Here is a 72,089-nt window from a genome sequence, read left to right as displayed (position 1 = left end):
ATTGTATTGTATCTTACTACAGGACACTTCTCAGCAGATTGAATGAACTTCGGATCCTCTTAATAAAGCATTTCACCCGATAAACGACCTCATACTTTAGGGGGCATCTGTTATAGACAATTTTGTGCCTTACAGCATTAGGCATGAATTGTCAATAATCCAAGGGATCCAAAGTCCCTAATCATGATGTTCCTACCCCTAGAGGAACAAGGTCAGCAAACCAACAACTCTCAGATCAGTTCTCCACCTGAAAACACTAAAAAACAAGCAATCCTAAAATCAAAGCAGGTGCTCCACTAGGCTTCTGCGCTGAAACTCAACTCCTCCATGGTGTACCTGCGTTGCAAAGCAGGTAGAACAAAGGCCACCTGCGCTGAGCGAGATGGGACAAGTGGCACACTGAGTCATTGCTCTGGAATCTTCCAAAAATGACACTTGGATCAGGGATTTTGCCTTGTGATGAGTCAGAGGCTCTGTTTCTCCAAGTGGAAGCAAGGTTCTCCAAGTGGACTCAAGAACTGAAGATCAACTGAAGAGAGAGAGGACACAAGGCAGATACACATCAGTTGCAAGCTGACTCATCCTTTCTCAATTCATCTATATATTGAGCTCTCTCCTATGAGCTCAGGAGGCTAGAATTTTGTGCAAAGTAATGATATGCTGTTGGTTTCACTATAGAACTATTGGGTGATTGCTTGAAGGAGGTGAAGAGGAGAAATTCTTTCTGCTGGGAGGTGTTGCTGGATTGGGGCCTTCAATGGTTGTAACTCTCTCAGAAATTTACATCTTCTATTAATAAAAGCTATTGAGGTTCTTCTATATGCACTTGTTTCAATGATGTTATTGTGATAATTGTATATTTGATTTATGCTAATCCTTAAATCAGTTATGATTGCATGCTTCTTGTAGTTTCCTTCTTTGTTATTTTGTAGGATCTCATCGTAGCTGGGCCAGCAAAAGAGCAAGGAGCTGGGAGCAAGCAAGCAAAGAGAAGAGTTTGGATTCGACATTAAGCGCAAGGCAACGGTTAGTGCATTTCTTCATTCTCTCTTGCTTTCATAAAGAAGTAAACCTTAAGTAGTTTTCTTTACAGTTGTTGCTGAGGTACTATCACCCTTAGAGTGGGATAGGGTCATCCGACAACACATATGTTCCTGTCGATTGCGAACCTGCAATGCAATGTGGGTACCCCAACCCTTGGTAATGTTCCACTACGATGTAGCGATGTGATCTTATCGCAATCGCCGATCGCTCAATGTCGGGGTTTTATAGATTATGCTCTCCACCATCACGGCTGTCGATGTGACTCACTGATCAACTTTCCCTTCAGCTTGGCCAATTGCGATTTCGCCGGTTAGATCTAGGCCATTGATTGGCCAGATCTAACAACAGCTGTGTGTTGCTTTGTTCGCGCCTGCAATACTCTATTTTTTCACTGTTTTGGAGTATTTTAGCCTCCCAATAGTGTATTTTCGCCCTCTTAATGGCTTTTGGCATATGATTGTTTCGATATTGGGATGATCGTAATCAATTCTTGAAGACTTCAGGAGTGTTTTGGATCCATTTTTTGGGCCAAATGCCAACAAGGATAACAATGGCTCCTTCTGGGGATGAAATCCTCCCTGTGAGGTTTCAAGAATCACAGAGCAATGCCTTTCCTGTAAAACAAAATTAAATCTTCCCCCTAGTGTTCCATTGGGCATGGAGTCTTTTTAGCATAAACATAAAAACTGAAAGAAAAACATATGTACAATAATAAGGCTTTAAGGCCTTAAATGAAATAGAGTTTCAGGAACCGCCCATTTACTGGGCTACCAAAAGTGTCTCCTCCTTCCAAATTGTGCAGGATGAATGTATTGTTGTGTTGAACTTGAGCAATGACAAAAGGACCTGTCCATAAGGAGTCAAACTTGCCATGGTTACCTTTCTTTTCCTTCAATGCATCCCATTTGAGCACCCAATCACCAACTTGGAAATTGTCCACTTTTGCCTTCCTGTCAAAGGTTTCTTTGATTTTCTTCTGATGGACTTGTGACTTCTCAACCAGCTGCTCTCTGATCTGTTGTAGTTCAACTAGGTTATTCATTCTTCTTACCATGTCATTTTCTTCATCTTGTTCTTCTTGCAAGAACTTAGCCACAGGGAGGATCAGCTGGATAGAGAAAACAACATCAACACCATAAACTAGTTTAAATGGAGAATTCCCTATGGACTTTTTGATGGAAACTTTGTCAGCCCATAGTGAAAACTTCATCTTGGAATCCCAGCTCTTTTTGTTGTCTTTTAACAGTTTTTTGATTATCCTTACTAGACTCTTGCTAGATGGTTCTGCCAGGCCATTGCCATGAGGATAATATGAGGTAGAATGCACCACTTGAATGCCCATGGATTCAGTCATGTCCATCAATTCTTTTGCCTTAAATGTTGCTGCATTATTATTGACTAGTTTGGTTGGGCAACCAAATCTAGTGAAAATATTCTCATTCAAGAACTTTATGACAACTTTATGATTGACACTCTTAGTGGGTATAGCCTCAATCCACTTGGTGAAATAATTAGTGGCTACTAAAATCCAATTGCGTTGGCCACTGGAATGTGGGTTAATCTCACCTATAAAGTCCAATCCCCACTGTTGGAAGGGACCGTTGACATGTATTGGCTTCAAAGGCAGAGATTTTAGCTGTTGTCTTCCTGCAAACCTCTGGCACTTGTCACAAGCTTTTACAAAAGAAAACACATCAGATAACAACGTAGGCCAATAATACCCAGCCCTCAAGATTTTGTGAGCTGTGGTTTTCCAATAATTATGCCCACCACAATTGCTAACATGGAACTGGTGTATGACCTCTACAGATTGTTCTTTATCTAGACACCTCAAGAGGATTCTTGATGGGTCTTTCCAATAAAGAAGAATATTCTCAATGTAGAATTTGGCTGATCTGATTCTAATGGTAAGAGCTTGACTTGAGCTAAGCCCTGGAGGAACTTCTAGCTTCTGCAAGAAATGAACTATGCTGGAATACCATTCGCATGTGGCTAGATTTTCAGCCAAGGACTGATTCTGCTTTTGCTCTCGTGATGCTCCCTTTGTGTGCTCATCATCTAAATTTAGACCCATGCAATTTATGTCTAACAAGTTGCAATTTTCTTTGGCCATGAGCTTAGAAAAGCCCTGGAATTTGACAAGCTTAGTGGGCTTCACCTCTATGTAAAATTCTATGAATTTTGCAATCCATTTTGCCCTCTTCCAATCGATATATGGCTGAGTTAAGACATCTTTCACTAATGCTGAGAGCACATATGCAATTAAATTGTAATGCAGAATATAAATCCTGAATGCTTTCAAAGTTCTATGAGAGCATAAGCTTGCTTCTCAATAAGGTCATACCTTAGTTCAGCATCCCTTAGAGTTTTTCTGAAAAAGGCCACAAGGTGCTCTATGGATTCATCATTTTTCTGTAGCAAAATTGTTGCCTGTGTATCATAAGAGGCAAAAGAGAAGATACAAAACTCCTTCGTGTAATCTGGGCTGATTAGAGTGGGAGCTTCCATGACAGCTTGCTTGATGGCTTCAAAAGAGCTTCTTGAAGCAACTATCCATTTTATCTCCGATCCTTTCTTCAGCATGGAAGTGATGTGCTTTACTAACTCTGCAAAGTTTGGAATGAACCTCCTTACAAAGTTGATCTTACCTAGGAAGGATTGGATGCCCCTTTTTGACCTTGGGATGGATAGTGTTTGAATGGCTTGAACCCTTGTTGGATCAATCTTCACACCTTCAATAGAAACAATATGTCCCAGAAGTTTGCCTTCTTCTAGAGAAAATTGTGACTTCTTTAGGTTTACTGAGATTCCGAATTGTCTACATTTAGGAAGACCTTATTCAAATGTTGTAAATGATCTTTGTGGCTGTTGGAGTAGACTGTTATGTCATTAAGATAAATAAGGACAAACTTGTCCTTCTCTCCCACGAAGGCTATGTCCATGGCCCTCTGAAACGTAGCCCAGCATTCATCAGTATGAAGGGCATCTTGGAGTACATGAAACTACCCCAAGGAGTAGTGAAGGCAGTCTTTTCCTGATCTTTAGGATGTACAACAATCTAATTGTAACCTGAAAATCCATCTACAAAATACATGACTCTAGCCCCTAAAACGTTTTGCAACAAGTGTTCCATCTTGGGTAGGGGATAGTTATCTTTTTTAGAGCACTTGTTCAGATTTCTGAAGTCGACGCAAAGCCTGATTTCTCTATTTTTCTTCCTTACCACCACAAGGTTGGCTATCCACTTTGAATACCTTAGGGGAATTATGATTTTGGCATCCAACAACTTCTTGATTTCTTTCTCAATCAAAGGCAGTAAGAGAGGGCTAACAGGTCTTAATTTCTGCTTAAAAGGGGTGGTGTTCTTTTCCAATGGGATCATATGCTGAATAATGTCTGGGTCATAGATTTTAATATCGCTGTATTCCTGAGTAAAAATATCAGTGAATTGCGTCATGAGGGTGAAATACTCGGAATTATGGGCAAAAGACAAATGAGTAGACAGATTGATGAATTTCAGATGGGTTGGGCTCCCTATATTATGTTTACAAACAACAGACTCATTCTCTATTTTGGCTAGCTTGTAGGGCACGTCATTATGATCGAAAAGATTTTCTAGAGGCACCAAGCGCTTTGGTATGTGATTACTGGGCAGCTAGATGATGCTTTCTTGGCTGATTTCACTTTTTAGCTTGGACTGGCTGAATTCTTCCATGCTTTCATTTTCTTGGTCGATGTGCAATTGAGAAAATTCCTCAATGACTTGTAAAAACCTATTAATTTCCTCATCGTCTTCAAAAAATATCCAATATTTGACATTGTCTGGTAGGGATGGTTTGTATTTTACCTAAACTTCATATGTAAATTTAGGAGGCAAAGGACGAACAAACGTGCTAGCATAGACAACAAGGGAGTCGGCAAGCTGGTTCTTCATTCTTGAAATATAAGAAATGTTGAAATCTTTAAAAGAATCTTTGAGCCTCCATACCTCATCCCTATATGCTTTCAAGCTTGGATGCTTTTCTTGGAACGTTTTATTTACCTACTGAACGATGAGGTCTACATCTCCAAAAAATTGCAGGCCTTTGATACCTATTTCTTTAGCAATGCTTAAGCCTAGAATCAAAGCTTCATACTTTTCTATATTGTTTGTGACCTGAAAGGTTAATTTGAAAGACAAATGAATGTATTCCTATGTTGGGTATACAAGGACTACACCTGCCCCTATAGCTTCTTCAGAGCAAGCCCCATCAAAGAACATATCCCAAATCTGTGGGTTTCCATCCTCTACAATCTGGCAAACTGGTTTCTTGAGCTACGTGGAGGCCAACTGAGATTCTTCAATATGAAGAATACATGCTCCAAAATCAGTATCCACAACATAGATGGGATGATTCGTAGGTTACTTCTCATCACTAATGATATAAGCCAATTGTGCCTCTCTGTATAATCTCTTGCGTTCACCTCCGAAAATTAGGATAGTAGCATAGGACAGATCATTTTGTGATGATCCACCTAGTCTCTTGATCCAACCTCTAGAAAGTAACATGTCAAACTTAGGTGGTACATCTGCTACCACAATATCCATCATCATGCTTTTCATGGGCAGCTGAGACAAAGTGATGGCTAGGTCCTTGATTAATCCTAGACATTTCACTTTTCTAGAGTCAAAAGAGAACAGGTCATGATAAGGCTTGGTAATTTCTAGACCCAACTCATCCATAACAGCCTTGGGCATTGGGTTATGGCTACCTCCAGTGTCCAAAAGGCAGTTGTGAAGGATTTTATCATGAATAGTCAAAGATACATAGAATGACAAGGATTTTTCCTCACCATTTTCAATCGTGGGGCTGAGAATAACAACTGGCTTGTCACCTTGTAGACTTACATAATCATTGGAGGCTTGGATGGCTTTAGGCTCAAGAGCCTCGAGGATGGATCTTTTGAAGGAGTCATTTTTCACTAATTCAATCAGAGGCATATGTATTTTTAGCTTTTAAATTTTTGATTGAAAACTGAAAGGGGAAGGAGACTTGTCAAGGCCTCTTACCTCATGAGCTAGAGCTTTGAGGGTGATAGGATCAACTACCGGCTGTTTCTTCTTATTAGTTTGCTGTACTACAGGGACAATAGTTCTTTGAATAGGAGTTTCCTTGGCATTATTCATCTTTGACCACATATTATATCTGCGCTGATCTTCAATTTGTAGGATAGCTTCATCATCCCATTCATGGTTGATTTGGTCATTACATAATGCTTTTCATAGGCAGCTGAGGTAAGAAAGGAAGAATTGCCCTTGTCTTCTAGACAATGGATCTCATCATCTTCTTCAAACTGCTCTTCTTCCATGACTGCTTTTTGAAAAGGAGCCTTCACCCTTTGGTCTTCATTTGCATCTTTGTTTCGTTTCAAAATATGCAACTGCTCATTATTTCTTCTATATGGATTTCGGTTTGGATTTCTATGGTCAAAGGTATTAGGCATTCTTCCTTTCCTTAGCTGCTGCTCAACCTTTAATTTGGAGATTTCAAAGGCTAATGACTTGATCATTTTGGTCATTTTATCTATCTTACGGTCAGAGGGTGATGAAGACTCGCCCCTTTGTTTTCTTCTATCAACATCCCCCTTGAGCTTCTCTGTAACCATGATATTTGATTCTACTTCCAAGGTTGCATCCTGCATGTTAGCTAAAGTAGCACATTGCCTCTCTCTCAAAAATAGGTAGAAGTCAGAGTCAAAAGCATTAGCATAGGTGATTTTAGCAGAGGTCGTAGTGGGCCTTACCTTAGCTCGTATCTTGTTGTACATGCGGTTAAATCTCTTAGTAAAATTGGACAGTAGTTGACCATTTTCTCTCTTCAAGTTCCCAAACTCAGTGTGGTAGTAGAGGAGGTCCTTCTTATCCCCCCAATGTTTTAGGAATGCATCATCTAAGGCTTCAATATCTGCTATAGATCTTGGGGCTAGTTCCCTTAACCATTTTCTAGCCTCCCCATCTAGGCTTTGGACAAAAAATCTCATCCACACATCATCTTCACTAATGTCTAGATTATCAGCATAGCTATAAGATGACTCAAGATGTTCTTCAATAGTAACACCTTCAGTCGTGGTGAACTTAGGCATATACTTTTAGTATTCTCCAGTAGGCATAACATTCAAAGGAGCAGGTAGTATTAGAGGTTCGTACCTAGCAGCCATGATTCTTTCCATTTTGGTAGGTTCTTGTGGAGCTCCCATAACTGTGGTGGCTAAAAGGGTATTGGAAGTCTGAATGACAGAGGGTTGAGAAGTGACTGATGAGACTAAAGGAGTATTATGGATAGGAGGTGAGGTTTCCTTTGGGCTTTCAACAAAAGGAGAAACTAAAGAATAAGGAGCTTTATGAATTTTTGAGAGTTTTTCTTCACTACTAGTATTAGAATCTGTACTCTGAACATGTATTTGTTCTATTGCAAAATTTTCTTGAAGAGATATAGAATATGGTTTAGGTTTACTTGAACCTGATGCTCCTTTCTGCAATGTCTTTCTTTCTTTGAAGTTCTTTCCAGGGTCAGGTATTGGATTAGCTTGTGATTTCTGAGGATTTCTTTGAGTATGCCTCACAAACTGAGCCAGAACTCCCCAGTGGAGTCGCCAAGAGGTTTGGCCTCCAGTAGAGTCGCTAGATAGATGATTACAACCAAAAATGTGCCCAAAGTTTGTCTATCATCAAAGTTGGGTTTGTGTCGTTTCCCAAGGAAGCTAAGCTTCAGTTTCCTTTCCCAGGGAATGATGCCAATTATGTTATCACTCCAGGAAACTCTCCTATGGTTGCAACTCGGAGATTCCTGGTAACATATAATATTCAATATTGTTCTTAGAACTATTGGAATGGATGATGATTTGTGTTGGGTAGTGGAGGTCCTGCGTAGCAATTTTGGGTTTGATAGCCTAAAAGTTAGGATAAAAATATTGTAAACCTCCGAAATATGCGAAGCGCGAAATGCTAAAGGTCGAGTCAAAGGGTTGTCTGCCCAAGAAATAATATAGAATAATAGGAAGTAAGTCGGTCCACGGACCATAGGAAGGTATAAATAGAGCGAGGCTCTATGGGTAGAAGATATTTTTTTTGGTATGTGGTCTTGGATCTGAAATGTAATGGGTTTTTTAGAAAGAAAGTCTGAAAGCATCTGTAAGTCTGAGTCAAGGGTATTGGGTAGTGGATAGAGGCTCTGCAGCTATGTGCACAGAGGCTTGGAAGAGTTTGCAGTTATGTGCACAGACCCTTGCAGCTGAGTGCACAGGGTAGATCTGGATATATCGATGATGAAGTGGAAATAAAGATAAGTTGCTTCTGTAATTCTATGTTAAATCTGAATTATCGCAGATCTGGATTTTTGTATGGTTAATATAACTCGTTGATAAATGTCCATATGTTTATGTTATGAATATATGTGAATCTGAGTTTATTCTGAGTGCGTGAACTAGTTAAATCTGATAAATTTTTGCTTAAAGACCATAATAAGTAGATTAAATAGTGCATTAATAAAAAGTAAGGGTTATTCTGGGTCCAGATCTACACGAAACAGAGCAGCGTGAAGCTGCGGAATGATGCGTGAAACCTCCAAACCACATATAGACATCCCAAGGGTGCGGAAACATGGTTTCAGCACCCTTCCCTGCTATCTCGAGTGAGACGTTAGTCTATGCTCCGCGGATTGTTGCCGAAAGGGCTAGTAGCTACATGACTTGTTTGGATAAATAATTCTTCCAAACTTGGGTCAGGCCCATATAAGCCAACAAATGGTTCCATTTCCAGGGCTAGGATCTACCTAAGGGGTGTCTGATGTGAAACACAAAAACTCTATAAAGGAAGAATTGAAGGATCGAAGAGCAGTAGTAGTTCAAAGTATATTGGTAAGGGTGACAATGACGAGTGCGATCCAGCTACCAGTATTCAAAGGAGCAGGAGGAGAAGATCCACAATAGTTTTGGTTCGTGTTAACATCAGTATGGAATGCACAGAGAATTATGGATGATAGTATCGTAAAGGCTACCTTAGTTAGCGCATTGCAGGACCGAGCACTAACATGGTACATAAAGAACTCAAGTGATCACCCAACTGTGGGGACAACATAAATCCAGACCGAACTAAAGAAAGAGTTTAGTTGACCGAATTCAGAAACTCAGTCGATCATAGGGTTTAAGGAGATCACAATGATGCCTGGTGAAACCCTGTGGGATTTGGACCAAAGACTGAAAAGTACTATCTGTGAAGCAACATGACACTAACAAATGCGCAGCCCTGTGCTTGGTTTATGACATCATTAACACCACATCCGAGGGCAGCTTTATCACAACAGAAGATCTCAACCCAAGCTGAGGCATTGGAGACAACGATGAGGTTGTACGAAACTCTGCTACAAGACCCAGGGTTGGGAGTTCAGCAAATCCAAGTGTAGATCCAAAACTTGTGTTTGGAAATGAAGAAGTTAAGACAAGAACAGGCACCGTGCCTAGAAGTCCGGGAGGAAGTATGGTGTATAAAGTGCAAAAGCCAAGGAGATGATAAAGATCACTGCCCAGTCTTAGCGAATTATGTAGCAACGGGGGGACCAACATCATTGCGACCAGAGGCGTAGGCAGGGCCAAGAACGATGACCCCGCTCTCGTGCACAATCTATCAGGTAGGAGGAAAGCATAACACCAATAATTGTAATCTATTGCCAAAATTCAACCAGACCCTCCAGCAGTTATTTTGCAACTTTTGCAGATCGGTGGGTCACGAGGAGAGAGAATGTCGTAGCTATCAATTATTAATGGACTAGTCACCCACTTATAGAATGCAGACTAAGGCGCAAGTTCAGGGTCCAGCCGCGGTGATCACGTGTAGAGGGTTCCAGGGACGTGGACGAGGACGGGGCAAAATGGGGCCAGGAAGGGGTCACAGACAGCTAATCTGTTACAACTGCGGAGGTCGAGGCCATTACACGTGGGATTGTACCAACCCAACTAGAATCTCATGCAACTACTGTGAGCAATTTGATCAGGAATTGATAGATTTCCCTACGCTGATAGCACAGATTCGTGAAAAAAGGGAAACACAACCAACAAAGACCCAAACGTGTAGATGATGAGGTCTGAACCCTACGATGAAGATCCTAAAGTAAACATGGTACTGAGAAGTGGCACGGCCACAGGAGCGGATGGAGGGAACTTAAATAAGGAAGATGTAGGGGTTGGTAAGGAGACATATCTAGAAGCTAGGGAGAGCTTCACAGAGGTCTCTACCCTAGGTAGTAGGGATCATCTTGAGTCAGACAGGGATCCCTTGATGATAACTACCTTTTTAGAGACATGTATAAAATTGCTTCATGACAATAGGGCAGTTAAAGGCTTAAAGGAATTGATAAATAGATGCGTACGATGGAGTGAACCTCACGTGGTTTGAAAATTGGGAAAACATGCGTCAAGGACTGGGAGGGAAATGTGATTAATAGCACAGATCAATGATTATGAGACGGATCAGGTCATTCTGGACCTAGGCTCAGATGCCAATGTACTACCTAAAGAGATTTGGGAGTGCATGGGTAAGCCTACACTACAATGGTCCCCTATCCAATTGCAGATGGAAAACCAACAAAAGGTGTTACCCATGGGAAGGATGCAAGGAATTACAGTAGACATTGACGACGCAAGTACTTGGATGGACTTTGAAGTTATTGAGCTCATGGATGAAGGTGCTCCTTATCTTGCATTGTTAGGAATAGACTGGGCCACCGACATGAATGACGTTATTAATTTAAAGAAGTGGACAATGATATTTGAAATAAAGTCGCTCCGCGTAGTCGTTCCGCTAGATCCGACTGAAGGAGTGAGCTACATTGAACCTGTGCGCAACAGAGAAAGCGACAATGATGTAGATTTTAGCTACAGAATGTTTGCACAAAGGAAAGAATGGGTCAAGACAATGGAGGATAGAAGAATATCATGGGGCTATGTAGAATCCTGCGCTATCGATTCAAATGAAGAAGATGAGTGGTGGCATAACAGGTTGAATGGAGTGACCACGCTACACTACAATATGGTGACTAAATCTCTGTACTGCATGAGGGCCCAAGATCTCGAATTGCAAACATATGATGGGCTGACAATAATAGATGAATTCCTAACAAATTTGAAATCATGGTACCAGAGCACCAATTGTTTGATGTGTTGATATGGGCGTTGCGCGCGACACCTGCGCGATGGTGGGGCACACATGAAGGGACTTTCAAAGATTGGCGTGACTGCAGGCGCATGATGCAGATAAGATTTGGGAAGCCAGCACTACGAATGATGGAGAAATACCATGGACGTGATGACCCGCGCATGAACCTTACCAGATGGATCAAAGCCTATGGAGAGGACCTCAACTAGAGTGGGTGCACTTATTTTATCACACCCTGGATGTCATTCCTAGAAATTGGTACATGGAATCAAAACTCCAACATAGCATAGGCAAGTGGGATATTTTGCACGAAGGGTTTTTGTCAACATTCCTCTTTGAAGATCAATGGATGGATACCATGGATGATGTGTTACAGCTGGTGAAGACCACCATTTTTAAAATGCCACTGGAACCAAAAGAAACTATGCAGCCCGATTGGTCGCGACAGTTGAGCCAGGCCATCAAATGTTACAATGTCTAGGTGGAAGATGATGAGGACGATCCATGAAACATCAATATTCTGGAATTAGAGGGGAGCCATGAGGTGTGCGAACCCGAAATCGAAGATCCAGAAATCACAATGCCGTTGAAAATGAAACAAGTAAATATCATAATAGAAGAAGAGCCGAAGTATGCAACTCTTAGGGACTATTAGGACAACGCCATAGTGGAAAAGGTCATCAATTTGCTTTGCAAATATCAAGATTTATTCCCAACAAAAATCACGGAGCTAAAAGGGATCCTAGGTGATCTAGGAATGATGAAGATAACGTTGAAGCCGAATGCAAAGCCAATTAAGTAGCGACCCTACCGATTGAATCCAAAATGCAAAGCGAAGGTTCGTGAAGAACTGGACAAGATGCTGACAATAGGAATTATTGAACCAGTCGAGGAGTCCGACTGGGTAAGTCCAATGGTTGTGCAAGAGAAGAAACAGAAGAGGTAAATTAGCATCTGTGTGGATCTCAGGAAGCTCAATGATGCATGTGTTAACGATCCATTTCCAACACCATTTACAGATAAGGTACTAGAAAATGTGGGTGGGCAGGAAACCTACTCCTTCACAGATGGGCTATTAGGATACCACCAAATCAAGATCATTCCAGAGGATAGGAGTAAAACAATGTTCACCACTGAATGGGGTTTTTTTCAGTATATGGTGGTGCCCTTTGGACTGAAGAATGTGCCAATGATATTTTCACGAATTGTGGTAGCGACATTCAAGGAATTTATACATAAGTTCTTAGAGGTCTATCTTAATGATTGGACCGTGTTCAGACTGGTTAAAAAACACGTAGCGAGCTTATGGTTAATGCTGGATACTTGCCGCCGACACCAAATTGTGCTAAACCTAAAGAAGTGCACTTTCCTCGTCCCCTTCGAGAACCTGCTGGGCCATGTGGTTTGTAAGAAAGGCCTGATGGTGGATCTACAAAAGATCACTATCATACTCAATTTGCAAGTGCTGCAAAGTGTCAAACAACTACACGCCACACTGGGACACACAAGCTATTATCGGAAGTTCATAAAAAGCTACGCCTAGATCAAGGCTCCTATGGAATAGTTACTAAAGAAGGATGCTACTTATTGCTGGAATGAGGAATGCAACAAAATTCTGGAGATGCTTAAGGAAAAATGGCATCCGGCCCTATATTGGTCTTTTTGAAATGGGACGTTGAATTTCATGTGCATGTTGATGCGTCATGTATCGCGTTGGGGTTGGTACTTACTCAACTAGGAGCAGATGGAATTGACCATTAGATTGCATTCGCAAGTCCTCGGTTGTCAAAAGCTGAGAATAATTACTCCAATATCGAGTGAGATGGATTAGCGATGGTATACGTGCTTCAAAAATTCTGCCACTATGTGCTCGGAGGCCACTTTAAGATGTATACCGATCATTCTGCGTTAAAATACCTAGTGAATAAGCCCGTGTTGGGGGGGCACATTTGTAGGTGGTTGTTGTTATTCCAGGAATATGACTTCGAGGCCGTCGTAAAGCCGGGACGTCTAAAGACAAGCCTAGATCATCTATCCCAAATTGAGACCGGCAAAGAGCCCACAAATTTAGAAGACAGACTCTCGGATGCACAACTATATGTGATGCGAGTAGTAGATGGCCACTTTGAGGATATAATCCATTTCTTAACTACAGGAACCATGCTGCAGAGATATCCTATACAGTAGAAGAAGGTATTGGTGATATGTGTAGTAGACTTTACCATGATTGCAGGACACCTCTACAAAATGGGCAATGATGAAATATTACACAAGTATGTCCCGAAGTTCGAGCGAGGATAGATCTCGGCTGAAGCGCATGGGGGGGTTGTTGGAGGGAATTATGCGGGTCATGCCACAACCTAGAAGATTCTTCGCGCAGGATTATGGTGGCCCACTCTGCATCAAGATTCGAAAGCATACTTTCGAGCCTGTGACATATGTCAACAGACAAGGAAACCATCACGGAGAGATGAAATGCCACTCTAGCCCCAGATAACACTACAACCATTTGAGAAGTGGTCGATTGACTTCGTAGGACCTATCGAGCCACGAGGGAAGATGGGCATGTGATATATCATCACTGTGACAGAATATTTGACCCCATGGGCCAAAGCACAGCCAGTTAAGGACTACACGGCTGTGACAGCTATGAAGTTTTTGTTTGAGAACATACTGACAAAGTTTGGATGTCCCAAAATTCTCATGAACAATCAGGGAACGCATTTTCTGAATGAAACGATCAATGCACTCACTGAGGAATTCCAGATATATCACCAATAGAGTACACCATACCACCCGCAAGAAAATGGGACCGTTGAGGCATTCAACAAAATCTTGGAGACCGTGTTGACCAAGGTCTGTAATGCGTAGTGAAATGACTGGGACTTGTGCATCCCTGCTGTGCTATGGGCATACTAAACCACATGCAAGAAGTTGACGGGCCAGACACCTTTTCGGTTAGTCTATGGCAAGGAGGTCATTATGCCTATGGAATATATTGTACCTAGTCTATGGATCGCGACAATAACAGGTATGGCAGATCGTGAGGCTTTGGAGGAACGGCTCGCGCAGCTAGAGGAACTGGAGGAGGAACAATTTTTGGCTAGATTCCATCAGAAAGTACAGAAACAATGCAAAAAAGCATGGCATGACAGCCATATTAAGGTTCACACCTTCAAGGAGGATGATCTAGTATTACTATATGACAGCAAGTTCGAAAAATTCCATGGCAAACTCTGAATGTATTGGTTGGGACCCTATGTCATCAAAGAAGTTACTAATGGGGACGTGGTTCAGCTTGCCAAACCCAATGGAGACCCCTTCCCGAGAAGAGTGAATGGCAGTCACCTGAAGCTCTACATGGGTGGGCTGACTGCCTGACTAACTGACCGAGATATAGTCTCACCGCTCCAGCCAGTTGAAAGAGAGCGTGGGACGATAAAGCAGTCTCAGGGAAAGAGGCGCGATTGCCAGGATACAGGTAGATTTTTCCAACCACAAAGCCACATTGTTATAAACATTTTTGGGCACTGCAACCCCAATCATAAATGTCCATAAACCAAGGGCTCCTATGTCCCTAAAGGTGTTGTTCCAACCCCTAAAAGAACAAGGTCAACTGATTACTGCATCTCCCAGAAGTTCTCCATGAAAAACTACTCAGAACTGGTCAAAAATGAACCATTTCACCTGCTCCATGGTCAAAGTGCTTTGCATCCCACCTAAATACACACAGTAGGTGCAATGCATGTTGAAAATCCCTTCTATGGGGTGCAATGGGTGAGAGTGGACAAATGGCAGGGTTAATCTGCAAGGTGGAGGATCATGGAATCTTACAGAAACTTCTCCTGTGACACTTGCCTCTCTGCATTCGCCCAGGGATGAGTAAGAGGTCATCAATCTCCAAGTGGAATCAAGAACTATCAGAGAGAGGACACTAATCAAATCTCAGAAGATGACTCACCTCCCTTGCAAACATGTATATATGGATCCCTCATCCCGGAGATCCAGAGGCCGGAATTTTGTATCTTGTAAGGAAGTGCTGCTGGTTTCTTGGTGTAACATCATAGTGTTGGGTGATCTAAGATTTTTATGAGATGAATAAGGGATTTCTTGCTGAGAGGATGATGCTGGGTCAGAACAATTGGTTGTAATCCTCTTTGCTCTTTCTTGATTATCAATAAAGCTATTCAATTTTTCCTTCACATTCTTGTATGATTGATGATTTATGCATTTGTGTGGTCAATATATATATGGTCCTATATTGTTTATGATAATAGATCTATGTTCTTGGATAGTGTTATGTTGCTTTGATTCTACAGGTGCTCTGTGAAGCTGGGTAGACAAGGAAGCGAGTATCAAAGATCTATCAGAAGGGAGAGGAATCGAACAAGGAACCAAGCGCAAGACAGAGGTTGGTCTCCTTATTCCCCTCTTATCTATTTCTCATAAAGGAAAACCAAAGTAGTTTTAGTTTGTTTGTTTCTAAGGTAGCTACCAGCCTTAGTGGGACTAGCAACTCTTCATAGACACTAGATTTCCTGATAACACACGGTCACGTGGCAAGGAGTGCGCTGATGCATTTCTAAGAAGAGACGTGACCTTTGTTGTCACTGTTCATGATAAGATATCTACATTATGGCAAAGAGGAGCAAGCGGTGGGCAATTAAGAGAAATGGTACAAGCCAGATATGGAATGAGCTGCCATTGGTTTAACACAAGGATGCCAGAACAGGTAGGAACTAGTGAATTTGAAATTTGAAACACTTATAAATCAAAGAGGGGAATCCACCAGGTGACTTACGCTTATGGAAAACACAAGCTGGTTACCGAGATGGAACTTTTCATTATCTCTACACAAGGAGTAAGCCCGAGGGTGGTGAGATGGTTGATGAATAGGTAGGACTCTCTAAGGAACATGGTGTTGATAGCTGCATTCGTCCTGCAAAATGTAGCATCAACAGTAAGGGATGTACCAGAAAAGGGGAGCCACGAAGCAGAATTGGTCCGGATGCCACCGCCTCGCTTGGGGGCCGGCCGACGAGCTACAACAAAAATGAGAAAGGATGGAAAGACTGAGACCACTCTCTAAGGTACCTTGAGGATTTAGATCTTGCAGAAAACAGCAAAGGTATTGCAAAATTGTAACACAAGCTGCAGCAGACAGTACAAAGAGCAGATATGAAGGTAGGAAGTGGCTGTGGTTATATAAGGAGGTTCACATATGCAGCTCCCCCGCTCAAGCTAAAATACTATGAGGAGGCGTTTTTTGTTAACCGAGCAGAGCAGAATGAGAATTATTGGTCACGAGAATTGATAGAAACAATGAAGTAGGAGTCAAACGAAACGTTGTAGGAGAAAAAAAAGGAGCAGTAGGATGAAGAGCGTCACTTAGAGGGAGGTGAACCGTGAAGCCAAGGTAGCGCATCTCACCACACCGATGTGTGACTCGGGACAAGTCACAATGATTGTGTTGGGAGACTGTTGGGTAGCGGAGGTCCCGTGTAATAGTTTTCGGTTTGATAGCATAGAAGTTAGGATAAAAATATTGTAAACCTCCAAAATATGCCGAGCGTGAAATGTAAAAGGTTGAGTCAAAGGGTTGTCCACCCAAGAAACAATATAGAATAATAGGAAGTAAGTCGGTCCATAGACCAAAGGAAGGTATAAATAGAGGGAGGCTTTATGGGTAGAAGACAGTTTTTTTGGTATGTGATATTGGATCTCAAATGTAATGGGTTTTTGAGAAGGAAAGTTTGAAAGCATCTGTAAGTCCGATTCAAGGGTATTGGGTAGTGGATAGAGGCTCTACAGTTGTGTGCGTAGAGGCATGGAAGAGTCCACAGCTGTGTGCGCAGACCCCTGTAGTTGAGTGCACAGGGCAGATCTGGATGTATCAGTGATGAAGTGGAAATAAAGATAAGTTGCTTCTGTAATTATGTGTTAAATCTGAATTATCGCGGATCTGGCTTTTTGTATGGTTAATATAATTGGTTGATCTATGCGCATATGCTTATGTTATGAATATATGTGAATCTAATTTTATTCTGAGTGCACGAACTAGTTGAATCTGATAAATGTTTTCTTAAAAATCATAACAAGTAGATTAAATATCGCATCAATAAAAAGTAAGGGTTATTCTGGGTCTAGATCTGCACAAAACAGAGCAGCATGAAGCTGCGGAATGGTGTGTGAAACCTCCATCACATTTATACATCCCAAGGGTGCGAAAGCTTGGTTCTAGCACCCTCCCCTGGTACCCCCGGTGAGACCTCAGTCCGTGCTCTGCAGATTGTTGCCGAAAGGGCCAATAGTTGCGGGATTTGTTCGGCTAAATAATTCTTCCAAACCTAGGTCAAGCCCATATAAGCCAACAATTTGGAACAAGTGAGATGACCATTTTAGCTCTGTTCCCACTCAAGACATGCATGAACACTCTTAACAACACAAGGCTTTAGACCACTAATGCTCAATTGTTTGCAGATTTAATGGATATATGGAGAATGCTTAGTTATACCAGTAGATTGCATACATGAACATATGTGAATGGCTGGCTACAGGCGGAAAATGAGCTTATTGACTGTACTGGAAGATTACATATATGAGAACACATATAAATGGCTAGCTACAGGCAACAAAGAAGCTTGCAAATCTAATATATCAAAGCAAAGATAAGATGGCAGTTATCTGGCCTTAGATACATAGAGAACATGAACAGAGTATTCAAGTGCAAGTGTAGAATAGAAGAGAAATGGATATTGAACATATAATAGCAAAAGAAGCATGTATTACTAAAGGATGCAAATGAGAAGCTTGAAGGAATAGAGGAGGAACAGTCTCCAAAAGTTGAACCCTTATTTCATCTTGTTTTTAGTTATTTATAGCTTGTTTACAATGGTCCTGAGCCTTTTGAGGCTTCAGGTGTCTTAATCTATCCCTCTGTCTTCTTTAACCTTTTGATTTCCTCAATAGGCAGCATGATTCATAGGTTTCTTCTTCTGATATGAGACTAACCATATTCAGATATCTTGGGCAGCTTGCTGTGATGCCTAGGAGCTCTCTCGTGCCAGAGATGCCCCATAATGTTTGTTAAGATGGCTGTTGTGCTGGCCGAACTGTTGATGCTCCATGATCTTGTTTGATTTGGCTTGCAGCATGTTGTGGCCCCTCTCTTTCCCTTTCCAGGATCTGTCCGCCGGCTACTATATCCCGGTCGAATCCCTCTTCTGGCATGTAAACATTTTTTCACAATGCTTCTAAGGATGGTTGGCCACCTAATCTTTTCGGACCTCAAAATTCCTTAAACAAGGCCTATTCTCTCATCGGTTCCACCCACTGAGTCACTACTGTCTATCACAGCTCGCGTGGTCCCCTTTTTCCCCGTGTAATTTGAAATACTTAAAAGACATGGGAAATACCTGAAAATTGGCCCCCCTCCAGACTTCAAACCTTATGGATTTCATTCCCAAAGACTTTCGGGTCTGAGACTCATCACAATTGGCATTACCACCTATATAGAGGCCCTGCTCCTTTTCAATACTCCAATGCGATCTTGCAATGTGATCTGATATGATTGCATATCGCTCCAGCCAATGTTCTTCATATAACATGGCGTATGTTCCTATCGATTGCGAACCTAAGATGCGATGTGGGTACCCCGACCCTTGGTAATGTTCCACTATGATGTAGCGATGTGATTTGATCGCAATTGCTGATCGCTCAACGCTGGGGCTTTATAGATTATTCTCTCCACTGACACGACTGCCAATGTGACTCGCCGATCAACTGTCCCTTCAGCTTGGCCGATTGCGATTTAGCCAATTAGATCTGGGCCGTTGATCGCCTAGATCTAACGACAACTATGCGTTTCTCTGTTCGCGCCTTCAATACTCTATTTTTTCAGTGTTTTGGAGTATTTTAGCCTCCCGATAGTGTATTTCCACCCTTCTAAGGGCTTTTAGCATATGATTGTTTCGATCTTGGGATGATCTTAATCAACTCTTGAAGACTTCAAGAGTGTTTTGGATCCATCTTTTGGGCCAAATAACAACAAGGCTAATAGGGCCACAGCTAAACGTTAATGGAAAAAAATTATATTTACATATGATGAGTTGGTTGTAGCCTTTTGATATGAAAGCACCACCAATCTCATTCCCACCACATATTCATAAGCACCACTCTCATTGAAATCAAATCATGGAAAATGTTCCCTTCTTTCTGTGGTTGGAATAGGTTTACAAAAGAACATATAGCACAACCCTTGGTGTATGAATGCCTATATAACCATACTAACAAAATGTACCAATTCCATGCATTCTCAGAGTAGAAAAGAAATTTTAGATTTCTCTTTAAATGTGTGAAAATTTCTAGATTCTCAATATTTATCGCTAGTAAAAGATAATTCGCTTTGCTTGCGAAGAATACATCTATTCTAGAAAAGTAATGAGAAACAAGTACTTGGACAGGCTGGACATGCTCTCCTATTTTCCTTTTTTAATTAAAAAATTCTCACAGAAAGGATCCTCTGGAGTGACAAATCTATTTATTTTGGTTTGCGAAAGTCTCAAGTATTAGTAAATTTGTAATTAATTATCAACAAGAAATTTGATATAGAAACAAAATTGCTTAGAAACCACAAGCATGGTTATCAAGATCAGAAGAAACATACTCAACATGTCAAAGCATAAAGCCATAATTTTTTCTCTTCAAATGATTAATATTTTCTACCAACTTGGTGTCTAGCATATCTTCCTTTTTGTGCCCAAGATGATCTAGCTAGTCATTAATATTTTTAAGTTGAGATAGCATTGCTGCAATTTAGCTGCTATCTTTTTGTGACTGAGTTTTGGCTGTAGAGGCATTCTCAAAATTTTTGTTTTCCACATGAAAACCAACATCCAATACATCCTCTATAAAATTTGAAAACCAACTTTGTGTTTCCTATTGGAGATTCCTAGCTAGATCCATTGTCTCGTTTACTCCATTTCCTTTTATCCATTTAATGGAAATACCTTTTAAAGGTGCTTCTGAAGAAAATTTACTCACAACATTTATGTTTTTGGGCTTTATAGGTGTTCCAAGAGACTAGTGCTTCAATGCATTGATCACCAAAGGAACAAATGATCTAAAATCTCCTTTATCATATATACTACACATTCTATCACTATTTGTTTGAGCTACAAATGACAATGCAACACTTTCTTGAACTTTGTTATTAGGGGATACAGGAGTGGACCTTCTGGAAGACACAAATTATGACAAATATTGATTCTTGAATGATTGTACAACAGAAGGATCCTCTGATGTTATAGTCTGTTGGTTATTTTGAAGGACTACATTTGACGTCCCTTTGTTTGGGGAGTTCTTGAAAGAATAATTAAATCCATATTTGATGAATATGGATATGGATTCCAAGTCCGTTGTTAATGTAGCACCAATCCATTGAAATTCACTCTTTTCTTTTTTCATTGAAATATTAAGAAGGTCATCGGCCAATCCATTAGTATGTGGGATGTCCAATTACATAAAAAAATTCTTTGACGATCTTCCTCTGAATAAATATTTTCCAATTTTGACTATATAAAAGAAAACTATATTAGTAGTCATTCAAGATTATCTTATATCAAACTTATGATAGAGAACAATATTCGAAAGGTGTATGGACATATCCAAAATAATTTTGTCCTTGACATCTCTTTGATTATGATTAATGCACTTTCATTTATAGGTGAGTTGGATTTGTCTTCTCATATTCAATGTTTAAAGGTTTTTCCTTATAGTTGGAAAGCAATCCACTATAACTCGAGTATGGGATCCAAACACATATATGTTTGGATATTCTGTACCGCAGACTACATCTACAAAACCATTTTCATATATTATGTAATACTGGTATTTCTTATCAATGCCAATTTTTCAAAAAAGAGTGCTTAAAGGGTAGTTATGTTTTCAAAAACAAAATGTGAAATATATAGAATTTCAGAAATGGAAATTTTGAGACACAAAAAAATATAGTTGACCATGTGTTCAAGACTCATTTCAATTGTATGCTGACATATATTAAAGACCAACTTGTGTAGACTTACAAAATTATAAAGTAAGAAATCAATTTAATATCAATCCTTCTCACACTGAGAAGACATATTTCATTTAACTTATTCTTGCTTATGCTTAAATGAACCTGAAAGAAATCGAGTAAATGTCTTCCAACAATCTAAAGTTAGAATATCATATGTGGAAGAAAATGGATGATATTTAGTTGATCAAATGGTGCATTTACAAAATGGTTACATCAAAGCTGTAGAAATGAGACCATGTTGTAACTAGTGCTGATGTGGTTGGAGTCATTACTAATGTTGCTTAACCTAGTATACTTTGCATGCTTAAAGTTTTGATTTGCAATTGAAGGGCCCAAATTGTCCATAGAACTGAAGAACTGTAAAACAAAATCCCAAAGGTACATTTCATTACAAAGTACAAATTTATATTGCTTCAGAAGGTTGGCATCACAGTCTCATTTCTCCAAACTTACCATAGACAAATTACAACAAAACCATAACAGGTAAAACATTGGCTTACTGTTCATCAATAAATATATGCTTGTAATAAAAAGTGTCATTGGATAAAAAAATTAGTTGATCCTCATAGTAGTTTCCTACAATTTATTCTTTTAACCTGTGAAATGAATATCCTACAAGAAATATCCCAACAGATCTGCAATAAATTTCCTTGCTTATAAGACAACTAGTAGCTGAACACAAAAATGAAATGATTATGAGATAGAACAAATTTATTGTTCAAAATCTCTACAAATACACAAGTAAATACAAGAATCCATTCTCACTGTCTTGAATGGTTGTGCCAAAACTCCTTCCATGCAAGCAACCTTTAAAACTTGTGCAGGAAGGCCATTGATGGCCACAATGCAATAAAAACCTACAAATGTAGGCTTTGTACAATATTTTCAAAGAAAATCTAACCATATCATTGGAAATAGATAGCCAAAGTAAATCCAACATTGATCGTGACTGCAGAGAAACTTTCCAGCAAAACTCTCCCCAAAAAATTTGCAATCAATCTACCAACATTTTACAGAGTACAAATACTTAGCTGGGATACGATGAATTAATGAGAAAACAGTCTGCACAATGACAAACATGGAAAAATGTGGCAAAAATTGGATATTTATCCATGCCTAGCCACATCATTTTGAATCGTTGTATGAAATTTCAATTTCCTTCAAACCCCTTGGTGTCTGCAGTAGAAATATAACTAAAAATATGGAATGAATTGGGTCTCTTCATAATTTGAAAAGGTTGAACACAATCAAAGAAAACCCTTGCCAAAAAGAGAGGCCCACACTAGAAGTGACCCAAATATATAGAAGAAATAAATATGGTTCATAAAATCATTATAAAAAACTGTGAAAATAAAGTGACAAGGAGAAAATAAACCTTCTTAGTAAATTTTTTCTCTCTAACTTCATAGTGTCCCCTTGCTAAATCTGAGAGCCAACTTCCTGGAAAGAAATCCTATGGTAACGAAACAAAAATGATGGTAGATACAAACCATCCTTCCTTCCATGCTTGCGTGCATAAAAAAATGACAATACATGACTTCATGTGTCCAATTCATTTCCTACTTGTAGAACCTTCTCAACATATTTGGGCCACTTTTTGGGTTGCTAGGAAAGCTTTGTGCCTTTCATGAAAAGAAAATAATCCTCCTTTTTTTTTTCTTTTTTTTTTCCGGGACAATTGCAACAAAATTCTTGGCCATTCAAATGTTTCCCTATTAATCTTCTATGGAGGCACACATGCCTATGTATCAAATGGTGTGGAATTATGGGTTGCATTAGATACTCTAGTGGTCCCAATGGCATTTGGACTGAAGAAACCAACTACTTTGGCATGTTTCTCTACAAGAGATCGTGAATTCCCATTAACCTTTTGCTGAAGAACATTGTCTAGAAGGTGGGCACCATTTAAATATTCAAAATTCCTGTTAGAATCAATTTTTAGTCTATCCAAATAAAAAAATCAATTGGGCATGTCTAATGACAAAGGTAAATCCAAAATGAGAGCAAGAAAAAAACATGAAACCAAGAAAATTTCTCAAAATATATATTAATACTCATTGACTGCATGGTACTAAGCCAGTCATTAAATTTAAATTGAAGAAGACTAGTTGTCAGTTTATGGAAGTTCAAATAAACTAAATTTTTCATGAATCCATGGCTATGTTCCTGGAGTATACTTCAAGCCCTTAAACTGGTTCTCCTTGAATGAACTGTTACATGGGATTGCACAAGAACTTTGTGTTTTTTAGATTTCGAAGCGTGGTGTTTTGTTGGTATGGATTTCCTACCCTGAATGCTAGAATCCTTCAGCAAACTTCTAAATTCAATTTTGTGGCCTCAAGGCCTCTTTTTCTTCCACCATTGGAACAACACATCGTCACCTTCCTTGGGATAATTGGAGGGTTGATTCCCTTCAACCACAAAAAAATTGAAGGATGAAATTTTTTCTTAAAGTTTAGAAACCTTGGCGAATCTCACAAGTCCATAATAAACAATCTCTAAATTTTTTGGTGATACTTTCGTAAAAATATTCAAACTTCTAATAGTTTTATATAGTCTATATATAATTTTTTAGCGATTTTTAAAGTAAAATAAATTTTTACTATAAAATTTTGGCAAATTTTTTTTAGAAAAAATGGAAATTAACAATTTTTTTTATTTATTATTTTTTTTACTAGAAAAAGCATGGAAAATTAGCCCACCTGCGAATATTAGCACCTAAAATTTTCCTTGCCTTTAACAGGCTACTCTGATGGTCCAAGCACATCATTCATATTCCCATTTCTATTGTCATGTTATTTCTCTTTATAGATGCCAACATTATCATGGCTTCACATAGATGAGGATGCTCATTTGATCCTTGGTTCTTCCATGCTCATCATACCTTTTCCTTCCGAAACTCCTCTATTCATATGCCTACTACTATCGCTCTCAACATTAATATGCTTGCTGCATATTTTCACAAGGGCATTCTTCCAATTGTTGCTTGGATAATGATGTAGAATCTCTAAATTAAAACCTTGATATCTACAGAGAAAAAAGGAAATGAAATCTCAGAACAACTCAACAACTTCTGGTTAGCCAAAACAGACACCACACCTTGCAAAATTCCATCCATAAATCTAGAACACAACTTCAAATACTATCAATGACCCTAAAATCCATGTCAACAACATTAATACAATTCTTTTCTCGCAAAAACATTAAAATCCAAACCCATTAAAGCCCTTACAAGAATTACAACACCATAAAAATCTCTTGAACAAAAAAACTAATCTCAATCCTATTAATAAAACAAAAATCCATAGATATTCAACAAAAATTTATAAGCACAGTCTTATGGAGATACCCCTATTATATAGAATCAAAGGGTCCATTTTACCATTATCCCTTGAAGCTAAGCCATGAAACTGGAAGCTACATCAGGACATAGTCTCATATAATGAGACCGTTTTCCCCTGTAGCTCAAAAATATATTCATAAACACCACTCTCTCTACCCACAAGACTATTGCCATGGGCTCCTGTAGAAACAATTCCTGTCACAACTTCCTCCATAACATCCCTCATCATCTCATCGCCCTAGAATATAACTTTCATTATGTTCTTGTTGACTCCAATAACAAATGCATAGTTTTTAGTTGAGATAATCAAGCCATGGTCTCCAACACATAGTAGCCTTGAGAGGCTATGAGCTTCTTTTTCACATCCTAGGCTACAACACGTAAGATGTCGAATTTTGTTTTTGGTGACACAACCTCTACATCTTTCTAAATGTTGCGATCATCCCAAATGCCTTGACAATTAAATATTTGGAATCCTCTTCTATTTTTTCTGCATTCGACTGATGGAGGAGGTGAGAAAAATTCCTTGAGGCATTGTGGTGAAGAAAAATTATGAGTGTAGACACAAACATTTCCTCTAGCCCGATAATGGGTCTAGCCACAGCCGATGTTGAAAAGTGTGCAACAAGAAATGCTAAATTTAGAATGTGCTAAAAATAGGACTCCTAAAAATAGCATGTCTAAAAATAGCAGTTTTTCCAGTGAGGTCATTGGCCACGTTGGGTGAGAGGTGAAACTGCTAAAAATAGAAACTTCTAAAAATAGCATTTCTGGGTCCCTTCCTATTTTTAGCAGTCCCTGGTCTAACTATAGGAAGTAAAAACGAATTTGGTCTTACCAGTAGTTTAAAATATTAATTAATTAATCTCCATGAGTTAATTAGTTATGGAAAATTAAACTTGAAGTCTTTGTAAGATCATGCAATTATTTTCTCTCTTGATTTAGGAATTTATCCATTGATTAAAGGAGATAAGGTTCAGTTCTATATTGAGAGGATTAGTTGACTTAGTTTAACTTAGTCAAGTCCAATTATATTATTTTAACAAGTTGTTAAAATAATGAGATATAGTTTGTTAATGCTTACATGCATGTGACAACTATTATTTTCAGATAACTGAGTATTCTCTAATGAATAACTGATGCATGGTAGTTCAGACAAAGACCTAGTTGAGATTAGATGAGGGACAATGTACTATCAGATGCTAGGATATTTCTAGTAAGTATTCCTTGCATGAAGAAGGAATCTATTTTCTTCTATGACTACGTAGTTGGACCTGAGGTGACAACGGGTATGATTATGCCAATTTTCAGCCTATATATTGAGGCCTAGGTAGTCCATGATTTTCATCTTTTGATTATAGGAAGTACAAGATAGCTCTTGAGCTGATATTTTTTGTAGGCAGAAGAGGATTTCCACTTGATTGATAATACAGTGTTGGGGTTTTATGCTGGTGCTTTCCCCAGTGATATATCTTGTGTTATGTGTGATTATTTCTCTTGATTAGTTATATGTGTTTATGCTTGATGATTCTCGTGAAATCGATTTTGCTTCCACTTAATGTTTTGTAGAACTAGATCAAGTATTATGCTTTATGACATTGCATATATTAGTTTGATGTACAGGGGTGATTTCTACATGGTATCAGAGCTATCTGATTTTTAGAAAAATTCTACATGGTATCGGAGCACAGGTAATCAAGAAAGGAATAGTATACAAGCAAGAGAAAGGAATTCGAAGTTTATTATTTGGGATGTAGATATCTAGTTCTCATCATAGTTTAGATTTCATCCAGATGGCCTTCATTGGTTTGAGGCTTGAGTATGCCCTTGATGGCAACTCAAACTATATAGCTTGGAAGGATTGCATGGAGGAAGTTTTGAAAGATAATGGCATTAACGACTACATTGATCAAGATGTACCTAAGCCTATTGATTGTACTCAGGTTGCAGACTGGAAGAAGAATGTGGCTAGAGCTAGGAGAATCATCCTAGAGGGAGTTCGACATCACATAGTCTCGAGCCTCCATGGGAAGGAGACTCCATTTGCAATGTGGAAAACATTGAAAGATTTATACCAGAATAGCAGTGATCAGAGGAAGCTGGCACTGAAAGACAAGCTTCGAAAGATCAAGTGTGAGAAGGGCGATACGATCACTACATTCCTGAACAAGCTCACCAACTGCAGAGATGAGCTTGCAAGCGTAGGGATCACTACCGCTAATGATGATATGGTGAGTCTAGCACTTCTTGGCCTTCCTAAGAGCTAGCATAGTTACCAGGACTCAGTTAATGGAAGGGACAAACTGCCAGATTTAGAACGACTATGGTTGGATTTGATGCAGGAGGAGATCAGACAGAACACCAGAGATGGAGCTTCTTCATCAAAGCATGATGAGGAACAGAACTTGGCTTTAGCATCTAAAGCTAAGAAGTGGAAAGGGAAGTCATCCCAATCCAAGTCTTCTCAAGGAGGGAAGAAGTTTGACAAGTCAAAAGTGAGATGCTTTCATTGTCATGAGTTGGGTCACTATGCTACTAGTTGCCCAAAGAAGAACTCCAAGAAGGGTTCCTTCAAGGAATCTAATGGTTATGCATTAGCTTCACAATTTGAGATGGATTTCTCACTTATTGCATGCATGGATTCATCCAATATGGGATGTGTTTGGTACTTGGACAGTGGAGCTTCTTTCCACATGTCAGGTGACAAGACTATTTTTAGCACTTTGGAGGAGAAGGATCTCCAGATACGAACTGAGATGGGCGATGACAAAAAGTACTGTGTCTCAGCTTCAAGTACGGTTGTGCTTCAGAGGGAGCATCGCTATCCCCTTTCTCTTTCTAATTTTATGTATGTACCAAGGCTGAAAAAGAATCTTTTGTCTATTGCTATGCTTGAGGATAAAGGCTATGATGTAGTCTTTAGTTTGGGAAAGGTTTTCCTAAGGCATATTGACACTGGACAGACCAAACAGATAGGGATTCGAGTTAATAATCTCTATAAGTTACAGGTATAAGACTGTGCTGCTTTGAGTACCAAAGTAGAGGTGATGCATGGCCAAGATATTGGCGAGTTATGGCATAGGAGAAAGGGACACTTGCATCATGGGGCCTTGAAGATCATGCAGCAAATTTCTACCGGATTACCAAAGTGCAAGCGGGAGAAAATGAGCACATGCAAAGGTTGTACTTTGGGTAAGTATGAAAACTCTTCCTTTCATGATTGGGATGGTAGAGCAAGAGCAGTTCTAGAGTGAATTCATTTAGATGTATGTGGACCCTTCTCTACAACCTCCATCGTGAAGCAAAGGTACTTTGTTATTTTTGTGGATGATTTTTCTCATAGATATTGGATCTACTTTATGCAAAAGAAGGATCAAACCTTATTGAAGTTTTGTGAGTTCAAAGCTTTGGCAGAGAAAGAATCAGGGATGAAATTAAAGGCCTTGCGAAATGATAATGGTGGAGAGTATATTTCTCACCAGTTTAAGGACTTCTATGTTTCAGAAGGAATCAAACGGGAACTCACGGCACCTCATAACCCATAACAGAATGGGGTGGCCAAAAGGAAGAACAGATCTAGTGCGGGCGCAACTCGATCAATGTTTCATGACCAAGGCCTACCACTTCATCTGTGGGCTGAGGCATGCAATACAACAGTATATCTTCATAACAGAAGTCCTCATCATATTTTGGGGATGAAGACACCTATGGAGGATTTTTCAGGGAAGAGAGTAGATGTGAGTCACTTCCACATATTTGGATCACCAGTCTTTTGTCACGTGACCAAAGGTGCTCAGAGGAAGCTAGACCCAACAGCTAAGTTGGGAATACTTGTGGGTTACATGGACACACTTCACAACTATCATGTGTTTCTGCCTGCCAGTCAGAGCACCGTAGTGCACAGGGATCTGAAGTTCGATGAGCAGCAAGCCATGCGAGTGTCACTTGAGAGGGAGCTCAAGTTGCATGGTGATGATGAGGAACTATTAGTTCCTAAGGATGAGGAGCCTCTTGATGATGTGGATCAACCGCATGCAGAGATTCTAGTAGTGGAGATCACCACTGCTAGAGATTCTTCCAGAGATGGGCAAAAATGCTCACGGGAAGCTGACAGGTTGATGCAATATGCGAGAGAGAATGTGGGGCAGCCATCCTCTCAACACAGACAGAGGATATCTCCCGAGAGATACACTAGCTACATGGCCCTATTTGGGGAAAGTGTAGCGACCAAGCCTTCTTATTTTGAGGAGGCAGTGCAACAACCATTTTGGGTTGATGCGACGGTAGAGGAGTATGATTCTATCATGCAGAACAATGTGTGGGATGTTGTTCCTAGATCGGAGGACAAGTTAGTGGTCACCTCCCGATGGCTTTATAAGGTAAAGCAGGCAGCTGATGGCAGTATTGAGAAATACAAGGCAAGGTTTGTTGCCTGTGGTTTCTCATAGGTTGAGGGGATTGACTATGATGAGACCTTTGCTCTTGTTGCAAGGTACTCATTGATTAGATCGTTTCTAGCACTATCAACTTAGATGGGTTGGAAGATCCATCAGATGGATGTGAAGACAACATTCCTTAATGGGGAGATTGAGGAAGAGGTATACATAGAGCAGACAAAGGGATTTGAGACTTTTTATCGTGAGTCACATGTGTGTCATCTCAAGCAAGCATTGTATGGGCTGAAGCAAGCACCCCGTGCTTGGTATACCACGATCAACAGCTATTTCACTAGGTTGGGCTTCACCAATAGTGAAGCAGATACGAACCTCTTCCACATCATGGTAGAAGGTAAGCTATTGATTATTGTAATTTATGTCGATGATCTGATTTTGACAAGTGATGATCAGTTGATCAAGTCTTGTAAGGAGGACCTTGCAAGAGAGTTTGAGATGAAGGACATGCGCCTCATGCACTACATTCTAAGCATGGACGTGTGGCAGAGAGATGGGGAAGTATTTGTGTCTCAAGGCAAGTATGCCAATGAGATACTCAGGCGCTTCCACATGGAGATGTGCAAGCCCATGGAGACTCCTCTAGCAGGAAACTAGAGGAAGGAGGATGCTACTTCAAGTGAGGTAGTAGCTGCTACTGTTTATAGGCAGCTTGTGGTTTGACTCATGTATTTGGTGAACACACGACCGGATTTGTGCTTTGTGGTGAACCAACTAAGTCAAGCTATGGTTCATCCAAAAAAGTTATTTTGGAAGGCGGCAAAGCATGTGCTAAGATATCTCAGAGGCACTACACAGTATGGATTATGGTACAAGCGGACAAAAGGAGTGAAGCTCCAAGGCTTTGCGGATGCAGATTGGGAAGGTAGTCCATAAAACAGGAAGAGCACTCCTGGAGGAATCTTCAACCTTGGGTCAGCTACAGTTTCTTGGTATAGCAGGAAACAAAGATCAGTTGCACTTAGCACAGTGGAGGCAGAGTACGTGGCAGCTAGTCAGGCTGCATGTGAGGCCATCTAGATGCGGAAGATTCTAGTGGGATTGTTTGGTCAGATGATGGATCCTATAGTGATATATTGTGATAATCAGAGTTGGATTAAACTCTCTGAGAATCCAGTGTTTCATGACAAGTCCAAGCATATAGATATCCGCTATCATCATCTACGGGATTGTGTGGTCAAGAGGATCATGATGTTGTAGTACATTTCGACCGAGGAATAGGATGCAAATATTTTGACAAAGGTATTGTCAAAATGCAAGTTTGAGTTCCACAGAGGCAGGATTGGGGTTGCTGATAATCCATTTCTTGTTGGGAGGGAGTGTTGAAAAGTGTGCAACAAGAAATTTTAAATTTAGAATGTGCTAAAGATAGGACTCCTAAAAATAGCATGTCTTAAAATAGCAGTTTGGCCAGTGAGGTCATTGGCCACCTTGGGTGAGAGGTGAAATTGCTAAAGGTAGAAACTTCTAAAAATAGCATTTCTGGGTCCCTTCCTATTTTTAGCAGTCCCTGGTCTAACTAGAGGAAGTAAAAACGAATTTGGTCTTACCAGTAGTTTAAAATATTAATTAATTAATCTCCATGAGTTAATTAGTTATGGAAAATTAAATTTGAAGTCTTTGTAAGATCATGCAATTATTTTCTCTCTTGATTTAGGAATGTATCCCTTGATTAAAGGAGATAAGGTTTAGTTCTATATTAAGAGGATCAGTTGACTTAGTTTAACTTAGTCAAGTCCAGTTAGATTATTTTAACAAGCTGTTAAAATAATGAGATATAGTTTGTTAATGCTTGCATGCATGTGACAACTATTATTTTCAGATAGCTGAGAATTCTCTTATGAATAACTGATGCAGGGCAGTTCAGACAAAGACCTAGTTGAGATCAGATGAGGGAAATTGTACTATCAGATGCTAGGATATTTCTAGTAAGTATTCCTTGCATGAGGAAGGGATCTATTTTCTTCTATGACTATGTAGTTGGACCTGAGGTGACAACATGTATGATTAGGCCAATTTTCAACCTATATATTGAGGCCTAGGTAGTCCATGATTTTCATATTTTGATTACAGGATAGATCTTGAGCTGATATTTTTTGTAGACAGAAGAGGATTTCCACTTGATTGATAATACAATGTTGGGGTTTTATGCTGGTGCTTTCTATAGTGATATATCTTGTGTTATGTGTGATTATTTCTCTTGATCAGTTATATGTTTTTATGCTTGATGATGCTCATGAATATGATTTTTCTTCTTCTTAATGTTTTGTAGAACTAGATCAAGTATTATGCTTTAGGACATTGCATATATCATTTTGATCTACAGGTGTGATTTCTACATGGTATCAGAGCTATCTCATTTGTAGAAAAATTATATAGCCAATACATTCTATGGAATATTTCCTTAGGTTAGAACCAATGAAGAGGGCCTACCTCTTAGTATGCTTATCTCCTTTGATGATGACCTTCCTTGCTCATTCTGACTATCTCTCATTTCCTTCTTCAAACACTTGAAACAAGTAAATAGCAGAAAACAACAACCGTGATAATAGATAATTTGTAATTCAACGTACTTAACAAGTCAAGAAACATTAAGCCATAAACATGTAAGATGACATATTATGTACAAAATCAATCGATAGTTTCATATATATTGAATCAAGAAGATATTACAACCATTGTCTTGACATTGCTATTCTCCTTCGACAAAACCAGGTTCCCACACACTTCCGTTAGCATTTCGTGATGACCTCAATAGTGATGGTTTTAAGGCTCTTCCCTTTAGGCTTCACACTAAACCAAATTTACACTTCTCCCTCACACAACTAGAGAGCTACAACTATGAATAGCTTGCTATTTACTCCAAACTTAATTAGCACACCAACATTAACACTAGCTTGTGCTTGGGAAAAATGGAGGTTTATATAGCATGAATGGATTGGAGATGGATCCTCTTCTCCTGGGAGAAGGACTTATCTCTTGAGGTAGTTCCATCCTTATAGGGGAAAGGAGCCCAAATTGACATCCTCGACTTCATCTGACCAAACCATTTACTAGACCTCCATTACAAAGCTTCTAGAGCTAGAAGCTTCAACTCCTTATTTAAAAAACATTCCATAAGAGGATGCGTGACTAGAACAAAGCTCAGTCACTCTGGTCGATGCTAGGGACAATGTTAATCCCTGCATATCGGTGCGAGGAGGACAAGGGTCATTTGCGTCGATCTTGTAAACTTGGAAAAACAAAAGATTTTGGGGAAATGGTGCAAAAGGGAATTGTTCTGCTCATGAAGAGGTACACAATGGGAGTTTCTTCATGAAGGGAATGCATGTTAGGGTTCACTGTAGAGGTCCTCCATGATCAAGGAACGGGGAGTATAAAGACAATGAAAAAATGTTGTGTAACAGATGCCTCCTAAAGCGTGAAGGTCGAACTAGAGTGAGGGATGAAATTCTTTATGAATCAGTGTGGGGAACCAGAGTCTGTTGTTGGAAAAACTACAAGCAAGTATAGATACATATACATAACTAAAAACCCTATCAAATGATACATGAATCGTGGTATGGATGCAACCATCCAGAGAATGATCAAGTAAATGGATCTAGGTATGGGTGTAGCCATCCGTTAAAGAGGATTATAATGAAACCAAGATATGGTCGTAGCCATCCAAAAATGAGAAGGATCACATATGATAACTCATGGTATGTTCACAACCATCCATCTGAAAGAGACATGTATATCGACATAACCATGTCACATCACTTCACAACTTGGACTTTTGTGGTTTGAGCCGAGGGTCTTGCGCTCCAACACGACCCGATCAAAGTACAAATTCTAACATGTGAATATATGTGTTGACGTCGAACATGCTAGAAAGTCGCTTGATTACCAGTAAATGATGTAAACTGTTAACAAGCACGAGAAAAACCACCAATGATGACAATGGTCCTCAAGGTACTATCAGCACAATCCATGGAATGTGAATATAGGAATTGAAGTTGAACACCCATGAAATCACTCGATTGAAAGCTAATGATGTGAACTTGTCATCGATTGTGAATAAATATCCATTAGGGCATGCAATCTCCAAGGTACTTGAAGGGATTCGCTCGATCAACTTCCCGAATAATGAGTTGATGAACCAGGTGGATATTGGTGGCCACCCGCTAATTCCACTTGGATCCCCTCTAGTGCTTCTTACAGTCTTTTTTAGTTTCCTTAATTATACCACAGTTTACTATTTTTAGCAGTTTTTCGGGTCCTAAACTTCCGGAGCCGTTTTGAGGCCCTAAACGACGTTTTTTGGGAAATCCACCGCCAACAATTTTTTTGATAAAAATCGGCTTTTCTGTCGTAGTCCTCGGAGAGATCTTTCCAACGGGCTATCATGCACGTCAAACGGAGATAGTACGACCAATTCGCGACCCCGGGAAGTTGATGTACCAACTTACCCAAAAACGGGGCCCACAATTTGGCATTTCATCTTCTAGGGATAGGTTTTGGAAGGTGAAGGGTTTTCCATTGTTTCTCAACAATAAATAGGCCTTCGAGCCTCATTGTAAGACAGTTCAGATGCATGTAGCCATCACATCTCTTCTCAGAGATAAGCTACCATCGCCCTAGCTGGTTTATTTCCATTTCTATTTGTAAGCATATTTCAGTATTTTACAGTAATGAATTGAGGTATTATTTCCACTGCATATCTGTCTTTATGGTTATCTCTATATTTTATTGCATTCCTATTTAAATCCGAATCAGTTGAAGTCGACAAGAAGTGACCATGTCGAAGAAGGGCCATAATGTATCCCACATCATCAACACGAGACAAAGGGATGTAAAATGATTTTGGATGATACAGAGAATCAAAGGTAAGTGTAACTGTAGAAGGACAACTAGTGAACATATCGGCGACACGACTAGAAGTTTGATAGATTTTGGATCGATGGGATCCGTGATCATGATGATGTAGCAGAGATCAAATGGAAGGAAAAATTGAACAGTCCAACGCAGGGAGGTCAATGATAAAAAGGAGGATATCCCATCCCGACACAAAGTAGAAAGTGTCATGTTCAAAAGTGAGCTACCGACACAACCGATTAGCTTTTCAAATTTGCCCCCACCATTTTTGGCAGGTACCCCAATTATTTTTTAATTGCAAGCTTGAAGTGGATAGCATATTCTTGCACTGTAAGTTCATCCTTAGGATGAATCCGACCTAGTAAGTTTAATGACCCATAGGAAGGAGAAGCTCATTTTCGTCATGGTGAAAACTTTGATGTCGTTTTATATTTTAACGAGTCCGACAGAGGTGTAACTCGGTATCTTTTTCATGTGTAGAGAGTTTGAGAAAGACACGAAAAAGAAAACTCCACATGGTCCCTTTTCGCATATTTGTGTCTCTCGAGCGTGAAAAGGTAGAAAATGATACTTGAGAGAACTGCTTGACCATTTCATTCAAAGAGTACATTTTATGTAAATAGTGCATCCCAACCTGAAAAGGGGTAAACTTATATAGGGTGCACGATGTTTCGCATCTATTAACGAGTTTGAAACGAAAAGGGCTGGACTATCTTTTCATTTTTAAAGGGTGGGAAAAGAGCTAAGGCTAGGAAGACAAAAGCTAAGGTGGGGAATCTGAAGCAATTTTGCTTCGGATCCATACTAGTGACCTTTTCATTGGAACAGGTGTTGCTATTCTAGTACCGGTTGACTGAGGTAGATCCTCCCATGCCACGTGACCCGTAGATGGCCCACTGGAGTTGTTTGATGCCTAGGATCATTGGGGGCCAACACATGTCGTACAAGCTTGTCTTTATTTCATGGCTATGATGATAGCTAATCATCATGGAGGATTGGCCATATAGTGGCACTGACTTTCACGGAGATCCGGACATGCCACTGCCAGATTGAGAGGATTTTGATGATGAAGGTAAAAAATATTTTTTTTAATTTTGTGATTTTTAAGTGTTTTTGATATATATGTGTTTATAACATTTCATTTTGTTAATGCAGATGTTGGACCAGATCATCCTGCTAGGATGTCCCCAATAGCCAGGCGCATTGCCCGCTAGTTTGACGTTGTCGTTCCTTATCAGGAGGGGAGTCACAATGAGGAGGAGATCATGAGGAACCTTGAGGGGATGACTCGTGGTATCCCAAAGTATGCTCAAGTGGGAGACATTCCTGATCAGTACCAGAGACACACGGTGGGAGTATCAGATCGGATCTGTCGATTGTTGACTTGTATTGTACGATTTGTGTCATGCTACCATGATCACCATGCTGATTAGTTCGTAGGTCCAACATTTTACATTTTTGAGGTGTGCGTGCCATGGATATATGAGGCCTGTGAGCCGCTGCTGTTATTTTGGACACACATATTATTTTTTTGGGTTTTGATGTATCAAACATTATCACCATATATATATATATATATGCTATATTTTATTGCTTACTATGGTACAAATCATTTGTTTTGTCTTTTCACATGTTTCGTAAATGTCTATCCAACACATAATTAGCTAATGCATCTATCAATGTATTCATATGTCTAGGAATATGATGATATGTAATGTAATAAAAATTCATTTTCAGTAGACGAATACAGAGATACATTATCAATATCTGAGGGTTTCTAACAGAATATTTCCCATTGAGTTGAAGGATGACAAGCTGTGAATCTAGGTTGACAACCAACTCTCGAATGTCAAGAGGAATGACTTCTGACAACAGTTCGATGACCACACTATATTCAACAATGTTATTTGTTGTGTGACCTAAACAAATACCTTGAAGATCAATCAACTCACTGTGAGGGTAATAAATAGCCCATGCCGCGGATGATAGGTTCCGGGTACTATGACAAGCACCATCAGCGAAACCAATGTGGGAGTCAAAGACATCGGGAAAACATAGTAAACAGGATAGCTGTTTGAAAACTAACACACCAAACCACACTGCACAAAAATGAATGACACACTAATGTACACAAGTAACCATTCAAGATGACCTATGCATAGTACTTCTTGAGGTAAACCCTATTTCGAGGCTTGTCTAGAGGATTTCCTTCATAATCAATATGCTCATAGGCCCCTTTTTGAAAAACACGTTTCACAATGTAGGGCCCATGCCACATGGGCTTGAACTTGCCTGCCCCCATCTTATCATTAGCTTGGTAGTATAGTAAAACCAAATCACCCTCAGAGAACTCGCGAGACCGAATGATCAAAATGGGGCTTGACTCGTTTCTTTTGTGCTTCAATAACTAGAGCAGCAAGATGACGAGTCTCATCCAGTCATTCTAAATATAAGAGGCACTCTTTTTGAGGTGATGTTTCAGGAAGAAGTTTAATAGCTAGCTTGAGTGAAGGAATCTCACATTCAATCGACAATGTTTCTTATAGATCATACACAAGCTGGAATGGTGTGAAATCAGTTGCGTCTTTGGTCAATGTTTGGTAAACCCACAGACCTGAAAAGAGCATGAGATGCCAAATTGACTTGTGCATCCCAAAAATACGTTGAAGCATTGTAATCAAAACCTTGTTCACAACTTCAACTTGGCTGTTGGCCTGAGGGTAATAGGGGTTTGAACCATCGTGGCATGAACCTAGTGTGGAGGTCAGCTTACCCATAATGTAATCTCTGAAATGGGAGCCATGGTCTGTGATAATGACTTGAGGTATGTTGAACCTGGAAATAACATGATTGAAAAGGAATTGATCCGCCATTTTACTGTCTACCGAGTATGTAGGAATCGCTTCAGCCCATTTAGTGAAATAATCCACAACAATGATAGTATAATCATTGCCCCTAGCCAAATGAGGGTTACATGTCATATAGTCAATGCCCCATTTGTCAAAATGACCAACGGTAATGACGGGGTGTAGGTGAGTGGGTGGGCGTGCATCTTGCATTGGTAAATTTGGCATTCATGGAACTTGCAAATAGCAAGGATGCAGTTCTTAAAAATGGATGACCATAAATAACCAGCGCGAAGGATTTTTTGAGCGGTAGCATAGCCAAAGATATGAACAAAACATGCCCTAGAGTGGTAGTCATTGAGAACTCTCTCAGTCTCCTCAAGAGTAAGGAATCAACGAAGAACTAAATAAACACCGACACGATCTAAAGTATCACCAATAATATAGTAGGGTTGGGAGTGATGCTGAATCCATAGGCAATCATCCTTAATCAACGTGGACCAAAACGTGGACATCTGGAGATACACGATGATATCACCATACCACATTCAAGGGTGTTGATCAGGAAAATATTCTCATCTGGAAGATGTTCAAGTACACCAGTAGGGAGAGACATAGAAAGAAGGGAGCAAATCAACTCGATAAAAACTAATGACTTCTTAGATTTGGCAGTAGTAAATACCAAACTAAATTCTTGCAGGATAACAATCCATTTAGAATACTTTCCCCCCAACATCTAACAAGTCAGAATGTAGGTTATGGGGTTGCATTTAGAAATCACAGTAGTAGTTCGTAAGAGGATGTAGTGTCAAAAGCGTTGAATAGCATGGACGACAGCCAAAGCTAACTTCTCGACATGGGCATAACGCATTTCGGTGTCGAGGAGATTATGAATAAGGTAGTAGATAACATGTTCATTGCCTTCGTCATCGTCTTGGACCAAGACCATAGAAATGGTGCTAAGGGCTGCAACTAGGTAAAGGAAGTAATCGCGATGGTAATCCAGGGGATGCAGCAAAGGATCATTTATGAGGACAACCTTAAGGTCATCGAAAGAATTTTGGGCAACCTCATCCCAGACAAAGAGCATTCCTTGTTTGAGAAACTGGGTAAATCCTGTAGCTAGCCCAACATAATTGGGTATGAAACGACGAAGGAAATTTTCCTTTCCTTGCAGGCTCTAGAGTTGGTGCAATGAAGATGGATGGGGTAAATTTACAATGGCCTTGACTTTAAGCGAATCAAGGCGAATATCGTCCTTGGAAATGATGAAGCCGAGGAGTCGTCTAGATTCTATGCAGAAAACATATTTATGCAGGTTTAATCGAATGTTGTAGTGTCTACAACGAAGAAAAATCTGCCGAATATGGTCAAGGTGATCTTGGCACTTATGAGAATAAGCGAGAGGGTCACCCAAGTAATGCTGAACAATGTTGCGAATATCGTGAAATGCATAGGACATCTCTTACTGAAATGTAGCCCCAACATTTTTTAGGCCAAAAGGGAGATTTTTGTACATGAACGTACCCAATGGATAGATAAAAGCTGTCTTTTCTTGATCGACCAATGCAATGTTAATCTGGTTGTAACCAGAAAGACCACCCATAAGGGAAAAAATTTCACTCCCAGCACATTCATCAATGATTTGATCAATGAAGGGAGTAGGGTAGTTATCCTTAAGATAGGCAAGATCGAGATCACTATAATCAATGAAAACATGGATCGTGCCTTGTTTTTTCATCACCAGGACAATATTTGACACCCAATCTGTAAGAGGGATCAGATAGATGAATCCAGCTTTGAGAAATTTTTCAACTTCACCCTTGATAGAGATGACCTTCCTAGGGTGCACTAGGTGGAGCCATTGATGAATGGGCTTCATGTGAGGATAAGTTAGTATTTCATGCAAAATAATGCTAAGATCAATGCCAGGCATTTCTTCGTATGACCATGCAAACACATCATGGAATTCTTGAAACAAACAAGTATAGGTCTTGATCTAATTCGGAGAACAAGTTACCCTGATATGGACATGTTCAATGATACCAAGCTTGATAGAAATATCAATCGACATCGTTTAGGTAATATTACCTAAATTTCCTTCCGACCATACTTCATGAGTCATGATTGATGGCAGAAGTGGGAGGGAAGGAAACTGAGAAGAGAACTGTTCGATACCGGTAGACACGACCTTCGGGCGAGGCATGAACGAGGAACGATGATGAGTATCATTCTAAGGTGGTTCCTTGAGAGACATTACTTCCATGACACCTTTTTCAGCAAGAAAAGTCTCGGCTAAGGGATCAAGAGATTCCAAAGTGCGAGGCCATGGGGATTGAGAATAGGTATTGAGAGAGGTCTTCGAAACAAGAGAATCAAAGGATACAGAACTTGAGGCTAAAACAATCTCCACATAATTGATTTCAGCAAGACTAAGTGGCATAACCTCACCCTAGGTATCAACAAGATCTCGTGAAGGTATGACCCAAGGGTAGTATTTGACCAAGATCATGTTGAAAGAGGCAACGTGAGGAGGTGGGAGCGGAAAAATTCCCATCAAGGAAGAATCTTTAAAAATACCTGCGACCACACTCTCATAGGGAGCACCTGTGTACTCGATGTATAAAACATTGCCATCCGAGGAGGAAGAGGCAAAGAAGGACAACTGGTCGATAGTGAAAATCTTCCCTTGATGGGAAAAATGAACCACGCAGAATAGGGAGGAGGCTACAACATGCATGGCATGGGTCCAACTCCGGCCGAGTAGAAGATTATAATTGAGATTAGCCAACAATCTCTACGTCGACTTGTACTTTCTTTCCCTCCAGAGTAATGGAAAGGTTATGTAAGACACCGAAGGGTTGCGAATCGCACCCATCAAAATCTTCCAAAGTGTTCGGGGATTGGTTCAAGGTAGGAGAACCAATGGCCTTCCACCATGCGATTGACATGATGCAGGTGGAAGAACCTTCATCGATGACAATCTTATGGATGGTCTTATCATTGATGATTACTTGAATGAGAAAGGCAATCTGATGAGGTAGGTGCAGAACATGGTTCTCTATATCGAAACATATCAAATTGGAATCAGTAGGATCAATACCCCCAATAGCTAACAACAAATATTTCCGTTGTGATGGGTAGATTTGGAGTACCTCGAGAGCCAACATAGATGATGACACCGCAGCCAAATCCTCAACAATATTATAGTGCTGAGCGTATCGAGTGTTGGAATTGTATGAGGATTTCCTTGGCACACCTCAATAGGGTGGCCATATAGCAGAATTAGGGTTAGGGTGCTCGATATGAAGAGGGCTAGAAATTAGGGCAAAAGAAGCAGGGGTGGCCTCTTTCTCTTTCCTGGTGATCAAAGCAGGAGTTTCATAAGCTTGTGATCTAGTAGCCACATTAATAGGTGTACTCATCATGAACAATTGAGATCATAAGGAAGCATATTATTGAGGTTGTTATACCATTTGGGTCTGCTGAGATGGAAATGGCTCTTTTAGGATAGATGGCGTCCCTTTAAGTAAATGACTAACTTTGGATTGTCGATGACAATCCTTGGTATAGTGATCCTTCTCGCAAATCAGTCACGGATACTTAGGCTTCTGTTGCGAGGAATCGCCAGCAGACGATTTAGGAAGACCCTATTTTGAGGCATCGACCTTACCCTTGCCTTTTCCTTTCTTCTTACCTTTCGAGGATTTTTCCGCTCTGGTAGACTAGACAGCGTGGACCTCCGAGGTTTTACCAGGGCCAGGTGGATTCTAGGAGGAACTATTAGAAGCAGTTTTTGAGACCGACTTTTGTTTGGAAAAAGATTTAGCAGGGGTCTGGGACACTGAACCAATGACTCCATCAACAGGGGGTGTAGCCTGTGACTTCGATGCCATGGGATCGGATGATGGCCATGGAGCATTGGGTAACAACTCATACAAAGTGTGAGAATGAGAGTAAACTAGATCTAAGTACTGGGCAAGGGCAATGACTTGTTCTTTAGTAACACACCCACCCATAGCTATATCGCGAGCAATTGGAGCCATAAATGACTTAGTGAACCATTCAGTGAGCACCTGATCAACAATCTTGAATTTGATCAGGCGATGTCTACATCTCCATTCATGGATGTGATCGAAGATGTGTGTCACATTATCTTGCTTAAGAGATGTGAGCAAATAGGTTTCAGTTTCATAGTGAACCAACAACTGGAAATGCATGAGGAAAGCCATGGCTAAAGAGTTAAAGTCATGGTAAGTACTTCGAGGGATCTCGATGTACCACTTGGCTGCAACACCTATGAGGGTTCATTGGACAAGATGGAGATGAATAGAATCATCAACGTAGGAATTTGAAGAGCACTAGAGGTGATATGTCATCATGTGGGCTTGAGGATCTTCTTTTTCTTTCTCATCGAACTTAGGACAATCACTCAGGATCTTGGATAGAACCGAAGGCTAGTATGGAAAATGAAGGATTGGATCATTCGTAAGGTGAGAAACATCTGGCAACTCTAGTGTGGCCAAGAATGGAAATTGAGTATTAAAAGGCATTGGAGGTCAATAAGCGGGTTCAGCTGGAGGAGACCATCCCTGCTGGTAAGGATTTTGGCCCCATAGTGGGGGATTTTGGCCATATGGCATTTGATTCTACCCCCATTGTGGGTTACCTTGGGCATAGGGAGGGTTTTGAACTTGAATACCTTGGAACTATCCAATCATAGGTTGCTGATAAGAAACATATGGGTTACGAGGTCGTTGAGCCTGTTGAACTTGGACATATGGGTATTGTACCTGAACATAGGAGTTGTGAACCTGTTCCCCCCGAACAAGAGGATTTTGGACCTACTTCCCTTGGGCATAAGGATTGTACACTTGTTTCCCTTGGACATAGGGATTATGTACCTACTACCCTTGGCAAAAAGGATTATGGACCTACTGACCTAGGACAGTAGGATTTTGGGCCTGCTGCTGTAGGACTTGACCCTGGCCTTGTCCTTGCAAGGGCTGACCCTGTTGACATATATATAAGGGTTGTTGTTGCCCAAGTTGGTTTTGTTGCGGCAAGGGTTGGACTTGTGGCTGCAAACGATGTCCTTAGGGCTGCAGAGGTTGGCCCTTCGAAGGCATAGGCTGGGAGGTTTTGGAGCATATTGCTGTTGGGAGGGTTGCCCCTGTAGCTATTTCAATTGAACTTGCTATGGGATCATTTTTCCTTGTTGTTGCGTGGATGGCCCTTACTGCAACAAAGGTTGCCCTTGTTTCCGCAGAGGCTACCCTTGCTGTTGCAAGGGTACTTGAACAATGCCTGGAAAATTTCTGAACTAAATCTGGCCATAGCCACCCTGGACAGTGGATGATCCAAGTTGAACGTACTGCTTAGATTGAAGGATATAAGGTAGATTAACCATTCATTGGGAACCATATGGAACATAAGGAGTTTGGTATTGAACTTGAGCCTCATAAGACTATTGATGCTAGAAATTGCTTGACCTAGATGAAGCAACAAGATTTTGAACTTGTTGGTACTGGACATTGCTCGATCTAGCAGCATTTTGAATAACACCAGAAGAAGTCTGGTTCATACCAACAATGTGAGCCTGTGAGCTACTCACATTGGTGACACCTGACACCATAGAAACATTCAGATTCTATCCCCTAAGAGGTGGCACACCTTGGCCACTTACTGGAGGAATTGAAGAACTTACCGTATGGGTAACTAGGATGGACGATACAAGAGGGTTTGGAATGATGTGTTGCACCGGGACTAAGGTAACAGCTTATTGGGAGGTCGAGTTCGCAATGAACGGACTTGTAGTACGCATGGCGCTAGATGCCCAAACAGGGTTATGGTAATGTGATGGGGCACTAGGTGTACCTGAAACCAACTGTGCCAAGGAATTAGGTGGCAATTCCCGATGCACATTGATGGTAATAGTCCTTATATAAGGGAAACCTTCAGGAGGAAAAGGATGTTCTTCCTCCTTGAAAGTGTGTGGAGTAGAAACTTCTAACTCATCTGGAGAGGTGACAGGAGTATCGCCTTTGGGTTCCATAGCTAGGAACAAACAACGACGAACAATTAAAGAGGTACGAGGGTATAATTCCAAAGGAACACACAACTGATCTTACAGACTGTATAAACGTTGTGGTGATATCACAACAGGGTCGAACAAAGGATTCAAATGATAGATAACTAGTCCAAGCTAACCATCAGTGGTTGATGAACTCTTAGGAGTTTGAATGGGATTGTCTAGAGATTCCGGGCCAAAACCAACATGTGACCCAGTATCTGAAGTAGACGGAGGACAAAATGACAAAGGTTGAATTCTCAAAGTAGAAAATATGTGATAGGTTAACCTGATAATGCAATATAAATCAAAGTAGAATACTATAACCTACTTCTACTATCAATTTGTGGAAGCTTAAAGATTGAGCTGAACAATATAACTAAAAGAAGAAGAATCAATAGAACAATACACATGAAAATACTTTGGGGAAATCCATAGATAAAAACCCCATACTATTGTATTATCATACATGGTTGAAATACATAGGAATTATACAAAGCCTTAGCTCTCATAGCTAGCTAGTTCTCAGTACAATCCTCACAAATGCTCATAGGAAATCTTGGATTCTCTCCAGCCTTCCTCTTTGCCCTCCAAGCTCCTATTTCCTTGCGTTGTTCCTTTTGGATGATTTGCCTTTTACCAAGTGGAAAACCAAACCTTCCAAACTACGCAATCCTCAAGGATGAATCCTTGACTGCATCCATGAGTTTTCTCCATGAGAAAACACATGCAACTGATAGTACACTGTCCTTGAACATTTATCTCAGCTGGGTCTTTCTCAGAATAGATATGCATGAGTTTCTGACGAGGGAATCTTCAGTTAACTAGAGTAGCACTAGTTGAGTGCATTAATGCATCAACTGACTCTTAACTCACTATTAGTTCCTCAAATAGTTTGGAACTAATTTAATTGGACTTAACTCAGTAAAATGAGTTAACTAATTACAACTCAAGTATAACTAAATCTTGTCTCCCTAATTTAAGGGATAACTCTTGCATGACTTCAGAAAGACTTCTAACTTGAATTTCTCCAACTAATTAATTTAAAATAAATTAATTAATTATTTCCAAGTAGATGTTAAGACTAAATTTGATTTTAATTCACAATTTAATTCAAGGACAAATTAAATTGGAATATTCTGGTTGCCATATTTCAACAGTCCCTCTCAAAAAGAAAGGGATTATTTGCCACCTTGATCCTGTCTCTATGGAACTGAATTTACACTTTGATAATGCCTTTGTCAAAATGTCAGGATCTTGCTCCTCTGTCGAAATATACTGCAGAAACATGATCCTCTCGACTTGTGAAAAGCCACAAGCAACAAATATTTCCTTATGCTTCTCCAAAATACCATCAACAGCTTGCTTTACCTTTCAAAGCCAACGAGAACTCACAACTAAGTTGCTCTCTGGTCTCAGAACCACGTCCCAAACACTGTTACGAACTATGGATTCATACTCCACCATAGCATCAACCCAAATCCACTGCTGCATTGCTTCCTCAAAGGAAGATGGCTCAGTCTCAACACATTCCCCAGCAAGGGCCATGTATCCAATGTACCTCTCAGGTGACTTCCTCTGTCTGCGTTGAGAAGATGGTGCTCCCACATTCTCTCTCACATCCTCCAACAATCTGTTAGATTCTCTTGTGCGCTTCCATCCATCTCTAGAAGACTCTACTTGACTGGATGTATCCACCCCTATAACCTCTACATGCAGCTGCTTTGCATTAGTCTAAGGCTCCTCCTCCTTAGGAATCAACAGTTCCTCCATAGCCTATAGTTGGAGCTCCCTCTCAAGGGAAAATAACATGGCCTTCTGCTCATCAAACTTGAGATCTCTACGAACCACTATCCTTTGACTGGTAGGCAAGTACACCTGATAGTTGTGAGGTGGTATCAATGTACCCCACAAATATCTCCAATTCTATTGTCGGCTCAAGCTTCTTCCGTGCATCCTTTGTCACATGGCAATACACTGATGAGCAAAAGATCCTGAAGTGACCCACGTCTGGTCTCTTACCAGAGAAATCTTCCTTTGGTGTCTTCATCCCAAGTATGTGATGTGGGATTCTATTATGAAAATAGACCGTTGTGTTGCATGCCTCAACCCACAAGTGAAGTTGTAGGCCTTGGTCATGCAACATTGCCTGTACTACCCCTACAATAGTTCTATTCTTCCTCTCGGCCACCCCATTTTGCGGTGGGTTATGGGGTGCCGTCAACTCTCGTTTAATTCCTTCCACTGCACAGAAGTCCTTAAACTCTTGACAGAAATATTCTCCACAGTTGTCACTTCTCAAGGCCTTGATCTTCTTCCCTAACTCTTTCTCGACCAAAGCTTTGAACTCACAAAACTTTGTGAAGTTTTGGTCCTTCTTCTACATGAAATAAATCCAACATTTACGAGAATAGCCATCAATGAAAATCACATAATACCTTTGCTTCGATGTGGATGCCATTGAGAATGGTCCACACAAATCATGATGAAATCGCTCTAAGATAGCCTCTGCTTGACTGTATCAATCATGAAATGAAGACTTGGCGTACTTTCCCAAGGTACAACCTTTGCATGCGTCAACTTGCTCAAGTTTACCTTTGGGAAGTCCTGTAGATATCTGTTGCATTATCTTCAAAGCCCCATGATGCAAATGGCTTAACCTCCTGTGCCACAACTCACGAATTGTTTAGTCAATTTAGCATCCTAAATTTATTTGGATAAATTATCAACCAAGGTTCGTAAGCTAATGAAGTGTGGTGCACTGTATGTGATTAGTTAACCCTTCTTACTTCGTTGTTTTGTATTTTATATTATTTTGTGGGTTTTTTTTCTTTGATTCCTAATGATGTACAATTTGAACTATGAGAAACTAAATCTAAACTTCCTAAAGGTGAACCCAAGAGCTTAAAACTAGTCAAAATCTAAGTTAAAAGAAGGAAAAAAACAGAGCATCTGTCCTATCTTGTCATCTAATCCTAATTCATGAATCTAATTCTTAAAACCAAAAGGTAAAGTTGTAAGTCATGTTGAAATAAATATAGGGAATGAAATTAACTGAAGTACTTCTAGTTACTCTAACCTTAAATTTTGAAAGATAACCTCCTTGAGATGGAATTCAAGCAACTTCTGTACTTCATGATCTAGAAAAAAATAAATAAAAACATGCAGAAGGTAACTGATTGGTTTCAACCCTTATGTAAAGTGAATGTTTAGAGATTTAGTTTAGGATGGATATCAGCTTGAAATGGTGACCAAAAACATTCACTGATACAGTGCATTGACAACCAGAACTAGGAAATAAATAACAAAAATAGTGCGTAAACTAATCAATAATGCATCCTCATTACTTTCAATCTTACTATGTTCAGAAAAAAAGTCATTTCCTTAATGAAATGGATTGGAAAACAAGACTACACAATTGAATTCTAACATTATGCTACTGATCAGAACTAAAAGAAATCAACCTAAGTTACAAACACTGCTAAAAGCAAATGATGAAATTAAAACTGAACAAACAAAACAAATGAAAAGAAAATCTCCTTCAGTGCAGGGGCCCTCTGCATCTGACTGGGTTGAGCTGCTAACTTAATTCAAAATTCTCCTTCAAATGATCATTAGTCAACACAAAGCTTTGTATTATAAAATAGGAAGAAAAGTCCAAAATTACAGAGCTGATAAGTCTAAACTTAATACATCAAAAACTTCGAACCCTTTCCGATTATATACAATTGGTATTTAAACGAAAATATCCGTAACTATATTTTGAGGAACATTAGCTACAGGTGGTCTACACGTATCATAACTAGACTGCATAAATGTTTGATCAACTACAGGTGACATGAATTCAAACAAGGTGGTTGCAAAGAACCATTGACACAAGTGGCTGATCCGAGTTAATGATTCAATAGAACTGTTGGATTTATTAATTAACCACAAAAGGGTAGACAAAGAGTCTTATTTCTTCCGAGTTTCATATGTTTGACTCCACCTTTAGCTATGGTCTTCAGTTGGCTTTTTTAATTGATATGGGTTGGGTGACTAGGATAGGATCCATGTTGAGACAATTCCAGAGATGCCCATGTGGCCGATTTCTTCGTTTGACACCTGTAACCTGGTAAACAATGGAAGTAGATATAAAGCACATAGTTAGCTGTAGAATAGGGTGTGTTCCATAGATAATTTTCAAAAACTTATTCAAATAGAAAAAACATAAAAGTATAACATGTCAATCATTTAATGTCCTCCTTGAGACAAAATCCATCATTTATCAGTGATGGGGATCTGTCTTTTTATGGAAAGAAGGGGAAAGAAGTGATAAAATTTGTCAAGAAGAGGGTAATTCTGAGGTTCAACATACCCCCACTGCAAAATCATTGCATGTCCCCATGCAATTTTGCCAAAAATGTGAACTATTCTTTCCTATTGCATCTGCTTAGACACCTCTGCTAGTACATCTAACTTTCTTCTCTTGCTCCTCTTTCAAGTGACTTCCATCTTGGGTTTCTTCATGAGAAGTCTATATTTTAGGTTGATGACTATTCTGTTCAAGTTTATATTTTTCCTCTTCAACTTCCTATTCTTCTTGTACCATTGCACTAGGTGCAGTATTGTATTATCATGAATGGATTTATCCTATTTGCTTTGTTCCTTTAGGGTTTCATTTTCTTTCTTGATATGCCTATTCAATATCTCTAACTCATAGATTTCCTATTTGAGAGATTCAGTTAGAGGTTCTTTTGGATTGACAGGTTGTTCTGGATTGGCTGAGGATTCTAGATCCATTGAGGCACTTTTATTCTCCAGTGACTCTATGTAATCATAAATTTGTTGTTGCACTGGGTCTATGCCTAGAGATCCTCTATTGGGGCTGCCTTTGAAACACTGTTTAGGAGAGTTTTGAGGACTGTGTGTAAATGTAAAATTATCAGCAGATGGTACTGGGGTTTCTTCTTCTAGATTTATGAACTATGTTTCCTTTGATGATACCTTCTTTACCATACCTCAGAGTGTAGAGCTCCTTCTAAGTTGTAGGGGGCTTATGTTCTCCTCCTTTGTGCCCTTTTTATCCTCTCCTATCTTTTCCTTTCTCTTGATTTGTTTCCTAATATCTGTCAATTTTTTAGATATTAATTGTTCATCATCTTGTTGTGATGAGGATTCAGGTATGTTTCCAGTAATTCCAACATCTTTCTTTTTTATCTTCCCTTTTTGCTTGATCTGCTCCCTAATCTCTGTCTCAAAGACTGGCTCTTCATCATTTTTCTGTGTGGAGGACTCAGGTTTGTTTTGAATGGTCATACTGGTCTTTTTCCTCTTACTCCTTTTGACATTACCCTCTTTAGGTGATTTTGGTTCCTCTTGGAAATAGTTTCTTATCAAGAATTTTTCCCAAGTATCTCCTATTGTTTTCATATGAAACTCAACCCATATTTTTACCAACCCATGATGGTACATAGTTGTGTCTATGAATTATATTTTCTTCTGTACATTTTAAGCCATCCTCCTTAAAGTATTTAGAAGGAAGAAAGGGAGGTTGATGTTTCAATTTTCTATAAAGTTCATCAATAAACATATATGATAAACATACATGCATCCAAATCTTCCCTCACAGGTAATAAATTTTTGTAATATCAAAAGCATGCTTCTCCATTTATTTTTAAGTGTTGAAATAGGAATTCCTTTTCTAGACACAGTGACATCCATACCTGGGTTCCTAAGGATTACCTTCCATGATTCACTATGAAATTCTTTATTTTTGAACCATCTCTCACCAAGTCTTGGAAGTTTTGTAGCCTCTGCTATGTAATATTTTGTTACTACAAACTTAATGTCTCCAATTTCTACTTTGGTACCATCGAATTATCTAGAAAAATATTTTGTGATCTCTTTGTGATGGCCATAAAAATTTTCAATGAAATTGAGCCATCCAGCTTTCTGTAGCATCTCCTTGAGTTGTCGGTAACCTTCCATATATTTTGCCCCTATGGGCTTTGTCCTGATAATGGGTCCCATGGCCTCTATTTCGTAGAATTTTCTAACCTTCAGAATTACTCTCTTGGTCTATGAAATGGAATGACTGCGGGTATGGTGAAAAAGAACGATGGGTTTGCGTGGAATAAGTAGACAGTGAGGGTTTGGAGAGACATGAATATGTTGGTCACATTGTAGTTTTGACCGTTAACAGATGGGGTTATTAGAGATCGTTTAAGTACAGAGTATGGAGAATGTAGCAGAGGTGTGGTATGATGAAATTATCATAGGCCATTTGGTACCGAATGTGGAAGATGTGGCGAAGATGTGGTATCATGAAGTGGCAATCAAATCAGGTGATGACTTGTTAAGGAGACATACGATCATTCATATTATACATTACTTATGTTTATAACTTGCTATTTGAAATAAATTTTGCAATTTACCTTGAGAGCTTAACCTTTTGCTTGATAATTATTTTGGCGTTGATCCGTAAGTACTTTGAGCATGGTTGATCTCCAAAACTTGATTCTTCAATTTCCTTGAATTCATGATTTATTTGTGAGATGTTCATTTGTGCCAAAACTAATAAGTAAGTTGTAGCTGCAGAATCAGATTAACTGTGGAATGGAATCAGCTACAGAATGTGAAAAGAAGGAAAAGTGAAAGATGGCTATGGAATATCAGTGTAAAAATAAAATGGAAATGAGTTATGACAGTGAGATGGAATTAGATGTAAGATAAAATGAAAAATAGGGTGAAATGGGGTAAAACCGTAAAAAGGTAAAATGTAAATGAAATATGACAGTGAGATGAATTGAAACTATAATAAAAATGAAAACAGAATGAGATAGAATGAGCTGATGAATTTGCAGACTTTGAACTGTAAATGAATGTCTCTTTTTGTCACTACTTATTACAGAAAGGAAATGGAAAATATAGGATGTCAGAGATCTCTGATTTTCACTCTATATTTTATGTATAAGTATGCCAATCAATGATTGTTTTTTAGCCTCATACAATAGATATATATATATATATATATATATATATATATATATATATATATATATATATATATATATATATAGATATATATATAGATATTATTGATCATTTTTTAGGAAAAATAAAGATTAAGTGAGTGGAGAAGAATTCTTCTTCTTCGCTAGCTTTATTTCAGAGCTATTCTGGAAAATCTTCATGAACTCCTCTCTTGAAATTGGTTTCTGATATATCTTCAACCGATGACCATTCACAAGAAGAGGTATTTTGCTTCCATCTATCGTCCTTATCTTTACTGCTCCGTTATTAAAGACTTCTTCAATCTCATATGGCCCAAGCCAATGAGTTTGAAACTTCCCTTGAAAATCTTTGAACTTTGAATTGAACAATAGTGCCCAATCTCCTGCTTGAAACTTCTTTTCCTTAATATATTTATCATGCTATTTAGCCCTCTTTTGTTGGACTATACTGGTTCTTTGAACTGCATCTTTCTTGATTTCATCAAGTTCATTGAGTTGCTCCAATCTATGTTTCTATGCCTCTAATAAATCTAGTCCCAATTGGACTGCCATCTTGAAGGTTTTGATTTGAAACTCTATAGGGAATAGGGCTTGTTTCCCATAAACAAGTTCATAGGGTGTGCGTCCCGTTGTGTTCCTCCATGTAGTTTTATAGGCCCATAAGGCTTTAGGAAGCCTTTTTGCCCAATCTATTCTATGTAGATGCACAGTCTTAGTGAGAATTACTTCAATCACCTTATTTGTAGATTCAACTTGACCATTTTCTTGTGGATGGAGATCTCCTATGTTTGATCTTGTAATCTTCCACAAGAACCTTCACCATTTTAGATATAAATTGAGATCCTTGATCTGTCACAGTTTCTCTTGGAACACCAAAACAAGTGAAGATGTCCTCAAAAAGAAAATTAACTACAGATTTTTCATTAGCAAAAGGTAATGCTTTGGCCTCTACCCATTTAGTGGCATAATCAATGCATACCAATATATACTTATTTTGCTTAGATGGAGGCTTAATTGGTCCAACAAAATCCAAGGCCCATTTTTCAAAAGGTTCAATGAGTACCTGAATTTGTAGTGGCATTTCATTTGAAGGAGCACGTTTCCCTACCCTATGGCAGCTATCACACCTCCTTACATATTTTTTGGAATCTTTGAAGATGGATGGCCAATAATATCCTAAAGAAAGTATTTTATAGGTTGTCCTCTTGTCAGCAAAGTGTCCACCACATGACACATCATGCCTTAGGAATCTCATTCATTTCATCTTCCCTAACACATCTTTTGATCATAAGATCTGGGCTTGTTTTATAAAATTCATTAGTGATCCATGAGTATCTTGCACTTATCTGAATGATTTTTCTATTCTCTCTAGGAAACAAATGTGAAGGAAATTTCCCTGTGACTAAGTAATTAGCAATATCTGCAAACCAAGGAGATTGAGTAGTCACTACAAAAGGATATTCATCAAGAAACTTATCTTCAACCAGAATGTCATCTTTGATATTTTGAACTCTGGACAAGAAATCAACAACTATGTTTTGTTTTCCAGGTCTATCCATCACAGTAATATTGAATTCTTGCAAGAGTAAAAGCCATCTTGTAACTCTACCATTAGTAATAGGTTTATTCATTAAGAATCTAATTGTAGAGTGATCTATATGAACAAAGGTTTCATAACCTGTTATATAATGTTTGAACTTGTTGATTTCATGAACACCAGCTAAAAATTCCTTTTCAGCTACAAAATAATTCAACTCAGTGGGAGTCAAGTTCTTACTTATATAGTAGATGGCGTAGGGAATCAAATCTTTTTGTCCTAATATAGCTCCTAGAGTTGTATCTGAAGCATCTGTTGAAATGTGAAAAGGTAGTTTCCAATTTGGACCTCTCAAGATGGGTGCTTCAGAAATTTTTGTTTTTAAAGTCCCAAATGCTAACTAGCAGTAAAGATTCCAATTGAATTCACAATCCTTGGTGAGTAATTTGAAGAGTGGGGATGCTATTTTAGTGAAATTTTCTATAAATCATCTATAGTATCCTGTAAATCCTAGAAAACTTCGAACATCCTTTTGGAAATTTGGAATTGATAATTTAGAGATGGCTTCAACTTTATATTTATCAACTCTAATCCCATCTCCTGAAATGTGATGCCCTAAAAAAATACCTTTTGTAAACATCATAAAACATTTTTCATGGCTTAGTGAAAGGTTTGCTTCCTTACATCTTTTAAGAATTTTTTCCAAATTTTCCAAAGCTTCTTCAAATGTATTCCCATAGACTATACATTCATCCATATATACCTCTACACAATCGTGTATTAGATCAGAAAAAATTCCAAGTACTGCTCTTTGGAATGTTACAGGTGCATTATATAACCCAAAATGAAGTACTCGGTAGGCATAGGTTTCCCATGGACAAGTAAATGTGGTATTATCTTGATCTTCAGGTGCCACCTAAATTTGATTATAACCACTAAAACCATCCAAGAATGAGAAAAACTTCTTACCTTTTAATGTATCTAACACTTGATCTATAAAGGGCAAAGGAAAATGATATTTAAGGGTAGCTTTATTCAATTCTCAGTAATCAATGCACACCCTCCATTTACCATTATTTTTAGGCACAATAACTAAAGGGGAAACCCATTGACTATCTGAAATTGGGTAAATGAAGTTTAAATTCAATAGTGTTTGCAACTTTTCTTTCACAATTTCCCTAAGATTTGGATTCATCCTTCTCTGAGATTGTCTGATAGGTCTACAATTTTCCTCAATATAGATGTGATGTATACAAGTCTTAGGACTAATTCCTTTCATGTCAATATATTCCCATGCATATGCAACAAAATGTTGTTGTAATGTCTTGATTAGCTTTTCCAGTTGTAATTTCTCCAAGTTATTGTTTATGTTCAGTGATCTCCCTGGAAAGATTTCAATTATAGAGCTACCAAATTCTTCCATAGAATAAAGAGACATCTGCCTAGATGACAAATATTCAATATTGGATTTTTCTTGAAATTAATCATGTTCATATTCTAGAGATGATTCAAAATTTTCCATTGTATTTAAGATTTGACTATCTTCACTAATATCTGAAATAGTAAAGAGAGGTTGAATGTCATTTTCATCATCAATCCATTCTTTTTCATCTATTTCTGTGATTGTTCTTGTTGGAGGATATATAGTGAATTTCTTTGTTGAATTCCCATCAGAAATATACATATCACCAGATCTACAACTAATGAAAGCAGCAGTTGTGGCCAGCCAAGGTCTTCCTAATATGAGTGGATGTCCTCCTTGATTGTTCTTGGGTGTTAACATCATAAAATCAAAAAGATATTCCCAAGAATCTAAGGATAATGAAATATCTTATAACATTCCATCTGCTTTGATTACAGATCTGTCTGCTATTTGCAGTAATGTAGGTGTGTAAAGAAGATTAGGAAGCTTGAGCTATTCCATGGTTTGTTTGCTCATGATGTTTATTTCTGCTCCTAAATCAATCAATGTATTTGTAATTTCAACTCCATTGATATGTGTTTTCACAATTGGACTTCCTCGATCTACATATTTTTGTATGGCAATTTTTCCCATCATTATAGATCTGCTATTTTCCTACCAGGTGAATTCTTTTCATTTCCTTTCCTTTTCTTCCGAGTTTCTTTATGCTCAACTCTTTTATTGTTTTAGCTAGGATTGGATTCTCCTTAATGGCTTGTAACAAATGGATTTTGATACAGACATATTTTAATTCATCTAGAAAATCATAATTAGGCAACCTGATCTGCTTTTCTACTCCTCTATCAACTTGTAATCTTTCAGGAAAAGGAGGTCCAGAAGTAGATACTGGTTGTTCAATGATAGGAGTTGAGTTCATTGGTTCTTTCTATTTTTCATTTTCAGTATTTTGGTTTTGGAGACATGTTCCCTCGAAACTTTTATTGGGTTGTAGAGAATCTTCCTTAGAATTGTCTTGTTCCTGAATAACTATAGAAGGCCTTTCCTTTTCTAATATCCTACCAGATCTTAGTTGAACATCATTGAGATCTAGAGGAGTGATCATATAAGTTGGAAATTGTTGTCCTTCCACCATGTAAGTATTCTGAGGATTTTTATTGTTGGGGTTTGGTAATGGTTGGGCAGGTAGCTGATTTGGTCTCTGCTGAAATGGCAGTAAGAGTTGAGGATTTTGGTTTTGTTGTGGATTTTGTTGTGGAAATGGTAATGAAAGTTGAGGGTTCTGATTTTGAAGTTGTGGCTGCTGATTTTGTTGTGGAATGTGTGGGGGAGGATAATTCTGATATGATGGAGGATATTGATAATATTGAGAAAATCTCCCATAAGGATTTTGTACTCCTTGAGCCCAAGGTTGAGATTGAGATTGAGGTTGAGGCCAAGGTTGCTACCAAGAATTCCAATTTGGTGAGTGTTGAAGATACATTTGATTGTTAAATTCTTGATTTGTGGCCCTTGCCAAGGTGTTCCAGAGACAAAGCAAAGAGGTTTTGTTGAATTTGGAACTGTTTCTTCTTGAAAAAAAACCTTAAGACCTAGAATCAAAGGACAACCCTTGGTCTCATGTTTTTTTGAGAAAATCATACAAGTCTCTATAATTTTTGCATCCAAAGGGCATTCTCTTAGAGCATTTTTTTCCTGCATTTTGGACAGAAAATAGCTAAAGAAATAACCTCAGATTTCTACATGTTTTGCACCTTAAGGGTGTCTATTTGCTCACTAAGGCTCCTTAGAATATCTGTTTTGAATTCATCAAGAATATTACCAATTTCTGCCCTACTCACTGATCCAATTGCAAATTTACTTACTCTAACAAGAGAAGGATCTCTTGGACCTTTCCCAGTTTTGGATTTACCTCTTGATAGATGAAAACATAATTCTCCTATGTCATTTAATGGGAGTTGAGAGATATCTCCCTTCCCCATCATGTTAAGGATGTTTATCCACTCATCTCTAATGCCTCTTAATAAAAGAGATTTTAAGGTATCTTCATCTAAATTGTCCACCTTTGCTCTTTTCAAATTATAGTTGAATCTCTCAATTAAATCCTCTAAATTTTCATGCTCTCTTTGCATCATTTTGAACACTTCATCTTTGTGATTAGTAGGCATGCAATAATCCAAATACCTATCCAAAAACACTTTTTTCATGTCATTCCATGTTCTAATGGATAGAGTGACTAAGCTCATGAACCACTTCAAAGCAGCTCCTTTCAGTGTTGAAGGGAAAAAATTAAGTTTATGAGAGTCTTCTAAATAATCATAGGTTTTGCACAAGACTTCAAACTCAAATAAAATTGTTTCAGGATTCTTACTTTTCAACCCATGGAAATTTGGGAGGACAAAAGGTGAGATATTTTTCATTGTGGAATTTGTTTCTTCATCCACTATATGGAATCCAAAATAGTTATCTATTTTCCTATTTCCTCTACCTCTTCCTCTACCCCCTCCTCCAAACGGCGTGAATTCTCCATCCTCCCCTTCTTCTGGCATCATAGTTTCTTCAGAGTCAGTATAAGGTTCAACCTGCAAGGTTACTTTCTCTTCCTCTGGTTCTTCTATTAATTGGATATGGGAGAGAGGTTCTACTTCTTCTTCCTCACTAGGTATTCCTAATTCTTCAACTAAAATGCGCTCCCCTGTGGAGGTAAAAAAGGCTACTCCTGCTGTTGGAGACCCAAGATTTTTCTCCTCTAAGACTGCCTTGGTAGATGAAGTAGGAGATTCTTTTGATTGGATCTTTGACATTAGAATTTCAGGAGTTCTATGGCTGGGAGTACAACCTTGAGATGGAGGTGTATCTCTTCTTGTTCTTGGTGGAGTAGGTGGTGTTGTAGGAATTGAACTCCTGCCTCTAACTATAAATATACCCCTAGAGTCTCTTTCTCTATGCATATCATTTATTTTAATGTAAGAGATAAGGTTATATAATTACACTTCCTCAACAATGGCGCCAAAATGTTTAGTCAATTTAGTGTCCTAAATTTCTTTTCATAAATTATCAAATGAGGTTTGTAAGCTGATGAAGTGTAGTGCACTGTATGTGCTTAGTTAACCCTTCTTACTTCGTTGTTTTGTATTTTATATTGTTTTGGGGGTTTTTGTTCTTTGATTCCTAATGATGCAAATTTTGAACTATGAGAAACTGAATCTAAACTTCCTAAAGGTGACCCCAAGAGCTTAAAACTAATCAAAATCTAAGTTAAAAGAACGAAAAAAATAGAGCATATGTCCTATCTTGTCATCTAATCCTAATTCATGAATCTAATTCTTAAAACCAAAAGGTAAAGTTGTGAGTCATATTGAAATAAATATAGGGAATGAAATTAACTGAAGTACTTCTAGTTACTCTAACCTTCAATTTTGAAAGATAACCTCCTTGAGATGGAATTCAAGCAACTTTTGTACTTCATGATCTAGTAAAACTAAATAAAAAGATGTAGAAGGTAATTGATTGGTTTCAACCCTTATGTAAAGTGAATGTTTAACCATTTAGTTTAGGATGAATATCATCTTTAAATGGTGACCAAAAACATTCACTAATACAATGCATTGAAAACCTAAACTAGAAAATAAATAATAAAAACAGTGTGTAAACTAATCAACAATGCATCCTCATTACTTTCAATCTTATTTTGTTTAGAAACAAATTCATTTCATTTATGAAATGGATTGGAGAAAAAAAACTACACAATTGAATTCTAACATTATGCTACTGATCAGAACTAAAACAAATCAATCTACAAGAAATCAACCTAAGCTACAAACACTGCTAAAAGAAAATGATGAAATTAAAACTGAACAAACAAAACAAATGAAAAGAAAACCTCCTTTAGCACAGGGGCCCTCTGCAACTGACTGGGTTGAGCTTCTAACTTAATTCAAAATGATCCTTCAACTAATCATCAGTCAACACATGGCTTTGTATTATAAAACAGGAACAAAAGTCCAAAATTACAGAGCTGATAAGTCTAAACTTAATACATCAAAAACTTCGAACCCTTTCTGGTTCTGTACAACTGGTATTTAAAAGAAAATATTCATAACTATCTTTTGAGGAAAATTAGCTATAGGTGGTCTACACGTATCACAATAGGACTACATAAATGTTTGATCAGCTACAGGTGACATGAATTCGAGCAAGATGGTTGCATAGAACCATTGACACAGGTGGCTGATCTGAGTCAATGCTTCAACATAACTATTGGATTTAATAATTAACCACGAAAGGGTAGACAAAGAGTCCTATTGTTTCCGGGATTCATATATTTGACTCCAACTTTGACTGTGGTCTTGAGCTGGATTTTTTATCGATTTGGGTTGGGTGACTAGGATAGGATCCATGTTGAGATGATTCCAGAGATGCCCATGTGGTCGGTTTCTTCGTTTGACACCTGTAACCTGCTAAACCATGGATGTAGCTATGGAACACATAGATAGTTGCAGACTAGGTTCCATTACGTAGCTAATTTTCAAAAACTTATTCAAATAGTAAAAACATAAAAGTATAACATGTCAATAATTTAATGTACTCCTTGAGACAAAATCTATCATTTATCAGTGATGGGGATTTGCATTTTTATGGAAAACAAGGGAAAGAAATGAGAAAGGGTAATTCTGAGGTTCAACACCAATGTCTTGAATTTTCACCAATTATGCTTTCGTACTCAATGTTGCATAATCATCTACCTCCAGTTTATAGAGATTCTTCACTCAAATCCCTATCCTCTTGGTCTGACCCGTGGCTATGTGTCTTAGGAATGCCTTTCCTTTACTGAAGACAACATCATAGCCTTTGTCCTCCAACATCGCGAACAATACCAAGTTCTTCTTCTGTCCAGGCACATACATCACATCTATCAAGGTGAGAGGAGCTCCATGTTCCCTCTAAAAAGAAATCGTGCCCACTCCTAAAACATTATACCTTCCATTGTCACCCATCTCTATGTGAATCTTGAGGTCTTTTTCCTCCAAGGCACTATTTTTTTTTTATCTCCGGTCATGTGGAATGAGGCTCCACTGTCAAGATACCAAACAAAACCCATCATTGATGACACCATGCATGTGATGACGGTAAAGTACATTTTGAACTAAGAGGCTAATGCCTCACCTTCCGATCCTTCCGAGGGTCCCTTCTTGGACTTCTTCAATGGGAAATTAGTCACATGATGTCCCATATTATGACAATTAAAGCATATTACTTTTAGATATGTCACCCTTCCTCCCTCCATGAGAAGAATTCGATTTGAAAATGGGAAGCCTTCCCCTTCCCTTTCCTTGCCTTACTTGGTAAGGCAAGATTTTCTTCATCATCATTCTTGGATGAATAACCATCTCGTGTGCTCCTCCTGATCTCCTCCTGCATAAGATCCGACCATAGTCATTCCCAATCTGGCAGTTTCTTCCTTCCATTCACAGAGTCCTAGTAGCTATTCCAACTCTTTGGAAGGCCAAGGAGAGTGAGGCTCACCATATCATCATCAACAATAGTTATTCTCACACTGCCAAGCTCATCTATGCAGGTGGTGAGCTTGTTCAGATATGCGGAAATAGTATCGCCCTTCTCCATATTGATTCTTCTAAGCTTATCCTTGAGCGACAATTTCCTCTGATCACTACTATTTTGGTAGAGCTCCATCAATGTCTTCCACATTGAAAATGGAGTTTCCTTCCCATGGAGAATCAAGAATATATGGTCTCGAACTCCCTCAAGGATGATCCATCTCTACTTTGCCACACACTTCTTCCACTCAGCCAAATCTTGTGCATTAGTTGAAGTTGGCTTTGGGATTTCTTGATCAATGAATTCCTTCAAGCCATTGTCATCTAATACAACCTCCATTCTATCTTTCCATCCTATGTAATTCTAGCTACCTTCCAAGAACAATGTAAACTTTGAAACGGGAACTATAAACTCAAAATGGGAACTCTGGCCAAAAAACCCCGAAAAAACATCAAAAACAGTGCTAAAAATGAAAAGTGTGTATACTGGAATGATGTTTTTATTTTTTAGGCGTCAATTTTGAACATGTTTTAAAAATGGCAGTGACTACGAAATTTACTATGAAATTTTCGTGCAAAATTCAAAACGAAAGTGATGATACTAGAACAATGTTTTTTTTTTAGGGTCAATTTTCAAAAATTTTAGAAAATGCTAGTAAAACCAAATTTTTATGTGTCAAACAAAGTTGTTTATGAGGAAAAAACACATTAATGTTTTTGGTAGAATATCATTTTTCTTTCCTAAGTATAAATTCAACATGTTTTCAACCATAACATGCTAGATACAAAAGAAATTGAAATTTTTTCAACTATAGAATTAAAAAACCATGACATTATGAACAAATTACATCACTAAATGAATTCAAAAGTCATTCTTTGTATATTGAATAAAACATACACTATATCTCTAATTTAATATTTCATTGTAGATATTTTAAACAATAAAATTTATCATAATTAAGACATATAATCCAACAACATAAAAATGCCTCATAACTTCTCATTTAACACCATATGGAAATCATTAATTTTATTTGAAGATATGATGCATACATTAGTTATATAAACTGTCTTAAACAATTATTCAAAATCACTCATATTTTCTTGCACACCATCAGAATTCACATCTTCGGATGAGTGACTGGATGCTGATGAAGATGTTCCATATTCTTCTCTTTCATCAACTAGTGCCCCATCTGAGTCCACATGCATGCCCAACATTTCAGGATTCAAAATTCTTCTAGATCTACGACTGGTTTCAGCAGACTCCCATATCAACATTGTTCCTTCTGGTAACAACCTTTTCAAAATATCTATCATCTTGAAGCGAAGAGTTCCTCTCTTTATTAAATTGAAGTCATAAACAAGTATGTCAACATCCTCCAATTTTAATATGTCTGTGTAGTGGCGATTTATATTTGTACCCTTTCTTTTTCTCTTCCGATCATATACACACCATTGAATGGGTGTGTATTTGTGGCATACCAATGTACTTCAACACTTGTAACATCCTCATTTTCTGTAAAGACCTTTATAACTTTAGCAACTGAGAATGGATAGCCATTGGGATCTCCATCTGCTAGCACTGCAATCATGCAACCCTCCTTAATATCCTGTATTGAACCCCTATAAAGGTCTTCCATTGCTTCACATTGTGAACAAGATCTTCTAGAACCAATATACATCTCTCTTTCCGCTACCTATGAAGAATTAATAATACCTTGAGATTGTTGTTGTTCAACAATGTTTATTTCCTCATGTTCATTCGACATATTTCGTGGCAAAATAAATGGATTTTTCATAGGTATATCTTCATTTGTTGTTATTGAAATGATATCACTTTGATTATTGAAAAATGACTCCCACCAAACTGAATCAGCAATGTCAAAGTACTCATATGTATATCTAATACATTTTTTAATTTCTTCCAGGCAATCAGAATAATTTATATCTCTATTCTGTCGACGTGCATTCTAAACCTCACCAATTGATTATAATAACAATATTTTTGATGCAAATATTAGATTATGTGGAATGAACTTCAAAAATTGCAAACCTGATGATGGTGCCCATTTTGTAGTAGTTGAATACTTCTTGCCCCATATTACTGTTTTTCCATCAATTTTTTTGATACGAAATTGATGTTGGAAGCTAATGTCATTAAGTTGTTCAATGCATTTCCCCTCACCATATGATCCCAGAATAAACCTTCGCATGTCAACAGTTTCTTCCAACACATCAAAAGTAGGCTCTGGCATGTATGATTTATTGATATATTCAATTAGTGATGGCAAGCTCTCAACTTCCTTCCTCCTCAATGTGACTGAAAAATGACTAAACATCTGATCAATATGGTCATGAGTGTACCAAACTAGAAGGAAACTAACCTTTACCTTTTGAAAAAATCTCAATTCAATAAGCATGTTTAGATATCCAAACACAACTTGATTTTTGTTTTCACGGAAAGTGTTGTCCAATTGTAGATACAAAACTTCAGGAAGATTACTAGACCAATGAGAAGTCACATCATGAATTATGGTTATGGTCAGATTTGCATCATTATGAATATATGGAGCTGTGAAGTACACCCTTGGAAACATTTTCCCATTAAAGACCATACAACCGACCAAGTGAAACTGAATAAAATTTTCCTCCTGTAAATTTTTTGGTGTGCAAACAAAATGTGGTAAAAGTGTTTTCTTTTGGTCCATACCATCAATTATCAAACCCAAATATTTATTTGGATTGTCATAACACTTCTTTCGATGCTTGTACAACTTCTTCCTTTCGTTTGTTTGTTGTTCGCAATGCTCCTGAAGTTCTTTGACAATTGAATCTACACAACATAAAAGAAATTCATTAAGAAATATGTTTTCATAGTTGATGACTATACAATTTTAAAAGTTAAAGTTATGAATGCTTACCTCTTTCTGAGCCTTCACATTTGCCCCTTTTTTAGTTAAGAGAAGCACATGTACTGCAAATCTGTATCCTTGTCTTCTTAGGAATATGGACATTGTTGAATTCTTTCTTCCATACCTTCACAAAATATTGATATGTAATAAACCAGCCATGTCCCTCAGCACTTTTTGCATATTCTTTGTATAAGTTGTAGATTTATCGTCTTGAAAAATTATCTAGAATATGGATTGTCTCTCTATTTGGAATACACTCTCCATGCTTTGCAAAGATATCTTTCATCCATGACATTGCAGTATTTGATAATGGCCCAAACTGTCTTTTATGATGTACTTCTGAATAAAATGTGGGATCCTTTTCCAAATTTTCTTGAATTCTCGAGAGACGAAAATTCCCAATCGAATGAAAGATTTTGAAAGCTTTTCTACACATAAATAAATTCCTAATATGATAATCATAACCTGACTATGTAGATTGCATGCACCCAACTAAATATGAATTTTGCATGCTTTTATTCATTGACAAATATCTCTTCCTGCTTTCTAATGCAAATGTGAAATCCATATGTTTCAAGCAATTTTTTTGGCAACATTCACTTGAAATGAGAGTGTTGATAGAACTTCTTCTCGTCAGATATTCTGCTCTACCCCTTGTATAACTAGAACAACTTGCATTGATATGGAAAGGTCTGCTCCTACTCCTCGATACAATATTTCTTGGTAACGTCTCCATCATTGGATCATCATTTGTATAAGGATTTTCATCATCATTAAGAGGAATGTTATCCACACTATGATCAACTCTACTTTTTAAATATTGACTTGGAGGATATTCTTCATCTTCCCCTTCTTCAGTGCTACTGTCATAGTCCTTAGAATTCAGACTGAATGGAAAATTTGACTCAATGTTTAATGTATATTCTTCCTCATGTGCATTGTCAGTGCTACTCTCATAGTCCATAGAATTAGGACTACATCGAAAATGTGACTTTTTACTTATTGAAGATGCTACATCTTGTCCTTTGTCACTGCTACCTTTATACTCATTAGAATTAGGACTAAGTGCATCATCTTGTCCTTCATCACTACTGCTCTCATAGTCCTTAGAATTAGGACTAAGAGCACACTGTGACACTCCATTCTTTTTAAATTCATCATCAAGCTCTTCATAACTATTGCTCTCACAGTCCTCAGAATTAGGACTAAGTGGACACCGCGACACTCCAATCTTTTGAAATTCATCATCCCACTCTTCATCACTGCTACTCTCATAGTCCTTAGAATTAGGACTAACTAGACACCATGACACTCCATACTTTTGAAGTTCATCATTATGCTCTTCATCACTACTACTCTCATAGTCCTTAGAATTAGGACTAAGTGGACACTTTGACACTCCGTTCTTTTGGAGTTCATTATCACGCTCTTCATCACTACTGCTCTCATAGTCCTTAGTATTAGGACTAAGTGGACACCATGACACTCCATTCTTTTGAAATTCACCATCATTCTCTTCAAAACGGCTACTCTCATTGTCCTCAGAATTAGGACTAAGTGGACACCGTGACACTCCATTCTTTTGAACTTCACCATCATGCTCTTCAAAACTGCTACTCTCATAGGCCTCAGAATTAGGACTAAGTGGACATCGTGACACTCCATTCTTTTGAACTTCACCATCATGCTATTCATCACTACTGCTTTCATAGTCCTTAGAATTAGGACTAAGTAGAAGAATTGAATTTCTATTCATAGTGGAATAATTCCCGCTATACTCATCAATATGAATAGATTTGTTATGCGATGAAGATGTTGATGGTGTATAAATCGAAACTTCACTATCAGAACAATCCATCCCTTTCAAATAGAATATGTTGAATGATAAAAATGGAGAGTCTCCTAAAGATATTATATAGCTTAAAGAATGAAATTTTCCCTCCAAAAATATTCCCTCCAAAAAGTTTCACGAAAATATTTCCCTCAAAAAATTCTCGCGAAAATATTTCCCTCCAAAAAGTTTGTTAGATTTACTTACCTTCATTATTTTATTCTACAATTTATTGAAGAATGTAAAATAAATTCTTTTATGAAATAAATCACTAAAATTAAAATTGTAAACTACACCTTCTACATTAATTATTTTAATAGTTAAAGTATATAATATTTACTAAACAATTGATTTATTTTTTTAATAATATATTCTAAAACAAATTAATCCCACATTCAACTCGTTGTAAAACAATTCTACGATATTCGGTTTATAATATTTTAAAACAAATTATCCCACATTAACCGTACGTTAAAACATCTCCGTAATTTCACTTATATATTAAATTTCATTATCATTATTACTCACATCACATCTAGGTTTTCTGAAGTTCGTTGAAAGACTCATGAATTTGTGGAGTAGCTATATTGCTATCAACAACATATTCAATGAAGAATTCTCGCAATTGAAAGGTAAGTTAAATATTTTTCCTTGAAAATTTTCATATTAAATTAATTTAATGATGAAGATTTTTTTTTTTAAATTAATAATTTTTTTGAGCCAAAATAACAATTACGTCCATCGTGAGCATGGTGGGCTCGATCAAACTCAATCGCCCAATAGCCGTGGGTGGGTCGCTGTGGTGTCGCGCGGTGGGCGGGGAGGTCGGGCGGGGTGTGAGGGCATGGGGGGGTGGGGTGTGAGGGCTGTGGTGCCCACCCCAATAGCTCGCTCGCCTGTCTCAGTGGTTGGGTGATTCTCAGAATCGCCCAAACCCCGCGGCTAACGAGCAAGCTATCGAGGTGGGCATCGCAGCCTGACTCGCCCCCTACTACCAACCCCCCCTCGACACTCTCACCCCCCTCACCCACACCCCATGCCCCTGCCTCCTTACCCCCCCTCCACATCCCCACACGACTCGCCAACCCTCCCATCCCTACCCGCACCTGCCCCTCACCCTCATCCCCCCTCACCCGCACGCCCTCCCCGTCATCCAACCCCTCGCCTCACGTGCCCTCCTAGCCTCACCCATCCTCCCCACGCGGCCACCCTCCCCACCCCCTCACGCTCGCCCTCCCCCTCACCTCACACGCCCTCCCCCTCCTTCCCTCCCTCCCCTGCCCTCCCCATCCCCTCCCTCCACTCCCACCCTCCATCCCTCCCCTCCCGCTCCCCATCCTTCCCTCCCTCCCCGCACACCCCACTCCTTTCCTCCCCGCCCGCCCCCCCTCCCACAGCCTCCCCACACCCGTCCCTACCCCCCCCCTACCTCCCCACACCCTTCCCACGGCACCCCCACCACCTCCTGCCCCCCCACACCTCCCACCGCCCACCCCCGCCTTCCTCCCTCCCTCCCTCCCTACCCGCCCACTCCCCTCCCTTCCCACATGCCTCCCCTCCCCGCCCATGGCCCCCCTCCCCTCCCCTCCTCTCCCTCCCTCTATGCCCCCCTTCCCACGGCCCCCCACCTCCCTCCCCACCTTGCCCCTCCCCTCCCTCCCCGCGCGCCACCCCTCCCTCCTCGCCCTCCCCGCCCACGACCTCCCTGCCCTTGCTAGCGGCAAACCCCCCTGCCCAACTAACGGCCAGGCGATTCTGGGAATCGCCCAGCCGTTAGTCGGGTAGGGGGGTAGGCCACCGGGGTGGTGTAGGCGATTCCCAGAATCGTCCGGCCCCCATTCAGGTGGGGTGGCAGGCCGCTGGCCATGCCACCCCTGCGACCCACCCCCCCGCCTGACTGGCAACCGGCCAATTCCCGGAATCGCCCGGCCGCCAGTCGGTCCTGGGCCCTGGGGGGGGGGAGTGGGCCACCAGCGAGGGCAGGGGAGGTCATGGGAGGGGAGGGGGGGTGGGGGGGGGAGGGAGGGAGGGGAGGGGAGTCGGGCAGGGAGGGAGAAAATGGGGGCGGGGGAGCGAGGGAGGGGCCGTGGGTGGGGGTGAGGAGGGAGGGAGGGGTGGGTAGGGAGGGAGGGAAGGGGTGGGTGGAGAGGGAGAGGGGGAGCGTGAGGGTGTGGCGAGTGTGTGGGTGGAGAGGGGGAGGAGGGTGCGGTGGCAGGGCGAGAGTGTGTGGTGGGAAGGGCGCGGGTCGGTAATGGGTAGAGCGAGGGGGTGGGTGAGTGGAGGGGTGGGTGAGGGGTGGACGAGGGGGGAGGGGGAGGTGTGGGCACGTGTATGGAGAGGGTGGCGGGGAGGGCGTGCGGGTGAGGGGGAGGGCGAGAGGGATGGGGGAGAGGCAGGTGTTTGTGAGGGAAGAGGGTCGACGTGGGGGTGGAGGGGGCAGGGTGCGGCACCCCTGCACACTCATCCCCATCCACCGCCCGCTCGCCCACACCGCGCACCCATCTCACCGACACCCACCTGGCCCACCCGTCGACCCCTCCCGCCCTCACCCGCCCAGCTGTCCACGCTGCCCCACCGTCCATCACCCAACCTCCCACCCGCCCACTGACCCGCACAGCGCCGACCTGCCTACCCGCCCGTTAGGGGTGGCTGGGAGATTCTGATTATACAAATAAAAAATTTATGATATATTTTTGTTGTTAATTTAACTTAATATGTTTTTGTTATTTACTGATTTATGTGTTTCTATTTTTCAAGAAAATGGCATCAAAGAAAATTTCTGTGAATCTTTCTGGACCAAAGACTCTTAAAGGTTCATATTCAAGAAACATTGGTGAACAAACTCCACCTGAGCTCATGGCTACAAATCTTTCAAGTGCCTCAAGTGATAAGAAGATAATTTCAGACTGGAGGAATTCAAAAGAGGTGAAATTTTCATCAAGAATCTGGTATGTGAAAGAAAAATAAAGCACAAATATGAATATGTATCTATATATTGATATACCAAATGATAATGGAAATTTTGAGGTGATGGGAAGAGTCATAGATATGTGTTCGGTACCAGACACTGAAGTTGTTTATGTACTTACAAAAGCTCCCAAGTCACATGAAAGGATTAAATACCGACTATCATATTCATTGTATGACACGAGAGAGGTATCTACAAAGTTGTGTAAAAAAATCGTAAATGAGATGACACAAAACATCGTAAGTATTGTTATTTATATTTGTATTTTGCATTCTTGAAAGCGTCTCATTATATTTTTTTAACTTTGTTTTTATTGATATATGATATTTTGTTTAGCAGAATTTTGTTCAAAGTTGTTCAATTAGGTTGGTAGGAATTCATTTCATAGAGCATGATATCATGAAAGTTGTCAGCAGTTTTTACTCAGTGTCAGAAGAAGATACGGAAAACAAGAAAAATGTAGTAATTGATGATGCTACAAAACTACATCAAAAGAATAAAAAAAAAGGTCTCTGGCGGATAAATCTAGCAAGGGTAAACAAGTTACTTTTGAGGACGATGAAGTTGAAACTAATAGTGAAGCATATGTTGCCATTACTAAAGATGGCATTGGAACAGAGAAAAGTCGTAAAAGACCAAAAGTAACAATGCCCAAGAATAAATCTGTTGAGAATGTTATGATGAAGAAAAGTAAAGTTGAAGATTTTGAAGTAGTCATTACCAGCAGTCAAGAACCTAGTGAAACTTTAAAAGAAAGCAGAGAAATCATTACACCAGGAGCTGATTTAGATGATGGCATTATATAAAAAAAAACAAAATGCCATTTGACAGAATTTGACAAAGAGAAACTTAATTGATGGTGGTCGTACATTTCAGCTTAATGTCAGACAAACCTATAAGGCAAGTGAAGGAAAATGTCAATATCAAGTCAAAAAGCCACACCATCTACATGTTCACAACTTGAATACATTGATGAGGTACAATCCATATTCTCATGTGGTTAGTTATGTGCTTCTTGTTGATCCACTTCAAGTTCCCAACAAAGAAGCATTTGATAAGTCAAAATGTTTTGAATACAATTATTATGTGCTTGGGAGGAACCATTCTGTAGAAGCTCAAAGACAATTGATGGAGGAATATCCTAATAACCCAGATTTTGAAACAATGAAATGTATCATTTATGCTGGTTTAAATGAAACAGAAGCAAAGTTAGTGGCATGGGATCATAATTCAGATAATGAATATAGAATGTATATGAATTTCATCCAAAGGGTTAGATTTATTCATAGTGAATTTCAAGAAAAATTTGGTGGGGATAAGATAAATGTTACTACAGATTTCCGAAAGGAATGTTGTATGGAAATATGCTATCAAATTGAAGAGAAACCAATTCAAAAGGTGGAAAAGGCAACAAAAATAGTGATTTATTCAGAGGTGTTGATAACATTTTCCAATTGGCATTTAGAACTGGAGATGCTTGGAAGTTGATTGATGAGATTTTTAGCACGTGGGAAGACAATGGCATTAAAAACCAGATGGTCAAAAAGTCTAAGCCATTGATATGTAGCAATAGTAAATCAGCTCCTGAACTAAGGCAACTTCCAGACGATATGACTATCATGCCTTGGAGGGCGATGCAAGGATTGAAAGATGAAAAAATTATCAAAACAATATTGTCTCATGTGAGGTCAGGGGAATTATCATTGGAGGAAATGTCTGAAGAATTTCAAAAGTAAGTTTGCAGAATTATTTTTATTTATTTCTAGATTATAGTTATATTTTAAATAAACCATGTTGTTCTTGGTAGTATTTGTTATACATATCATTATATTAACTTTTTGTTACTTTATCTATGCAGTCACAAAGTTTACATGAAAATTCAAGAATAAATGGTTAGATTGTCGAATGAAGATAGTTGGGATGATGTTGTACGCAACTATCCATATTCAAGTTCAACATCAACATTAAAATCTTTTTATCTTGCATTTAAAAATGTATCTTTATTTATACATTCATTTTTATTCATATGTGTACTATTTTTAATTTATAACTTACACATATATTTGTTTATTTTATAAAAGATGAGGAAGCAAGATAATGGAGCACCGGATAGTTTCAAGACCTTTATTGAAAAAATAAAGATTGAAAGACTAAGGAAGCAACGTATTAAGAATTTTGAACTTGATCCAACTCTTAATCATTTCATTTGGAATGGGCTAGACACTATTCAATATCAAGTAATACAAGGTGACTGTGAAGACATTATTAAACTCATAACAAAAAGGGATTATGACCTAGTTATTGTAGATATTCCCCATGGTTTCAATATTCCAAACATTTACTATGATAGTGACCCTTATACTTATCAAGCTCTTAATAAAGTGGTTGCGGGATTTGTAGAAGTGACATCATCACCATTATGGAGATTTGTGACATTTCATTCAGACACATAATTGGCAATGATATTGTCAAGCTTCAAGGGGAAAACAAATTCAAGGATGCAGCTTACATGGTAAGACGTTTAAAATGTATATTTGATTAATGTTGAAAAATTCATTTATGTACAAGTTAATTGAACTAAATTACTATTTCATGTTACAGGAAAAAGTCAAATCTTCTTAACAATGAAGATTAACAATTTATAAATGATTGTGAGTTCATTCATATTGATAGTTGGGCAAAATATGATAGCCATATGTCTATGATTTTTAATCGAGTAGACAGAAAGAGTCATAGCCAAATACTGACTTATGATGCTGTTGTGAGAAAACTAACATATGAAGACAAAGAAACAAAAGGAGAGATAATTAACATTTAGCAAAAACCACAATTATTGATTAACTATCTTATAGACATATGTTCAAATGAAGGAGATTGAGTTCTGGATTTATTTTCTGGCTCAGGTAAGTTTTATTATATGGAATTGAATTTCAATATGTTATTTTTTTAATTAATATGACATTGTACTAATTTACTTCATTATTTATTTTGTGCTTGATAATTAGGTACAACACTAGCATGCTGCCTTCAAAAAGGAATAAATTGCATTGCAATTGAGAAAGATCCATTACAGTGCAATTTCATTCAACAAAGAATTAATGCTCTTCAATTTCTTCCAAATGCAATGCAAGAAATTGGGTTGAAGAAAGGGGACTTTAGTGAATCACGTGTGGAAAAAATGATAAGGAACCCCAACCACCATTACATGGAATGTTTGGAAAGACATACATTGGGAGATTTGTAGACATCAACGATCCATTAGAAGAGGAAAATGAGAAAAAGGAAACATAAAATATTGTGGAAGAAGACAATGATGAAACTCTAGAAGACGAAGAGTTTGGATTACGTGACATTGTTGATTAAATTTAATTTATGCTTGGAAATCAAGCTTTGCAATGTTTTGACTTTGAAATTTTATGAGAAGAATAATCAATCAATTAAGGTTGTTATGCATTCAATATTTGTAATATGTGATTTTCACATTGATTTTTAGGTTAATCATTATTTTTTGAAAAAAAAGTGATTATTATTATTATTTTTAAATGAAATTCATTAAAAAAAACTATTATTTAACCATTTTTAGTTAAAATTTTCGTATAAAAATTGTGATTTTGACATGTCAATTCTAGCAAAAAACTATCAAAATGTGTAGTTTTTTTTTTTTTTTTATATTTATGTTAAAAATGGTTATTTTTACGTCCATTGTTAAAAAATATTGTTTTTTAGAAATAATTATTTCATGTGGATTGAAAAATTAATTAGGTATGTATAAATATGTAGATTATCAAAAATTCAAAATATCGACTTTCTAATTAAAAAATACAAAACAATAAAAACCTCACTACAAAAAAATTAAAATTAAAATAAAAAACAAGAAAATATGAAGAAAATGACCTCTTCAAAATCTATAAAATTTAGAAAATAATTATTTGCATTTCATACATTAGAAAATTTAAAGTCAAAAAATAGGTATTTTAAAAAAAGGGTGTGATGCAGAATACCCACTTTTTAAATGAGCATGAAAATCACTACCATTCTAAAACGTAATGTACATAAAAAAAAAAAAAAAGTTCCAAAAACTATGCTCTAAAAATAACATGTGTGTTCTGCATCACCCCTTTTCAAAATCAGGTCACTTTTTTGCTATCTCTACGAAACGGGTAACAGTATCGGTTCCTGTTTCAAAGTTTACACTGTTCAAGTCATACTTGAGTCTCAATCCATATAACACCATTAGCCAACCTTGAAGTATGATATGAATTCGATTTGCACCTGCAACCCCGAACTTCAAACTTCAAATTCTCTTCTCAGTATACTGTTCATAGATCTGATACCATGTAGAAAATTTCTACAAATCTAGCTCCGATACCACGTAGAAAATTTGTGATATGTTAACCCGATAATGCAATATAAATCAAAGCATAATAATATAACCTACTTCTACTACCAATTTGCACAATCTTAAAGATCGAGCTGAACAATATAACTAGAAGAAGAAGAATCAATAGCACAATACACATGAAAATACTTTGGGGAAATCCTCAGATAAAATCCCCACACTATTGTATTATCATACATGGTGGAAATACATAGGAATTATACAAAGCCTTAGCTCTCACAGCTAGCCAACTCACAGTACAATCCTCACAGATGCTCACATGCAATCTTGGCTTCTCTCCAGCCTTCCTCTCTACCCTCCAAGGTCCTATTTTCTTGCATTATTCCTTGTGGATGATTTTCCTTTTACCAAGTGGAAAACCAAACGCTCAAAACTGCGCAATCCTTAAGGATGAACCCTTGACTTCATGCATGAGTTTTCTCCATGAGAAAACACATGCAACTGATAGTACACTGTCCTTGAACATTTATCTCAACCCAATCTTTCTCAGAATAGACATGCATGAGTTTCCGATGAAGGAATCTTCAGTTAACTGGAGTAGCACTAGTTGAGTGCATTAATACATCAACTGACTGTTGACTCACTATTAGTTCCTCAAATAGTTTGGAACTAATTTAACTGGACTTAACTCAGTAAATTGAGTTAACTAATTACAACTCAAATATAACTCAATCTTATCTCCTTAATTTAAGCGATAACTCTTGCATGACCTCAGAAAGACTTCTAACTTGAATTTCTGCAACTAATTAATTTAAAGTTAATTAATTAATTATTTCCAAGTAGATGTTCAGACTAAATTCGATTTTAATTCATAATTTAATTCAAGGACAAATTAAATTGGAATATTCTTGTTTCCATATTTCAACACTCAAAACAATTCCAATTTCAACACCTTTGTCCTTGAGTGACTCTGGTACTTCAAGAAACGGCTCCTCAGGCAATATTTCAGACGGAGGAGAGGAAGAGGAACTAGGTGAACCAGATGGTTCAGCCACGATGACCTTGTCTTAGTTAACAGGAGGAGAGAGAGATAAAATTCAAGGCTTTAAAATGTTCTTTAAGGGTAACTAATGATTTGGTTTAGAAAAGACTAACAGGATGTTATAATATTGTGGGCAATCAATTTATTAAGATGCATAAATAGACTATGCTCTTTCATGTTTTAAGAGTCAAGAAAGAAATAAATATGACTCTATCACTTTCGGTTGGAAACGAGATCGAAAGGACAAGTTCTCGAATGATATTTTAATTTTAACGAGTTAGAAAGATCAAATCACTGCTCTAGATGGTCTAGGTAAAAAGGATTACTGGGCAACCGTGAACTACAGAATACCTCCTGGTGAACCAAGAAGTACGGGCAGGCAATCTCCCTGAATGCTATGTTTGGTGTATCACGTTTGCAAGGCAACTAAATCAGCTTACTATGGATAAAGGATTGAAGCCTAGAGGGGTCTCCCATTATATACTCGATAATACAGGGAGCACAAATCTGTACTAGCATTGTCTAGTGCCAAAGCTAATGACAACTGCTAAGTTTAAAGATGTTGGAACATGTCCCTAGCCTAGACTTTCTAGATGTGATTGTTAGATT

The 72,089-nt window shown here is 38.6% G+C and overlaps 1 pseudogene; it reads right to left on the bottom strand.

Moving 5' to 3' along the window:
* Positions 1 to 22,433: 22,433 nt before the first annotated feature.
* On the bottom strand, positions 22,434 to 65,713 carry LOC149199395 (uncharacterized; annotated as a pseudogene).
* Between the last annotated feature and the right edge of the window lie 6,376 nt (positions 65,714 to 72,089).

This window comes from Pinus tabuliformis, chromosome 2_1, assembly GCF_031772625.1.
Source record: "Pinus tabuliformis cultivar Carrire ecotype Pingquan chromosome 2_1, CPIR1, whole genome shotgun sequence".
NCBI lineage: Eukaryota > Viridiplantae > Streptophyta > Pinopsida > Pinales > Pinaceae > Pinus > Pinus tabuliformis.
Note: the sequence above shows the minus strand (reverse complement) of the source record. Positions and strands in the feature narration are given on the sequence as shown.